We start from the raw sequence: 72,089 nt of genomic DNA, 5'->3' as shown, positions 1-72,089 counted from the left end.
TAAGCTTCCACATGTGAGGCACAGCCATGAGATCTACACAGAAGCTTCACAGCTTTATCATTAGTCACGGTCTTCACACATCCCCTGGAAGGGGATAGGCTGGGCAGCTATTGTCTTGAGAGCAGCCCTGAAGAAAAGGACTTGGGGCTGCTGATGGACGAGAAGCTCAACAGGAGGCAGAAGTGTGCACTTACAGCCCAGAGAGCCAATCACATCCTGGGCTGCAGCAAGAGAAGCACAGGTGATTCTCCCCCTCTGCTCTGCTCTCCTGAGACCCCACGTGGAGTACTGTGTCCAGTTCCGGAGCCCCTATTACAGGAAGGATCTGGAGGTGCTGGAAGGTGTCCAGAGAAGGGCCACGAGGGTGAGTAGAGAGCTGAAGCTGCTCTGCTATGAGGACAGACTGAGGGAGCTGGGGATGTTCAGTCTAGAGAAGAGAAGGCTCTGAGGAGATCTAGTTGTGGCCTTCCAGTATCTTAAGGGAGCCCACAAGAAAGCTGGGGAGGGACTTTTTAGGCTGTCAGGTAATGATAGGACTGGGAATGGAAAAAACCAGAAATGGGTAGATTCAGACTGGATGCTAGGAAGAAGTTCTTGCCCATGAGGGTGGTGAGACACTGGCACAGGTTGCCCAGGGAGGTGGTGGAAGCCTCCTGCCTGGAGGCTTTTCAGGCCAGGATGGATGTGGCTGTGAGCAACCTGCTGTGGTGTGAGGTGTCCCTGCCCATGGCACGGGGGTGGAACTGGCTGATCCTTGAGGTCCCTTCCAACCCTGACAATTCTGTGATGCTGTTCCATAAACCAACAGCAGTGCAAACTCTCCTTCATGGATCGTTACTACATGGGAGAGAGAAGGGATGTTCAGACAGTTAACAAGGATGAGTATGGCCCAAAATGGACATTCCAAAGTCCATCCCTTTACTAAAACTGTGCATTTTCCGAGGGGAAATTTTTTGCTCCTGTTATCACCCAGTAAATAAGCCTAGATTTGACCCAGTGGAATAGCTGCACCATTTACTAAATATGGCCATTTGGTCACATCCCTTGTCATCATGGAAGAGCCTAGAGAAGAGCTTAATTCCAGGTGAATGACGTGGGTAACTCATCTAGCCCATCATTAACCTCATTCTGAGGCAGCCCCAGAGGCAGTTCTTTAGCCACCAGCACAGCCAGCTGTCAGCTGTGTCAAACCAGTAACGTATTAGTTAGCAGGGGAGCAATCTAAAAAGCCAGCCATAGATCCAAATGCCTAAAAGATATTCTCAAATGTGGTAATTATGTCCTGCAGCTGCCAGGAATGTCCTGGGAGAGTTCACAGGTATTAGTTGTACCAGTGGATCAGAGCAGAGAGAGACTGCACCCTCATCAGGAGCACTGACAGACAAGGTTTCCTCAGACTTGGAGGGAGAGATTTTGAACAGTCAGCAACAACTGGCATGGTAATTGCCATGCTACTTAAAAAAAGCAGTCTGCTCTCATTTTTAAAAGCCTGCCCACCTAGGATCTTCATGACTTAATACAGAATTATTTTGAAGCACAGTGCAGAGCAGAACAGAGAGGAGTGTCACAGAGGGATCCACAGAGATCCCTAAAGTCAAGGTTCCTTTTGCAGTCCCTTAAGTTGGGCAATTAAGTGTGGATGGATGCAGGTCACAGAGAAATCAACATCAGCTTTTGAAAACCACAGCATCATGTGTTAAGGGCTGGAAGGGACCTCCAGAGATCATCCAGTCCAACCCCCCTGCCAGAGCAGGGTCACCTAAAGCAGATCACACAGGAGCACATCCAGGTGGGTCTTGAACATCTCCAGAAAGGGAGACTCCATAACCCCCCTGGGCAGCCTGTTCCAATGTTCACCCTCACAGTGAAACAATTCCTCCTCATGTTTCCATGGCACTTCCTATGCCTCAACTTCCCTCACACATTTTCAGTAGGGATTGAAGGGACAGCCTGTGCATAGAAAGAGTCCAAAGGGATTTACTCACCACTCTGCCATTAGCAGGTGTTTCATGCCCATCTTGCCATAGGAAAAAAACCCAAAGGTTTGTGAATGATATTTGGCAGCTAGCATAAGACAGAGCAAACTCCTGTTTATTTCAGTGATAACAGGACTGATAAGGTCTGGCAACAGTGACAGGACAAATTACTACCTCTGAGCAATTTCTAAGGGCAGAGATTAGCATAGGTAGGGCAGAGGGAACCATGCCACACAGTGAGCCCCAAGAAAACCACAGAATCACCAAGGTTGGAAGAGACCCCAAAGACCATCGAGTCCAACTTGTCACCACAGACCTCATGACCAAATCCCAAAGTCCAGCAGCCAGTGACAAAAATGCAATTTGGTCACTGCTGTGTAAAGCTGACAACATCAAGCTGCTGTTGGGGTTTGTTTTTTGTGGCTTGGTTAGCTGAGTTTTGGCTGGATATTTGTTTCATGGGTTATATTTTTGGGGGGGGGTTGAAGGTGAAATCTTTAAGTCTTTAAACCATTCCCTGTGATGTTGGGCTGGACACAGTACTCAAGGTGTGGCCTAAGTGGGGCTAAGTACAGGGCAGAATGATTTCCCTGCTCCTGCTGGCCACACTATTCCTGATGCAGGCCAGGATGCCATTGGCCCTCTTGGCCACCTGGGCACACTGCTGGCTCATGTTCAGCTGCTGTCAACCAGTACCCCCAGATCCCTTCTCTGCCTATCCAGCCACACTGACCCCAGCCTGCAGCACTGCATGGGGCTGTTGTGGCCAGTGATGGCAGATGTTGCAACAGGCTGTGTGTTCCTGCACAGTGAAAACCATTGCAAGCATTTAGCTATTCAAAAATTCTGCACGTGTTCAACAGGTCAGAGGGGTCAGCTCTTCCTCTTGTTCCACTTTGAGCTATGTGCATGTCCAAAATGTTCCTGTCAATAGACAGGAGATTCTTGGCAATATCATTTGAAAAGACAAGGGAGCACTTCCAAGTCTACTCAGGTGACACCAGGCTCTCCACACCAGCATTCAGAAGTGACTTTGACATTTTCAGTCTATCCAAATTGAAGCCAAGAAATTTTTAAGCCTCAAACCTTCTCTGATTTTATCCACCCTATGACTGCCAGAATGTTACCAGTCATAAACCTCCTCCTTCCCACCCATGCCTTAGTCACAGAATCATAGAATTGTTAGGGTTGGAAGGGACCTCAAGGATCAGCCAGTTCCAACCCCCTGCCATGGGCAGGGACACCTCACACTGCAGCAGGTTGCTCACAGCCACATCCAGCCTGGCCTGAAAAACCTCCATGCATGAGGCTTCTACCACCTTCCTGGGCAACATGTGCCCATGTCTCACCACCTTCATGGGCAAGAACTTCTTCCTGACATCCAGTTTGAATCTACCCATTTCTAGTTTTGTTCCATTCCCCCTGGTCCTATCACTGCCTGACACAAAACATCACATACATTACGTATAACTTGGTGCTGAACTGTTACGTCTCTGCATGTCAAAGGCCTGTTTGCAGGAAGGGCCAACACCCAGCATTAGCATCTGCTGAGTTTTGTTTGGTTTTAGGATGCTCTGGATTACTCCTGGCTGGACCTGCCAGGCTCACCTAACTTGTTTGGGATCTGGGAAAAAAAGGTTGCTAAATAAGGAAATAATTTGATCAGGTTGCTGGCACACACAAATAACTTCAAGTGCAGAGCGTTCCACAGTTCACTTTCATTCACCAGAAAAGTATTTTGCAGCTGCCATTGCCATCACCAGCAATGAGGCCTGGGCTCAATCTCAGCACAGCTTCTATCCTCAGACAAGCTCTGCTTCCCTGGTTGGGTGTGGGGAGACTGCACCCAGGTTGCCAAGGTCCCCACCTTCTCCATAGTCATCACCAGTTCCCTACCAGCACATATCAGTCCATTCATACCAGGTAAAACCTTGTGAAACACCTCCTTTGTCATGATGGGAGCATTCAGATGCTTCCATGTGTGCTTTAGTATTCTGCACAAGGCCATGTTGAAAAAGTGTCAAAACAGTGAGGAGTCCTCCAGCAAAGCCAGCAGGAAGCCAAAATAGAACCATTCTTTCACCAACAGCACACACTGAATGTGCCTCTAAAAGGTATATTCCATACAGTTGAGAATGGTCAAAGCTGAAATTGCTGGATGTGTTTTGTCTTACAGGCTTGGCTCTCACAGCCAAATCACAGAATGGTAAGGGTTAGAAGGGACCTCTGTATATTATCTAATCCAAACCTTTGCCAGAGTAAGTTCACCAGGAGCAGGTTGCACAGGAAGGAAGATGCTGTAGTCCCCTAGTCACCTTTGTGGGATGCTCTCAAGCTGTTCCCTGTCCTTCGTGAACCTTCTTGTCCATCTTGAATTTAAGATGATAACTGGCCCAACACCAAGGAGATTCAGCAGTGGCTGCACTAAACACTTCTCTTGTCAGTTGTGATTCCCTTTCCAAATGCTACTAGAACTCAACATTAATCTCCCCAAGCTGGAGCCATCTCTTCTTCTTCACTAGATTTCTAACACTATCCCAGCCACTGCTTCTGGGAATTTATTTTCCAGGAAAACTTAGACTTCTATACGTCAGATCAGGCTTCATATCTGGTACTCCCTATGAAAGTAAGTGGCACTTATCTGAGAATTTGAATTGAAATCTTAGAAATCACTGAAACCTTTTTCCCGTTGCAAAAGCAAAAGCCAAATCCCAGCTCTGACACAGAAACAGAGCTATGGATCAAGCTGCCACTGCAGCTCCTCTAAAGCCTGCCATTCCCTGCCTTCCCTTCCCAAAGAGCTGGACTAATTTCCTTAAGCACTTGCTCAGATGGTGCAAACTAGCATTCACCTTGAGACTGAAGCAGATGACACCATGTAGGTGTGAAAGGAAACATGACAGAGGCCACTACTATTCAGCACTTCACAAAGGCAGAAAAGGCCTCAGGGTACACAACAGAACGAGAAACTTCTTTTTTTCCTCCCCCCTTACCACTGATGTTTATTGATTTGTCCAGTTCATAGGGAGCATCCCTTAATGTTCTGCTTTCATGTTTCTGCTTTGTTGCGTGGGCACAGAAAAGAATATTGCAAATTGATCTTTCTTCCCTGCCTTTGTTGGGAACAAACTCCTATTACATTAGCTCCTTTGGCCTGTCATCTCCTGCTCGCTTTGCCAGTATATAATCAGCATGGCTAAACACCGATGCCTGAGCTGATTAATTTCCAGCCTTGGCCATTGATGCACTCCCTGTTTGATGATCTATGCAAGAGAGGACCACGTTTGATTGCTTGACCCCTGCCCTTAAACCTCGAGCTGGCGGCTCTAGCATCCAAGTTAACAGCACACACATGGTGTTTATTTTCAGTTTCAAAGGGAGCCATAACAATGGATTAGCATTCTCAAAACACAAAGGCCCTGATTTTCTGCTCACCTTCAAACTCTCACAGCTCCCACAGACGTCAGATGGTTTTTGGGGTGCTCAGTACCTCCAAAGCCATGCCTGGAATACAAAGTTTAAACCAAATATAGCTCTCTCTGTATCTGGATACAAATTTATGAGCCATTACTAGGAAGTTAGATCAAGATGGGGAAAGCCCTCGACGATTAACACACAGAACAGAATCAGAGAATCATTTTGGGTGCAGAAGACCATGAAGATCATTGAGTGCAACCACCAGCATCTTTATCCCTTCATTATTCCTCTGATCTGGGTTCAGGAAAGCACCAGCAGTGACGAGGCAGAGCAAAGCCATGCGACCACCGTCTGGCAAGAGAGCTGCTTAGGACCGGGCCCAGCGTGCTCAAGCTGAGAGGTGCTTGATTTTGGTTTCTTTTGGGGGCAAATCAGTCTGCACCAACCATCACCACTAGTGCCATAAAGAAAAAGAGGATGGTAATTGTTGCTGGTGACTCCCTCCTGAAGGGAACAGAGGGACCTAGCTGTTATCCTGACCCATGCCACATGGAAGTCTGCTGCTGGAAGTCCCCATCCCTGGAGGTGTTCAAAAAAGGATTGGAAGTGGCACTTGAAGCCATGGTGTAGTTAGTCAGGAGGTGTTGGGTGACAGGTTGGACTTAATGATCTCTGAGGTCTTTTCCAACCTTACTGATTCAATGATTTCCACTAGAGACGTTTCAAATGAAGTGTGCAGTGTTCACTTGTGTTTCAGTGGTGCCAGAGATGTCACTGCTGTTTCCTTCACATTAATAAACAGCTCTAGTTTATAATCCACAAAGGACCAAGGAGTGATCACTGTTAAGGCTGTGAGATTCACAAAATTCTTCCTTGCACAGAGAACTGTTTTACTTCTGTGACCAAGTGTTTGCTTAAAGTGTTACCTTGGACTCCTGAGGATGTTTGGAATGAAGGAGTGGAGAGGAGAGACATGGCAAAATATACAGTGGGCTGCTAGTGAGCCTGATTATTTTCCCTCTTTCTTTTCCCCCTCTACTCTGCTCTCGTGAGACCCCACCTGCAGCACTGTGTCCAGTTCTGGTGCCCCCAGAACAAGGACATCAAACTGTTGGAGTGGGTCCAGAGGAGGTTGCCAAAACGTTCAGAGGACTGGAGAAACTCCCCTGTGGGGACAGGCTGCAAGAGTTGGGGCTGTTCAGCCTGGAGAAGGCTCCAGGGAGACCTCAGAGCAGCCTCCTAGTACCTGAGCAGGGGGCTACAGGAGAGCTGGGGACGGACATTTGACAAGGGCTAGGAGGGACAGGATGAGAGGAAATGGATTTAAGATACTGGAACAGGTTGCTCAGGGAGGTCATGGATGCCCCCTCCCTGGAGGTGTCCAGGCCAGGTTGGATGAGACCTTGAGCAGCCTGGTCTCAGGGAATGTGCCCCTGCTGCTGAGGGGGGAGGTTGGAACTAGATGATCGTTAAGGTCCCTGTCAACTCAAACTATTCTATGATTCTCTGACATACACAATACATGTGTCATTCTGCATATAATTATCATCAATATCTGCAGAAAATAATGACTATTCTATATCTTAGAATCATGGAATTGTTTTGGTTGGAAAAGATCGAGTCCAGCCATCAACCCACCGCCATCAACCCACCGCCATGTCGGCTGCCAAACCACATCCCACGGTGCCACCTCTACAGGTTTCCTGAACACACCCAGGGATGCTGACTCCCCCACCTCCCTGGGCAGCCTGTTCCAATGCCTGACCCACTCTGGCAGGAAAGACATTGTTCCTAACATCCACTCTAAACCTCTGCTGTAAGAGGATCCGTATCTTGTGTGATATAGATGCACAATTTCACTGGAACAACTTCTCCTGGCAGCCACATCTTCACAGCAGCCTGCCATAATGTGCCTGGTGCAGCAGGGGTGCACCTGTGCAGCAAGGGCTGGGGGGAAGAGGGGGGTGTGAACATAAATAAAAATCTGTATTCATGAGTGCAAATTGAGTAAAATTGGCTGAGTAGCAGTAGGGAGCTACGAACCTGTAATTTGAAACACTCCTCTTGCTTTCCTTAGATTCTGCCTTGACTGCTCATCCTGCAAAAGCCTTATCTAGGGGATCTCTCAATAGGGGATTTATGAGTGCTGTGCTAGAGGTCACCACAGTGACCAGGTTAGACTGTGCCTATCCTTAACCAAGGTGACAGATCAGGTGGAGGCGGGGGGGGGGACTTCCCTGTTGCTGAGCTAGATTCAATTGCTGCTTTCAGTTCTATGTGTGGATTAATCCCTTTTACAGGTGTTTCTATAGAAGGGAATAGACCCCAGTGGATGCTCTCCTTTTCTCCACAAGTCTAGTCCCTAGAATTGGATGCAGTGCTGCAGGTGGGACCTCACGAGAGCAGAGTAGAGGGGTAGAATAAAGAGGGAAAGGAATCAGGCTAACCAACAGCCCTGAGGAGCCAGGAAACACCAGAAGACATTTCACCTATCAAGAGTCCCCTGGAAAGCGAAGACTGAGATGATGGAACAGGTTGCCCAGGGAGGTGGTAGAAGCCTCATGCCTGGAGATTTTCCAGGCCAGGCTGGATGTGGCTGTGAGCAGCCTGCTGTAGTGTGAGGTGTCCCTGCCCATGGCAGGGGGGATGGAACTGGCTGATCCTTGAGGTCCCTTCTGACCCTAACAGTTCTGTGATTCCATCACTATCTCCAAATGCAGCATTTCCTGCTTGTGGCAGAAATTGGTTTTACTACTTATGCTCATGACTTAAAACTTAGTGCCATAATATCATCCCATTTCTCTCCACCCTCAGTGATGAGGTTGTCCAGTTCTTCATGCTGAGATATACATCTTCTATCTTTGCATCCTTTGCAGTTTTCAGGAGTGAGTTTCAACACTCTGTGCCCCATAATTTCTGAATAAAACATTAAGCATGACTCAGTCTAAGATTGCATCCCTGAGGGCTACTACTCACAGGCTCCTTCCAAACAGCCTGGCATTTTCACAGCCCTCTTTCTGGCCAGGTTACAGTTGCTCTAATCACCTTTCATTTCACTTGAGGAAATTCCCTTACTGCTGTAGCACCACAAGCTTTGATGGAACTTGAAAATAAGCCTACTGCATTTCCTTCTTGAAAATAAATGTTACCTACCAGAGCTATAAGGTTAGTCTTGTATAAACCTGAGCAATGTTCACAGTTACAATCCAATTGTCCAAAGGGAGGATACTGCAGCCTTCAAAAAGGGTGAGAAGATGGACCCAGGGATCTACAGACCTGTCAGCCTCACCCCCTACCCTGGCATGGTGATGGAGCAGCTCATCCTTGGGGTCATCTCTAGGCACATCAAGGAAAAGAAGGTTATCAGCAGCAGCCAACATGGATTTACCAAGAGCAAATCATGTTTGACTAATCTGATTTGCCTTCTGTGATGCTGTGACTGAGTGGGTAGATGCAGAGAGAGCAGTGGATGTTGTCTTCCTTGACTTCAGTAAGGCTTTTGATGCTGTGTCCCACAACACCCTCATGGGAAAGCTAAGGAAGTGTATGTTACAAGAGTCAATGATGAAATGGATGGAGAACTGGATGAACAATAGAGCCCAGAGGGCCTTGGTCAACAACACAGAGTCCAGTGGGAGACCTGTAGCTAGAGGAGCAGAATCCAGAGGTGTCTTTGTTGGGGATATCTGTTTACCCAGGCTCCTGGCTTGAATAATCATAGAGCCATAGATTGGTTTAGGTTGGAAGGGATCTTGAAGATCATCTAGTTACAAACCCCTGCCATGAACAAGAACAGCTTCCACTAGCTAGGTTGCTTAAGGTCCTGTCCAACCTGGCCTTGAACACCTCCAGGGAGAGGGCATCCACGATGTCCCTGGGCAACCTGTCCCAGTGTCTCACCACCCTCATTGGGAAGAATTTCTTCCTGATCTCCAGTCTAAATCTGCCCTCCTCAAGCTTCCATCCATTCCCTCTCATCCTATCACTACAAGCTCTTGTCCCTTCCCAGCTCTTCTCTAGCCCCCTTTAAATACTGGAAGGCTACTCCTGGTGCCTTGTATTCTCCAGACTGAACAGCCCCAACGCTCACAACCTGTGCCCACAGGGGAGGTTCTCCAGCCCTCTGATCATCTTCATGGTCTCCCCTGGACCCACTCCAACAGCTCCATGTCAGCAGGGTTTTATCTTTCCCACCCCTCCTCTGGTACTGTAGAGCAACTCTATTACTGCAGAACTTCAACAGTCACGTCAAATTACCATACAATTGCCTCTAATCCTATTTACTGGTGTTTTTAATTAAAACATCATAAATAGGAAATTATATCACTGTCAAAACCTTAAACTACATTGTTTTGGGTTTTTTTTTTTCCTTAAATCAGTAGATACTTAAAGCAGAGTAATTGTCATAATGCAGCTTAATTACATCCTTACAAGAACACGATTTGAAGAGTGACCTATTTTCTTCTGTAGATTTACATAACACAGTAAGCAATCGATGGTGTCCTGGATACCTGAAGCAAATATTTGTATGAGATTAAAAATGACTGATGAAATAAAACAAACCCTGTGAAAAGTACCTACTACCTGGATGGGTTTTAACCTGCAGACTCTGCGGGGTGAACAGCACTCTACAACGATGATGCCTCTGAGGAACAATGGATTTAAAGCTGCAGAGGAGAAGTCAACAAGCAATAGCAAAAGCACATCAAGAGGCACTGACTGCACTGGCTGCAGTGACAGCCAGCCAAGGTTTTGAACATGTGATGAATGTTGGGAGGAACAAAAGCCCCAACACTGTTTCCTCCTCCCTCCCAAAGGGAGTTCCAAGACCATTTTGATACAAAAGTGCTTGAGGAGACATTCCTTTCCATGAACTACATTTCTTGGCAGTGGTCATAACCTGTCTTTAACTGCTTCCCTGGATGGGGTCCTTCAAACACTAGGAACAAGTTCTTTGCCGTGAGGCTGGTGGAACACTGGAACTGGTTGCTCAGGGAGGTGGTGGAGGCCCTATCCCTGGAGACATTCAAGTTCAGTCTCGGTGCAGCTATGAGCAACCAGATCTGGTTGGGGATGTCCCTGCTCACTGCAGGGACTAGATGAGCTTTGGACGTTCCTTCCAACCCAATGCACTCGCTGATTCACAAACAGCACAGCTTCTCACTGCCAATACTAACAGGAGATGAAAATTCACCTCCAAGATCATAGAATGGTTAGGGTTGGAAGGGACCTCAAGGATCAGCCAGTTCCAACCCCCCTGCCATGGGCAGGGACACCTCACACTACAGCAGGTTGCTCACAGCCACATCCAGCCTGGTCTTCAAAACCTCCAGAGATGGTACTTCTACCACCTCCCTGGGCAACCTGTGCCAGTGTCTCACCACCCTTCTTTCTAACACCCAATCTGAATCCACCCACTTCTACTTTTTTACATTCCCCCTGGTCCTATCATTGCCTGACATCCTAAGAAGTCCCTCCCCAGCTTTCATGTAGGCCCCCTTCAGATACTGGAAGGCCACAAGAAGGTCTCCTCAGAGCCTTTTCTTCTCCAGACTGAACAGCCCCAACTCTTTCAGTCTGCCCTCATAGGACAGGAGCTCCAGCCCTCTAATCATCCTTGTGACCCTTCTCTGGGCATGCTCCAGCACCTCCAGATCCTTCCTGTAAGAGAGGTTCCAGAACTGGATGCAGTGCTCCAGGAGGGGTCTCACCAGAGCAGAGTAGAGGAGGAGAATCACCTCCATCAACCTGCTGGCTATGCTAGGATCCCTGGATCCCAGTTCAGGAAAGCATCTCCTTCACCACAGTTCTTGCACACGCACCATTCCTTCAGCTTGGATGGCATTTTACAGTCTGCTTAAGTGTATTGCCGAGCAAGGATGGCCTCAGTCCCACACTAGCTTCTTGGCACACCAGTAAATACACACTGCCCAGTACATCCTGTTCTTCCCAGGAGATGCAAGGTAAAGCAAAGTTACATTCCAACAGCACATCAGAAGAGCAACGTGTGTCACTCAGAGAATTTGCATCCCACTTCAAACTGCTGAGGCAGGTTTTGACATATCAGAGGAGTAACCTCCTGTTTAGCCAAAACCTGGCCTCCACAAGGCTCCTGGAGGAAGCAGAATAAAACATGAAGGAACTCCTGGGCATCCTTTATGCACTGAAAAGGAGGAGCCTCGTTTCTTCCTGTTCTTTTCTCAGAAGAAAACCCATGAAAACAAAAGAACTGAAGCTGCTGCTGAATCTTTGAACTGATCACTGGACCGAGCTCTATGTTCTGCCTAGGTGCAGAAAACAGCTTTCAAGACTGACAACTGATTAGTACACAAGCATGATTATATGCAAATCTCCAATTTCTATTGACTTAATTGTGATCTGATGTAACATGTATAATTAACACATGCATTTAAAATAAATGTATATTTAATTAACATGCATATTTATAAAATGAATATTTATATTTAGCATATAATTTTGGGTGAATTTAGGTGGCACAAAATTGAGGGGTTATCATTACTGATGAGAGCTAGTCACAGCAAAACAGCTTTCACACCTCAGGCTCTCTCAGGGGATTTCAGTCCCAATTTATCTCACCTCTGGCAGGCCAGCCTTGGGCCTTCCTCCACTAAGCCAAGACTGCAAGTCACACCACTGTTGTCATTTCAGGAAGCGAGGCAGATGCTCTTTACCCCTTCCTAAAGGAGTAAAGAAAACGTTCCACACCGGATTGTAAAGCATTAGGAGTTGAAAAGGAAGTGCTATTCATAACTACATGCAACAGTACAAAAGCATAGAAAATACACAAATTCATAGTCCACCTCAGCCACAGTTCTCCAAAAACAACCTCCTTAGGCCAAAGCTCCACAGTCTACCTCGGCCACGGTTCTCCAAACACCTCCTTAGGCAGAAGCTTTCCATCCACAGTCCACCTCAGCCACTGTTCTCCAAACATCTCCTTAGTCCAAAGCTCCATAGTCCGACTCAGCCACAGTTCTCCAAAAAACTTAGGTCAAAGCTTTCCACAACCTCCCTCCAAACCAGGCCAAAACCCCACGCCTCAAATGCCCCACCCTCACCATGCCTCTCTACCCAGACCCGAATGATGCAGTAAATTCCTGTCTCCCTTGAACTTGGAAGATGACCACTGGACACAGTATTCCAGTTGTGGTCTCAACAGGGCAGAGTAGAGAGGGAGAAGAACCTCCCTAGACCCAGTGGTCATGGTACACATGGGTTTCCCAGGTCATGGTGCACACCACTAAGGCACTCACCTGCCACAAATGCAGGGCACCACAGGCATAGGACAGGGCAAAATATTTATGTAGGATAAAACATCAAGGGATAACTTCTTTACTTAAGAATGTCTCTGGTGGAAGCAAGACTTTTGATGACAAACAGAAGGCGCTCATGACCTGGTGCTCCACAGAGAACAAGCACCCTCAAAAAGTGAGCACAAATGAACCCAAAACCAAAATCCCCAAAGCTGAAGTGACCCACGCTTTTGTGACTCAGACTATTTGTCATGTCATCTGTTCTCTCCCTGAGCAAGAAATGCTGAACACATTGCTGCTGGGATGTGCTCAGTTGTGCTGGTGATGAGCAGCAAACTACAAGGTTCATCCTTCACAGAATCACAGAATGTTAGGGGTTGGAAGGGCCCTCAGAAGATCATCCAGTCCAGCCCTTACAAAGGCAAGAAGCTCCCATCTGGAATGGCCTAGCCCTGGGAACACTGAGTTTGGCAGTGACATATTTGAAGAAAAATCAAAACTTACAAGGATGGAAAAAAAAGGGGAAAAGCAATATAATTAATCAAACCATGCATGGCTTCATTAGGAGGATGTGATCTTTCTTCTATCACACCAGATCTATCAAATCACAGATTTTGCAGTTAATCATTTGGATTGCATGTCTCTGGGAAGCCAAGGAATCAATTTACAGTCACTTTTGTCCATTTCTTCTTCTGCCCGGCTCCCCACACTTTTCTGATGTGCCTTTATTGCCTGTCCCCTCAGACAAATCTCTTCTCTGCTGCTGTGAGTCTTCCATTCTGCAGCCTCCCTTCCTGAGAATGGCTTTCATTTCTTTCCCTGAATGCTCAACTATTCTTTTCATGTTTGCCTGTATCTCTTAAGTCAAAGCAATAAAGAAGAAGAGATTTGAGATTTCACAACTATCAGGATGCCTTTGATAGCAGAGCATGCACACAAAACGAGCCTGCATTGTGCTAAGGAAGGAAAAGCCCCAAAACAGTGTTAATATTTCTATTGGTATCAACAGGTGAGTTCAAGCTTTGTAACATGCAGGACAATACATTCCATCACTGCCACGGTTAGTAAATGAAACTGAACTTGGATGCTTTAGGAAGGAGCATTCTTGCTGGCCTGGATATAGTTTTAAATCATGGTCAAGCTTATTTTTGATCCCCAACACTTCAGGAATGTTCAACAGCAAGCACCAATACAGGTTAAGGGCTGCCCTGCTGGAAAGCAACTCCATAGAGAAAGACCTTGGAGTCCAGGGGGTCACCAAGCTCTCCATGAGACAGCAATGTGCCCTTGTGGCCAAGAAAGCCAATGGTATCCTGGAGTGCATCAGAAAAAGTTTGTCCAGCAGCTCTAGGGAGGTTCTTCTTCCCCTCTACTCTGCCCTGTTGAGACCACAACTGGAATACTGTACTCAATTTTGGGTTCCCCGGTTCAAGAGGGACAGGGACTTGCTGGAGAGAGTCCAACAGAGAGCCATGAGGATGATTTAGGGGACTTGAGCATCTCCCTTATGAAGAGAGACTAAGCGCCCTGGGGCTGTTTAGCCTGAAGAGCAGAAGACTGAGAGGGGATCTGATCAATGTCCACCAATATCTGAGGGTGATGGGGGTCAGGATGAAGGGGCCAGGCTCTTTTTGGTGGTGCACAGTAATAAGACAAGGAACAATGGATACAAACAGAAGGTTCCACCTCAATGTGAGGAGAAACTTCTTTACAGTGAGGGTGCAGGAGCCCTGGAGCAGGCTGCCCAGAGAGGTTATGGAGTCTCCTTCTCTGGAGACATTCAAAATGCACCTGGATGCATTCCTGTGCAGACTGCCCTAGGTGATCCTGCTTTGGCAGGGGAGTTGACTCGAACTCTGGAGGTCCCTTCCAACCTCAAATGTTCTGTGATTCATTTGAAATCTCCATTTCTACCTCTCATGTTCATTTACAATATATATACTTTTCTACATAGTTTGTTAAACAGCCTTAAATCACTGGCAGAGAGCACACCAAATGCTATGCAGAGAGCTGAGATGCTTCAGAGCAAGTTCTGTACAAATGAAAGAAATACATATGTATATTCTTCTCATAGATGTGGTGCTGAGGGACATGGCTTAGCACCAGGATTGGCACTTAGAGAATGCTTGAGCTCAGCAATCTTAAAGGGCTTTTCCAACCAAAACAATTCTGTGCTTCTATGACTCACTATGAGAAAAATCACACACTGAGACAAGATTCTACGACAGGTGGTGGAATCAGCCTTGCTGGAAATAATCAAGACTCTGTTTGACAGAGTTCTGCAAAAGCTAATCCAAAGCAGGCTGGACCAGCTGATTGACAGAATTCCCTTCCAACAGCTTTGTCTCATGGTGTGCTGCTGCTTCTGTGTGGTTGCAGCACACAGATATATGTGAAATGGCACGAAGCTATTAGAGCTAGATAACACAGAAGAGGCAGGGTTTAAGCTGACCAGGAGAAGACTTCCTGTGGATGGCAGTATCCAGCTCTGAACCACCATTCCTGCCTCCTGTTAAGCCCAGCTGCCCTCTAGGTCCTCACACATTGCACTGGTCTTTGACCAGGTTTTCATAACAAAATAAGTTTTGTGTGCCATCAGGGAAGGGAAAAGAGGAGGCTCAGAGGAGACCTTCTTGCTCTCTACAGCTACCTGAAGGGAGATTGTAGCCAGGTGGGGGTTGGTCTCTTCTCCCAGGCAACCAGCACCAGAACAAGAGGACACAGTCTCAAGCTGCACCAGGAGAGGTTTAGACTGGAGGTTAGGAAGAAATTCTACACGGAGAGTGATTGGCCATTGGAATGGGCTGCCCGGGGAGGTGGTGGAGTCACCATCATTGGAGGTGTTTAGGAGGAGACTTGATAGGGTGCTTGGTGGCATGGTTTAGTTGATTAGGTGGTGTTGGATGATGGGTTGGATGTGATGATCTCGAAGGTCTCTTCCAACCTGGTCTATTCTACTCTATTCCACTGCAAACCGTAGTTTTGCCTTTAAATACAGCTTTCATTTGCTTTCAAACTGAGCTAGTCTGGTAAAGTTAATGCTGGGGGACAGGGGGAATTTCCAACCCACCACACTGACCCTCTCTTTGCTCTGCATCCAAAATTTCAGCCTGTTTCCCCCCCAGGAGAAAAGGACGCGACACCACCATTCCAATCAATATTTGCCATAGTATCAGCTTCCCTGCACTAAAAAAGTACTGCCTTAACATCTCATACGTGCTTTCTCCAAGAAGCCTGTGGTGGCACACCCTGCTTCAGCAAACCATCAATTTAAATGATTGGGGGAAAAAAACAACACATAATAAGTGACAGATTTTTCAAATCAGATAAAGATGGGAACCAGATTATCTGTCTGGGGGTGATAGATTGCAGCAATAATAAATTCACTTTAAGACACTGGATCAATTTTTAATCAAGCCAAGAATTATTATTGCAGAAAGATAAAATGACCCATGAGGAGATGCCTTAATTTTCCACCAATCAAATTATAGCCTTTCTAAATAAGATGTAATGAGATCCATGGAATATCCTGGTTACACAGCCTACCTAATTACCCATGTTCCCTGTCATGTTGTGATATAGTAGTGGTAAACTGACCTCTGAATTTACCAAGATGAAAAGGTAATTAGTTTTTTCCATGAGGCTGTGGTGCAAACAACAGCAATGACACCTCACCTCCTTCCACCAAGTCACACTCTCAGAGGTGTTTGCTCTTAAAAGATAAAGGATATGACCTACTGGGTAATAAACTACAGTCATTAAGTGAAGTATCCACCTGACAGAAAAACAACCACCATCTCCAAGTGGAGGAGACAAGGGCTGAAGTAAAGCAAATCAACCCACATTCCACCTGAAATTTCAGCAGCACATTACCAGAGAGGGACTCAGGAGATGGCCAAAGAAAGGGAGGTGTTCTGAGCTGCAGGCACCACAAAGATAATTTCCTTTCCTGTTGTCCTTAACAACACAAGTACTTCTTTTCCCTGCAACTTGCAGCATGCCATCTTTGGACAGCATTCCTGAACACATCCCGAGAACCTGAAGCCACACCAAGGTCAAACTCAGATTGTCATCATCAGGAGCTGGTAGGGTTTTTTCCTCAGACAGAAGAGCTCAGTTATGTGTATGCTCAGCATGACTTAGCATCTCTCTAGCTCAGTCACAGGACCTCGGAATGACAGAATGGCATCCTGGCCTGCGTCAGAAGTAGTGTGGCCAGCAGGAGCAGGGCAGGCGTTCTGGTTAGGCCACATCTTGAGTACTGTGTCCAGTTCTGGGCTCCTCAATTTAAGGAGGACATTGAGACTCTTGAACGTGTCCAGGGAAGGGCAATGAGGCTGGGGAGAGGTCTCGAGCACAGCCCTGTGAGGAGAGGCTGAGGGAGCTGGGGTTGCTTAGCCTGGAGAAGAGGAGGCTCAGGGGAGACCTTAGTGCTCTCTACAACTACCTGAAGGCACCAGAACAAGAGGACACAGTCTCAAGCTGCACCAGAGGAAGTTTAGGCTTAAGGTGAGGAGAAAGTTCTTCCCAGAAAGAGAGATTGGCCATTGGGATGTGCTGCCCAGGGAGGTGGTGGAGTCCCCATCCCTGGAGGTGTTCAAATAAGGATTGGATGTGGCACTTGGAGCCATGGTTTAGGTGGATCATCAAGTTGGACTTGATGATCTCTGAAGTCTTTTCCAACCTGGTTGATTCTGTGAAGAAGCTAGAAAGGACCTCTGAAGATCATCTAGTTTGATCCCCTGCTAGAGCAGGATCCCCTAGGGTAAGTCACACAGGAACACCTCCAGGCAGGTTGGGAATGCCTCCAGGGAGGGAGACTCCACAACCTCTCTGGGCAGCCTGTCCAAGTGCTCTGCCACCTTCACAGTGAAGAGTTTTTGCCTTATGTTTATGTGGAACCTCCTCTGTTCCACTCTGTCCACTACCTCTCATTCAGACTTCTGGCCATATCTAGAACTGCCTTCACAACCACTTTTGAGGCCCCAAAACCTTCAACCCAAGCTATTAGTGAGAACAAGGAGTGAATTTGCTCTGGCCACCTCAGGAAGCAGGAAACTCCCAAGATGATTTGTCCCTCCCTGCATGCCCTTTTCCTTTGGGCACCACTGCAGCCTAGAGACACAATGACAGCCATAATTGGCTCATGCAAAGAAAGTGATCATAAAATTAATGAACTACAACAATTCATTCCATCTGCTGCCTCCTTCTTGCTAATTTATTAATAACAATTACACCAAAACCCAGTATGGATTATAAATTTCAATTTCTCCTCTTTGTTTGAAAATTTAGTCAGAGAGCCTTAAAAAAATGATCTCATATTATACCAAGGAGATTTATGGCTGATTCCTAGTAATGTAGCAGCACCCAATTGACCATAAAAGCTAACTATTTAAAAGCAACTCAAATTACCCCTTCTGAGCAAATTGGGTATTTGGTTTACATAGGTTGCACTGCTTCTATGACAAGTGCCCCTGCTTTGGTCACCGACCCATCATACTGCTCTGCCTGGGTTGTCTTCTGCCTGTTGTAGACATCATATAATGCAGCTTCCTTTCAAGCCAAAAACCCAGCTACCATCACAAAACTTTTCCTGTGATGGCAAAAACAGAAGTGCAAACACAGAACAAGTTTTCTTGGCAGCATTCAGACTATTCCTGTATAAGTTTGTCAGGCACAGACCTTAGAGTAATGAAGTCACACACAGAACAAGTATTACAGAATGCCTCTTTCCTCCATGACTGAACAGAGAATCACAGAAGGGTGTGGGCTGAAAGGGACTTGTAGAGCTCTAGTCCCAGCTCCTTGCAGTGAGCAGGGATACCTTCAACCTCTCCTATGAGGACAGACTGAAAGAGTTGGGGCTGTTCAGTCTGGAGAAGAGAAGGCTCCGAGATGACCTAATTGTGGCCTTCCAGTATCTGAAGGGGGCTACAAGAAGGCTGGGGAGGGACTTCTCAGGCTATCCAGGTAGTGATAAGACTGGAGGGAATGGAATGAAGCTGGAGGTGGGGAGATTCAGGCTGGAAGAACTACTGATGGACTTGTCCAGATCATCAATAAAGATGCTCCTGGATGTTTCCAACTTTGTGGTTCTTAAAGGCACCTAGCCTCTAAACCATCACAACTATTAATGCATTTCTACTGACATAAAACCCATGATCCATAGAAACATCATTCCTTTTACTGCAGGGAGAGAGCCCCAACCACACAATCTGTGCTCCAAAGATCTTGTGCAGTAGGCAAATCATGTGGCTAGCAGGCATTAAAGCAACTGGAGGAGAGTTGCACATCCTAGACTGATTTGTGAACGCTATGGAAAGTTTGTTTTAAGTGGGATCTCTCTCTATTACCTAATACATGATGAGGTAATGCTAGAAAACCCTCAATGGTTTGGGTTTTCTCCCAGTAGAGATTAAGGGTGCTAGGGGTAGGGGGAGAACCTATTACACAGCAGGAGCTCAACAGTATCAGCAGGCTGCCTGCAAAGATAGTTTGAGGCTGCAGCAACGCTCCTGTTTGATCAAAACACATCAGCAACTGAAAAAAGTTGGATGTTGATTAGGACAAAAAGATATGTGACATTAAGATTAAAAGTCTTGGTATTAAGTGAAACATCTAAGCACTGATTTCCAGTTCTGTAATATTTCCACCAATACTACTACCTCCCATTTAATTAGGACATAAAAGTAAGCAAAGTTAATTTAAAGGGAATTTTCAAACACAACTCCCATTTGCTTCCCCAGTAAATTAACACTTTGAAACCTCTAATGGGCATCTTCAAAGGAAAATGTTATTAACAAAATATGGGATAATTAACACAGTTACAACTCTCTAAAGTGCTCTTTTAAAATGACAATTGTTCAGTTTAAAAACAAAAACTTTCAAGAGGAGTGAATCAAAAAATCCCATTCCCATCCTAGGGCAGGCATTAGGCAGCACAAACATTGGACAATTCCTCAGGGATAGTCACTAACCTAGAAACTGCCAGCATTAACTCATAACAAGATTATTTTGCGTGGAACTGGATTAACTTTTCCATGCTCCCGTCCCCCCAAAAGGGGCTCAGCCAATGGCTGTGAGTGCTCCAGTGCTATCTCAAATCATGGAGGCATTATTTTCAAGGAGCATTTTCTCTGATTGTATCCCAAAGGCATTCCACTCCCCTCTTATCCAGGCTTGCATGGGGATCTGATGTGAGGTATGGTAAATATGGAGTGGAAGACAACAGCACTTCAAGGAAGACAAAAAGAAGGGAAGTTTGATGTCTGCTGGAAGGGAAGAAGGGGGTCTAAAAATGATAGAATGAATTTTTTGGTAGCCAGCAGATCAAGGGAGGGAATTCTCCCCCTCCACTCTGCTCTGCTGAGGCCCCACAGAGTACTGTGCCCAGTTCTGGAGCCCGTAGTAGAGGAAAGATCTGGAGGTGCTGGAAAGTGTCCAGAAGGGCCACGAGGAGGAGCAGAGGACTGGAGCACCTCTCCTGTGAGGACAGACTGAGGGAGTTGGGGCTGTTCAGTCTGAAGAGAAGGCTCCAAGGAGACTTTACTGTGGCCTTCCATGCTTGAAGTGGCCCTGGGCAGGCTGCTCTAGTTGGAGGTGTCTCTGCTGAGTGTAGGTGGGGGTTGGATAAGACATCCTTTGAGGGTCCCTTCCAACCTGATGCAGTCTGAGACTCTGACTTGTAGAGCAAAGCTTCAGAGCCCTTGACACATCAAGAAGGCTGGGGAAGGACTTTTTAGGATGTCAGGGAGTGATAGGGCTGGGGGGACTGGAAAAAAAAACACCCTAGAAATGAGTAGATTCAGAGTGGATGTTAGGAAGAAGTTCTTCCCCATGAGGGTGATGAGACACTGCCCAGGAAGGTGGTAGAAGCCTCATCCCTGGAGGTTTTCAGGCCAGGCTGGATGTGGCTGTGAGCAACCTGCTGGAGTGTGAGGTGTCCCTGCCCATGGCAGGAGGTTGGAACTGGATGATCCTTGAGGTCCCTTCCAGCCCTGACAAGTCCATGATTCTATTGCCTCTGTTTTCTACCACCTATTCTGGCACACCAAAAATCATCAGAGCCATCTCACACGGGAGATAAAATGGGCAAATTAGGACTATTCCTAACCTGCAGCAGTGTCTGAAGGAAAAGATTTTGTGATTTGTCTCAACAGTTACAACATCAAGCTTCACAACAGCAAATATTTTGGAATCATAGAATTGTTTCTGTGGGAAAAGACCTCCAAGATCATTGAATCCAACCCTCAACCTAAGAGCACCATGGCCATTAAACCATGTCCCAGAGTGCCATGTCCACATGGTTTCTAAACAGCTTCAGTGACAGCAACTCCACCACCTACCTGGGCAGCCTGTTCCAATGCCTGACCACTCTGCCAGGAAGTAATTATATTCCTAAGTTTCAATCTAAACCTCCCCCAGCACAATTTCAGGCCATTTCCTCTCATTCTGTCACCTGGTACTAGGGAGAAGCGACCAACTCCCACCTCTCTACAACCTCCTCAGGCTGTGGTGGATGCATCTCCCACCTCCCATCACACCCTTTCAGGGCACAAGCATGATGAGCTCAGGTAGAGCTTTCCTATTTTCTGTACTCCTGAGGAAATTACATGTTCCAACCAGATGGGATAAAAGCAGGGAAAAGTTTAGCTACTTATCTGAGATTTTCAAACCTCTCAAGGCTGCTCAGGCAGTTGGATATCTGAGGAGAGGGCCTGGGCTTCCTGCTCCAAATCCACAGGGAATTACCTCATGAACAAGCCCTCACAGCATTTCAGACAGGAGGCAGTGATGGCCTTCCCTATCTTAAGCTCAACACCAGGTGCAACAGAGCTGCTGCTAACAGGGAGTAAAGACAACTTCCTTCCCATGTGGCTTCCTCCCACATTTCTTGGGAAGGGGAAAAAGGTAACAAAGAAGAAGAGGGAGAAAAACATGTGAACATACTCCATTTCCAGCTGCCTATTTTATATACATTCCACAGATGTGGAAAGACTCAGATATAAATAATTAGGGAGACCAACATCAGAGCACTGCATGGGTTAGCTTCTCCCTGAGGGACAGGGAGCCAGAATCTGAGGGGGATCCTATGGCTGACACCTCTCCAGCAAAGCCCAGCCCATACTTGAGCAAGGTGATCAGGGCCAGATTCAGTGAGGCTCTTGTCAAATGGCACACCTTAGATCCTTAATTGGACTCAGTGAGGGCAGATTAGGATTAGATGCAAGGAAGAATGTTTTTCACAGTGAGGGTGATGAAACAGTGGCTCAGGTTGCCCAGAGAGGTGGTAGAAGATCTGTCCCTGGATACATTCCAGGTCAGATGGGACCAAGGTCTGAGCAACCTGCTCTGAAGATGCCCCTGCTCACTGCAGAGGGGCTTGGACTAGATGCCCTTTAAAGGTCCCTTCCAACTCAAAGCATTCTATCACTCTGCAATCCTAAAGGCCCTTTCTACCCTAACTGATTCTGTGGTTACTTCTGGGGAGGGAAGGGGCTCTTCAGGACTGAAGGAGTTCTCAGAATCAAGTAGGGAAGGGGAACATGAGAGAGTTAACACCAAAAGTCTCTTTTTTCTCCAAAGGAACACAACTCATTGGCTTTAAGAGCAAGAACTGGCTGACTATTTGCCTTATTTGCTATTACACCAGAGCTTTGCCAGCCACAGCTAATGGGTATTAGCACCTGAATCATGAACTGATTTACTAAACAACACACTCATGACACTCCAGCAGTGTAACTTTATAACAAGGCAAATATTTGCCACCATCTGCAGTAAATTCAAAACATCTGCTGTAACTTTCTCTCTTTTTTTTGTTTAATGAAAGTAAAGTAGCACTACCCCACCGTAAATTCTTTTGATACTGTTATTACAATATGCTGCAGTAAATAAAACAAACACCCAAATACAGCTCAGGCTAACAGAAATAAATCAGCAAAGCTTAGCAACTGCTTTAATTATCATTATTAAAAGCACTTTGGCATTTTTCTTCCCTGCCACCTTCTAGAAATATTTTACTCACCGTGGAAAGTATAGGGAGTAAAATATTTCTGTATTTTAGGCTTTATTTCAGTCTGTGTTTTCCTGGGGTTTTAATGCATAAGGAAAGGGGGGGATGATTTTAAAGGGGGGAAAAAAAAAAGAGGGGAGTGGGGGCAGCAGAGGGGAGGAGGGGGCACCAGATTAAAAGAACAAATAGGAAAAATATCAGAAGGGAAAAGGGGGGGAAGAAAAAAGGGGGGGAAAAAAGGGGGTGGGGGAGAAAGGGAAAGGGGGAGATAAAAAAGGAAGAAACCCAAAACTGCTTTTCTTTCAACCTAGGCTGGAATTTTTCAGTCTAGCTCAGAAGTTCCTCTTACTCCTTCAGCTGAAGCCCACACATTGCCTGGGAAGGTAGAAGCCAGCATTAGATGCCTTATAAACAAGCCCAGCTCTAGGTCTCAATGCTGATTTTATCACCACCTTATCCAGCACTAAGCACAAGAGGTTCTCTTTGTCCACCCCTATCAGCTCTTCTGCTGCTTGTGGGAAAGCCAGCAAATCTTGCCTCCCCCCCCCTTTTGTTCTTCCCCCCTCTGTGGATGGACAAATTCCTGGGCATTTTTATCTCTCGTGGAAGGGGTTTGGTTACAGCCAACTGGCCTCCATCCAGGTTACTGATCTTTCCCAGGCAAGGCAGAAAGCTGGAGACTGAGTCAATTGCCTTTGGTACAAGGACAGTCTGCAACAGTATATTGCCACACAAACTCCACCAGCTGTTTAAGAAAGGTGCTGGACAAGATGACATCAAAAAAAATAAAGGAAAAAATAAAACCACAACATCAAACCACAATGAAAAGCCCCAAAACCCAACACACCATCGTTGGAACAAAATTAGCCCCTACAACTGTTCCAGAGTTACCATTTTTTTTCCTGAAAGGAATGAAAAGCACCATCTCAAAGCCTTGTTCCCACTCTACAGTAAGAGCCACAGAATAGTCTGGATTGGAAGGGACCTCCAAAGGTCATCCAGTCCAAGCCCCTCTGCAGTCAGCAGGGGTCATCCTCCACTAGATCAGGTTGCCTCACCTTGAATCTCTCTCCAAGGATGATTTGGGTTGAAAGGGACCTTAGGAATATCTTAGGAACCCTTCTCCAGGTTCACCTTCTTGAACACAGTTGGCTGGAATTAGCAGATGGGGGCATCTACAGAGGGTGGATCTCCTCCCTTTCACCTGAGAGCACAGTTTACAGAGGTACTTCACATTTTTCAATCATCTCACAGCAAATGCTACATTCCAGTCTCCCTCCTGCTTACCTGCTTCTAAATTAGGACTTTACAACGGAAATAGGATATTTAGGAGTATAACTTTACATTTTTTGCCACGCAATTCCTTTTCTTCCACTTACTTTCTCACGGTTATCTGAGTTTTCCCATGGGAGATTTCAGGCCCCCTCTGTCCTGCCAGCGCATCTCGTTTTTCCCTACCAATGCAAGCACGCTCCAGGTTTCATGCCAGCACCATTACAGCAAAAATCTTCCACCAAATCCTGAGCCAAAAATCACTCATGCCACCTCCCTCCAGTAATGTACTTTCAGTATGGTAGTGTCTGCCCTGAAGTTGTGCCAGGAGAGGTTTAGGTTTGATGTTAGAAGAATCCTGGAACAGGTTGAATCCCCAACCCTTGAAGGTGTTTGAAAGATGCAGAGATGTGGTGCTGAGGGACATGGTTTAGCATAGGCAGAGAATGGTTGGACTCAAAGATCTTAAAGGTCTTTTCCCACCCAAACAATCCTAAGATTCTATCTCAGCACAGCTGCTTTCCTCTTTTTCACCAGTTCCACCCCACAGTACAGTTCCAGTGGCTCCCCTTCGTAACAACTTAAGTTAATTATTGCTTTTGCAACAGCCCAGAGACCTCTGAAGATGCAACAGAGCAGATTTTGCTAATCTATTATGTCTGAAAAATGAGTTTTCTTAGAAATAGATATTGATCCAAAGAGACTTACATGAAGCACCACTGGTAATGTTATGTTTCTCTTTTCCTGGTCTTCCCTCTTATCTCAAGATTCTTTCCTTGATTATTATTGGGGTTTGGGATACTCAGAACCATCTCTTGTCAAACAGAAAGAACCCCAGCTGTTTAGATATTTGTATGCCCAGCCCCTCCTCATCTCCATGTTCTGCTATGATATGCTCATCTTTTGCCTCTCTTCTTAAGCCACCAGGCAGTATGACACTAGGGAATTCCTGGAGACTAGAACATGCTCCAGAAGTACAGGGTCCTCCTGTAGGAATAATTTGCTATCAGCAGTCAGTCAGGATTTGAAGGAAGGTATTGTGGGTTACCATCAGGACTTACAGCACAAACTGCCATCAAAGGATGTGATTTAGCGACTTATATAATAGCAGTGATGCAAAAGTCCAGCCCACAACTGGGCTTTATGTATTTGCTCTCAAACATCATGTTTCCTCACCTCATGTTTTGCTTTCCATTATTTTTTTCCTCACCTGCCCTCAGATGACAATAACAAATAATAACATGGAGAAGAGAAGGTTCTGGGGAGAACTTAGAGTCCTATTTCAGTATCTGAAGGGGGACCTACAGGAAGGCTGGGGAGGGACTGTTCAGAAGGGCTTGGAGTGATAGGATGAGGGGCAAAAGTTGGAAGCTACAACAGGGTAGATTTAGGTTGGACATCAGGAGGAAGTTCTGCCCAACAAGAGTGGTGAGATCCTGGAACAAGTTGCCCAGGGATGTGGTTGAGGCTCCACCCTGGAAACATTCAAGGTCATACTTGACATGGTCCTGGGCAGGCTGCTCTAGTTGAAGGTGTCTCTGCTGAGGGACAAGACACCCTTTGAGGGTCCCTTCCAACCTGATGAAGTCTGTGACTCTGATGGTGCAGCAAAGCTTCAGAGCCCTTGACACATCAAGAAAGCTGAAGGACTTTTTAGGGTGTCAGGGAGTGATAGGGCTGGGGGGAATGGAAAAGAAATAGAAATGGGTAGATTCAGAGTGAATGGCAGGAAGAAGTTCTTGCCCCTGAGGGTGGTGAGACACTGGCACAGGTTGCCCAGGGAAGTGGAAGTCTCATCCCTGGAGGTTTTTCAGGCCAGGCTGGATGTGGCTGTGAGCAACCTGCTGTAGTGTGAGGTGTTCCTGCCCATGGTAGGGGGTTGGAACTGGATGATCCTTGAAGTGCCTTCCAACCCTGACAATTCTATGATCTACAGGGACCACAGACACAAGCACCCTGATCTTAAGACTTCACAGCTATGTATAAAAGCAAAGGCAAAGCTTTGGCAAAGCTTCCTAAACAGAAAGGCAAACCCTGAACCATGCTATTTTCTCTTCCAAATTTCAACTGTCTCTAAAGCCCAAACTTCTGCAAAGTATTTTCATGACATTGTTAACTTCAGATATTTAATTCATTTGCACCAAAGTCCCCAGTATTTCCACTCCTCAACATCCTGCTCTGTGTGGCCCCAGAGTAAAGAGTACATATTCCCTCTCTTAGAAGCTGGGGATCTTATCATATTTAACAAGAAGCATCTCTGACAGTAATTGGAGTTTTGTATCAAGGTAAATAAATGGTAGGATCATAAGGACATACTCTGGTGGCCACATGCATCCTGCAAACACCAACATCAGAGAGTGAATTTAACATAGAGTCTCGGTGGATATGAATTCTCTGCAAACAAACAAACTGAAGCAAGCCTCACTTTTGTCATCTGTTATTCCCATCAAAGAAAAAACCATAAAATAAAATGAATATTCTGTTTCATACTTTTCCTATCAGGTGGCTTCAATATTTACCACTAGTCTTTTTATCCCCCATCCTGTGTAGGATATTGTAATCTCTTCCCTGAGAATGGACTCACTTGCTTTTCTCAAGAGCAGCATTCAGTGCAGATTATGGCATTTTCTAATGAAACAATTTATACCTTGTGGAAGAAAAAACAAGTCAGTTAAAAGATCACTGCATTTTACTGCTGAAGAAAAGGCCTTGGGGGTGCTGGGGGATGAGAAGCTCAACATGAGCCAACAGTGTGCACTTGCAGCCCCAGAGAGCCAAGCAGAGCCTGGGCTGCAGCAAGAGAAGCACAGCCAGCAGGGCCAGGGAGGAGATTCTCCCCCTCTGCTCTGGTGAGACCCCACATGGAGCACTGTGTCCAGTTCTGGAGCCTCTCTTACAGGAAGGATCTGGAGATGCTGGAACATGTCCAGAGAATGGCCAGGAGGATGAGCAGAGGGCTGGAGCTCCTCTGCCATGAGGACAGGCTGAGGGAGGTGGGGCTGATCGGTCTCTGAGAAGACCTTCTTGTGGCCTTCCAGTATCTGAAGGGAGCCTGCAAGAAAGCTGGGGAGGGACTTATTAGGGCATCAGGTAATGATAGGAACAAGGGGAATAGAAAAAAAACTAGAAATGGTTAGATTCAGATTGGATGCTAGGAAGAAGTTCTTCCCTATGAAGGTGGTGAGACCCTGGCACAGGTTGCCCAGGGAGAAGGTAGAAGCCTCATCCCTGGAGGTTTCTAAGGCCAGGCTGGATGTGCTGTGAGCAACCTGCTGTAGTGTGAGGTGTCCCTGCCCATGGCAGGGGGGTTGGAACTGGATGATCCTTGAGGTCCCTTCCAACCCTAACAATTCTATGATTCTATGATCCAGGAGCTGGAGCACCTCTGCTATGAGGACAGGCTAAAGGAACTGGGATTGTTCAGCCTAGAAAATAGAATACTCCAGGGGGACCTTATAGCTGCCTTCCAATACCTGAAGGGAACCTACAGGAAAGGTGCAGAAGGACTTTTTACAGAAGTGTCCACCAACAGCAGAAGGGGAAATGGATTTCAACTGAAGAATAGGTTTAGATTGGATCTTAGGAAGAAATTCTTCACTACAAGTTTGGCAAGGCTCTGGTACGGATTGTGCAGAGAGGTTGTGGATGCTCCCTCCTTAGAGATGTTCAAGGCCAGGTTGGATGGGGCCTTGAGCAACCTGGTCTAGTAGAGAGACATCCCTGCCAATGGCAGGGAGGTTGGATTAGATGATCTCTAAGGTCTCTTCCACCCTAAGCCATTCTATGATTATATTTAACGTGGTAGAATGATGGTGCTTTACAAGGCTACACTGGAAGACCTGTTCCTCATGTTGCTTGAGACAACAGCTCATATTTATCAAGACACAAATCACACCTCCCACAGTTATTTATTCCAAGTACAGGGCACAGAGTGGAGCAGTCAACGAGGATGGGGACAGTCACAGTGAAATACCAGAGGTTCCACTTCACCCAGTCAGTAAGGACGCAAGGAACCCTGGGCAAGTCACTCAGTCTCTCTGAACACTGGCTGTCCCTCTGTAATACCAAGATAACAGTGCTGCCTCCCTTCAAACAAAGTGCTGCAGGCACAAAAATTCCTAGACTGAGAGGAGTAAAATCTCTTGATGATGAGGTAAGTGCCTTGAGCAAACAGTAACTGGATAACTCAGACTGAAGCCCGAGCTCTGTGTTTTAAAGAGTTAAGTTCAGAGCAGAGAAGGCAAAGGCAGGCACAAAGGGCTCCCCTCTACACACCTAGAAATCAGTAGCTTTGGCAGATACAGGACTGGCCTGCAAATGCTGAAGCTGCTCTAAGGTCTCTGCCAAAGAGAAAGAAATGCTTATCCTGACCTGGAAAAAAGAAAGGCAAATGCCATGGCTTTGAAATAAAAGAGCAAAAAGAAAGGGTTTATAAATCCTCTTAGCCAGCTGCTCAGTATTCCCTTCCCTCTAACTCTGGAGCAGGGCTTTAGCAAATGCCAAGGAGGATGGTCAGGGGCTATGATGATAGCCACTTCTGGCTTCATCCTGATTAGATGAAGCCTAATCACTCAAGTTTGACGGCGTTAACTCATCGGGTCCAAACAAACCTCAGCGTGAATAAAGTGCCACTGCAGTACAGCTTAGGAACAGCCTTGTGTGGCTTTAAGTTTATGCAGTTATAGCTTTGTTGGATACTCATGAAAAGAGATTTATTAGTGACACCAGGATGCAAAGTTCAGATGACCCTCTTGGACAAGAAACCACCTCTAAAACTTTGTTTTTCCCCCCCTAAAAGCTTTATTGCTAACAGATATTCTAGAGCAAGGCAATGAAATATTCAGGACTTGATGATCTTTGAGGTCTTCTCCAGCCCTGTTGATTCTATGATTCTCTAATTCTATGACTGAATCAGCAGGGCAGAAGCTAGTACTGAGGGGACACAGCCCCTTTGTACAGCTCTGGGATATAAAGGGTCCAAAACGCTCTCTCGTGGGAAAGCACAACTTGAAAGCAAAGAATAAGTCAGAATTGTTCAAGCTGCTTTACCTTCTTCCAGGGGCCTGACACAATCAGGCAGCTGTCAGGATTGAAACAGAGCAAAGACAGCTCACAGCTCCATTTGCCACCTTCCTTCCTCAGCCCTTCAACACTGCATGCCTAACATTGAGCCCCCTCCACAGCAGCACAGAATCACAGAAAACATCTGGCTGGAAGAGACCTCCAAGCTCACCCAGTCCAACCCTCAACCCAGCACTGCAGGGTCAGCACCAAACCATGTCCCTAAGCACCAGCTCCACAGGCTGCTGGAACACCTCCAGGGATGGTGACTCTAACACTGTCCTGGGCAGACCATTCCAATGTCTGAGATCCCTTCCAGTGCAGAAATACTGCCTGAGATCCAGCCTGAGCCTGCCCTGGGGCAGCTTGGAACCATTGCCTCTGCTCCTGTTTCTTGACACCAAGGAGAACCTCTAACCCCAAGCTTATAGAATCCCAGCAGCTACCCAGCTGGGGGATGCTCTTTCCCTCCAACTGCACAGCATAGTTTGCAGCAGCTGCATTGTCATTTGCTTACCAGAGTTGCAAAGCCCTCTCAAATTTCCCACAGCTGCATCACAAAGATGGTTGATGAGCAGATGCTACATTGCCCAAGGATATTTCTCTCTTCAAATGCCCACCACAGAGCTACTGCAGACCCACAGCCAGCCCTTGTAACTTCCAGGTACTGCCAGCAGGGCAGGCATTTCTATTTATTAACTCAGCCTTTAAGAAGTACATGACAGAGAAGGGGGGAGAGTAATCAGAGTGTTTGAAATGCTAGAGTCCTGCCAAGTTGTCCATGCTGTGCTGTACCCTGCTACCATAGTTATAGCTACAAGTTGCTACCATCTGCAGCTGATTAAGCAAATAGAGAGGTGAGACTTGCACTTTGCTCAGCTGCATTCATTTTGTTGACTCACATCCTTTCTCAACCCTTTCTCCACTGTTTTGCTGCATGGCATTTCACAGAACCACAGGTACCTTCAGGTTGGAAAAGACCTTCAGGATCACCAAGTCCAACCACTCTACAAGGGTCTACTCCACAAGGGTCACCCCTAAACCATATCCCCAAGCACCACATCCAAACCACCTTTAAACACAACCAGGGCTGGTGACTCCACCATCTCCCTGGGCAGCCTGTTCCAATCCCTGATCACTCTTTCTGTGAAAAATTTCTCCCTGATGTCCAGGACATTTGACACTGAGGTCCTTCCCATGCCACTAACACAGGAACCATCTCCACCACCAGTAAGGACAGAGTAGGACCACCCATCCACTTCCACTCTGACTGCTTGCATCTGCTCAGGGTAGGACGGTCTCTCATGATGTGTTTCCTGGAGCTTAAGGAAATGAAGATACCTTCAACATGCAGAAAGAAATGAAGTGTGAAAGGCTGTCCCCTGCCTACTCCCCTCCACTTTAAGATTGTAACTCCTTACAGTCCCAATAGGAAGCTGGAGCCTCTGAATACCAGCTTACTTGGAATGACAAATAAGATCCAGGAATCCCTAGTTCCTTTTGCAAAGGTTGCAATCACAGAATTAACCAGGTTGGAAAAGACCTCTGAGATCATCAAGTCCAACCTATCACCCAGCAGCATCTAATCAACAAAACCATGCACTAAGTTTTTAAACACTTCCAGGGACAGTGACTCCACCACCTCCCTGGGCAGCACATTCCCATGGCCAATCTCTCTTGCTGGGAAGAATTTCTTCCTAACATTGAGCCTAAACCTCCCCTGGTGCAGCTTGAGACTGTGGCCTCTTGTTCTGTCACTGGTTGCCTGGGAGAAGAGACCGACCCACACCTGGCTACAACCTCCTTTCAGGGAGATGTAGAGAGCAAGAAGGTCTCCCTTGAGCCTCCTCTTCTCCAGGCTAAACCCCCCCAGCTCCCTCAGCCTCTCCTCACAAGGCAATGTTTATAAGCAGCTGACAAACACCTCTGTCCAGCTGGCCTGACACTTATCTTGAAGATTATACTGCCATTGTGACTGGTGATGTCCAAGGACCTTTCACAGAATCATAAAGGATGGAAAAGACCTCTAAGATTGCCAAGTCCAACCACCAACCCAACACCACCATGGCCACTAAACCATGTCCCAAAGCACCATCTCCATACATTTATCGGACAGCGACTCCCCCACCTCCCTGGGCAGCCTGTTCCAATGCCTGACCACTCTTGCATGAAAGGAGGAGGAAAAAAACCACAAAAACCAGCCACTGGTGAACGTCTCTGCATCCTGGGCTGTGACAGGAGTGTGCCAGATGTACATTTTGGAGAGCAGAGACTGTGTCAGCCTCCTCAGAGAGCGCTGTCAGAACGTTTGATTAACGGGCAACAAGCAAAGCAAAACCCATGGCCCCTCGTAACTGTTCTAGCAGATAAAAGCCATGTGGCCACAGATACTCAGCACCAAATGTATTTTCTCAAGGGCTTTTGCCACCCTTGCTATTTCAAACCAAAAAGATTACAGGCTAACAGGAAGTTTGGGAGTCATGGTTTCATAGCCTCTGAAGATCAAGAGACAAAAGATTCACCTTAGACTGCAACGGAGATTATGTCAGTTCCTTGGGTTCAAAGGAAGAGGCTTTCTACTCCTGCTCCACCCCCCACAGGCTAAGGGACTGGTACAATACAACAATAGGTTATAACAGGAGCCTCAGTACAATTAAAATCATGGCATGAATTCTGCTCTGTTATCAGGTGAAGCGTATGGGAGAGTTCAGCCATGTGAAAGTGTGGTTTTACACACACAGCCTCCATGCATGCAGATACTTCTATGCAATCATAGAATTGTTTCAGCTGGAAAAGACCTAAGATCATCAGAAGTCCAACCCTCAACCTAACACCACCATGGATATCAAATTCTGTCCCAAAGAACCATGTCCATACATCTCAGGAACACCTCCAGGGACAGTCTCTCCATCACCTCCCTGGGCAGCCTGTTCCAATCCCTGACCACTCTTGCTGCAAAGATTTTTCCTAATCTCCAACCTAAACTTCCCCTGGCACAATTTCAGGCCACTTCCTCTTGTTCTGTCACCTCATACTAGGGACAAGAGACCAAATTCCACCTGGCTCACACCTTTCAGGCAGCAATAAGGTGTGAAGTGTCCCTGTCCATGGCAAGGAGGTTGGAACTAGATGCTCCTTGAGGTCCCTTCCAACCCTAACAATTCTGTGACTCTGTTATCCCATCAACAAAACAGGGACCTAAACTCTGGCTGCTTTCTGCTCCCCACACCAACACTGACACTCCTTATGTCCCTCTAGTGGAGAAAGTCTTCTCCCCAACCACAGGGATGCTCTGGCAATCAAAGTGAGTTAGACACTCTCATTTGTAATGGCTGCAAAAGCCACATGCCTCTTCATACTACCTAAAGTCTCAGCCAAACAATTCACACCTGCACCTATTCCTGTGCCTGTCACTTCCCTGGTGTAGCTCAGTCATCTTAGTAGTTCAAGAACCTTCTTCCCTCACATACATTTTCTTCTCTGGTTTGCTAAGTCTCTCTTTCTCTGCCCCTCCAGCCAGTTCCCTTCTGGCTTAGCTACTTTCCCAGTTGCACCAAACTTGTCACCACAGTTCACCTCATGTTGCCATGCCTCTCCATTTCCCCCTCCTGCTCACAATCCCTTCATTTCTGCAAATGCCTCTGAGATCCCTTCTGCTTTCCCCACACCTTTTGAAGCTTAAATTGCACCACTGAGTGCTAACTCAAAGCCTTTGCTCTGCTTCTGGGGAAGCTTCACTGCTCTGAACACCACCTCTGCCAGCAGGCTCCGCTGGGCTGATTTCCCTTGCCTTCCACTCTCCCAGTGTCCACATGGGATCCCACTTGAGTGCAAGCCAGAATTCCTGCTGAAGGAGCTTAGCTGTATGCTGTCAGGGCTGTGCATTTCGCTCCAAGTGCGACACTCAGCCATGCACTGAGACTTAAGTGACAGTGAGAATTAATAAGGTACACAGGGACACCTTCTCCCTTCTCACCTCTGATTACACACCTCTAGCATGGCTGTTTATGCAGCTATTTTCTTGGTGCCCACCAAGCTATACACCAACTAATAACACTGCAGTACATTATTTTTCAGGCTGGAAAAATGCCACCAAAACTGAGGAAAATTGAGAACAGACTCTTTAGGCTGGTGTAAATCTTGATACCTCTACAGGTTCTGGTGGACTTATGCCAATTTTAACAAAATTAAGATTCAATTATTTAAATACCCAGTCATAGATACATACAGCTTCCATGCTTCTAATAAGTTATTTCACATTAGCATCATTTCAATCAAACTTGGAAAACAAGGATATTGTCATAGAATCATAAGGGTTAGAAGGGACCTCAAGGATCATCCAGCTCCAACCCCCCTGCCATGGGCAGGGACACCTCACACTGCAGCAGGTTGCTCACAGCCACAGCCAGCCTGGCCTGAAAAACCCCCAGGCAGGAGGCTTCCACCACCCCCCTGGGCAACCTGTGCCAGTGTCTCACCACCCTCATGGGCAAGAACTTCCTGACAGCCAATCTGAATCTCCCCACTTCTAGTTTTGTTCCATTCCCCCCAGTCCTATCCCTCCCTGACAACCTCCAAAGTCCCTCCCCAGCTTTCTTGGAGCTCCCTTCAGATACTGGAAGGCCACAAGAAGGTCTCCTCAGAGCCTTCTCTTCTCCAGACTAAACAGCCCTAAATTTCTCAGTCTGTCCTCATATGAAGAACAGCTCCAGCCCTCTAATCATCCTCCTGGCCCTTCTCTGGACACACTCCAGCACATCCAGATCTTTCCTGTAATAGGGGCTCCAGAACTGGACATGGTACCCCACCTACCTGGCTCCATCTTTTAGCACCCAATTCAGCACTCTCACCTGACCAGAGGAATGAAGGTCCTGATTTGTTTTTCAAGGGACAAGAAAGGGAGAGCCTTCAGCCAGCACTACTCACACCAGCCTCCAATCTGCCCTGAGAACTGCAAGACTAACTTCAAGTCATGACTTCATTCACTTAGAGCTCTTTCCTTGCTTTCCCCTTTTTTCAGGGCTTACAAGTAAGCAGGCAGTTTCCTGCGAGTTTCCTGCACTTTTACTCATAGAATCATTTCAATTGCCAGCAAGGCAAACTACTATCTAACACTACAAATCCTGGTGCTAAACCAAGTCCCTCGCCTCTTTGAAACACCTCCAGGGATGAGGATTCCACCACCTCCCCAGAGAACTTCTTCCAGGCTTTGAGAATCCTTTGAGGAAAGAAGTTTCTTCTAATATCCAACCCAAACCTCCCCTATTGGTTTAGAATAATGGCCCAGCAACATTTGGGAATAAAAGCAGTAAACTTTTTAGCATCCAAGCTCTTTTCAGGACTATGGAAAGTAAAATCTTCCCCCTTTTTGGTTCCTTGAATACAGGAGACATCCAAAACAAATCACCACCACACTTGACTCCAGGAGATAGGGCTCTATAGAACACAAACCAGGAGCTTTTGCAGCCCTTTTTAATCATTAGTCTAATGCAGCCTGTCTAAAAAGTTACCTTAGCAGTCATAAAAACAACAGTAGGTTTTCCTTTCCATGCATGGACAAAGAGGGACTAGAGACCATTGAAATAAAATCCTCACCTCAATAAAGAACTACTGGCCTTGCTCACTGCTCCTGGGAGGAGGGAAACACAGCATTTCCATTCCCCCTAGTCCTATCACTCCCTGACACTCCCAAAAGTCCCTCCCCAGCTTTCTTGTATCACAGTATCACCAAGGTTGGAAGAAACCTCAAAGATCATCAAGTCCAACCTGTCACCACAGACCTCATGACCAGACCATGGCACCAAGTGCCACATCCAATCCCCTCTTGAACACCTCCAGGGACAGCAGGCCCCCTTAAGATACTGAAGGCTCCTAAAGCATTTTCCAAAGGTAGATTTTTTTTTCCCTTCTTTTTCTTGGTAACTACATCTTGTCAGAGATATGAGATAAAATATTGGTGTTTTCCATTTGTGACATGATTATAGCTAATGGACTCGTAATTGTAGGGATTTTTTTGGTTGCCTTCTTTCTATTACCCAATCATGGAAAGCAGCAGCACAAAACACAGCCTTTATTCTTCATTTCATTCAATGTACAGAGTGGTCCAAAGAGCCCTTACTGACAAACTGATTTCTCACAAAGGAGCATTTGCAAGGTGAAAGATCGATATTCTGTGAAATATTTTACTTGTCATCAGTTTGGTGTTCTTATATCTCAGGCTGAGACATCCTCTGACAGATGAGTTCAGTCAGCAGTGGAAAGACTACAGCAGTGCCTTTCTCAAAGGCTGGACCACACTGCTCCCGTGTGGTTTCAGCAGAAAACAGGATGGGCTGCAGCTCTACACTTGAGAAACTCCTGGGCCTCTGCTTCTGTAAATGAGGAACTTCATAATGTTTCTTAGCTGGCACTAGGACAAAACCAAGATGACAGTGGCAAATCTAATGTACATAGTTCGGGGGGTGGGGGGGAGGCTGGTTAATTCATTGTATCAGTGCTGGTACAAAGTTGCCTTGACTAGTGAGGCACCCAAGCCCTCAGCAGCTGGCAGCTAGCACATGGCTAAGGGTTTCACACCAGTTCTGGAGCCCATATTACAGCCCCTCTGGAGCATGTCCAGAGAAGGGCCACAAGAATGATTAGAGGGCTGGAGCTCCTCTCCGATGAGGACAGACTGAGGGAGTTGGGGCTGTTCAGTCTGGAGAGGAGAAGGCTCTGAGGAGACCTTATTGTGGCCTTCCAGTACTGAAGTGGGCTACAAGAAAGCTGGGGAGGGACTTTTGAGGGTGTAAGGTAGTGGTAGGACCAGGGAGAATGGAACAAAAATAGAATTGGGTAGATTCAGAGTGGATGTTATGAAGAAGTTCTTCCCTATGAGGGTAGTGAGACACTGGCACAGGTTGCCCAGGGAGCAGGTGGAAGCCTCCTGCCTGGAGGTTTTCCAGGTCAGGCTGGCTGTGGCTGTGAGCAACCTGCTGTAGTGTGAGGTGTCCCTGCCCATGGCAGGGGGGTTGGGACTGGATGATCCTTGAGGTCCCTTCCAGTCCTAACAATTCTATGATGACCATATGCCACACTTCCAGGATCAGGTCACAAAATCATAGACTGGTGTGGGCTGGAAGTGAACTCTTAAAATCTAGTCCAACCTCCCTGCTAAAGCAGGTTTGCCTAGATCAGGTTGCACAGATGTGTAGAGGTGGCTTTGAATGATTCCAGAGAAGAATATCTCTGATGCAGTGCTTCCTCAAAGAAGTTCAAGTGAAGCCTCCTGTCTTCTAGCTTGTGCCTGTTGCCCCTTGTCCTGTCACTGGGCACCACTGAGAAGATCCATCTCATGACCCCCACCATTTAGATATTGATAAGCACTGGTTAAGGTCCCTTTGCAGTCTTCTCTTTCCCAGACTGATGTGTCCCAGGTCTCTCAGCCTCTTCTTACAAGAGATGCTCCAGTTTCCTCAGGATCTTTCTGTTTGAGTCTCCCCAGTAGTTCCCTGCTCCTCTTGAACCAGGGAGCCCAGAACTGGTTAAAAAACGCCTCAGGTGTGACCTTACCAGGGCAGAGTCCTTTAATTTGCAAATTAATTATTCCATTACATATGTTTAGATCCACCAAGTTGACAGACAGAGGGATGGCAGAGCCAGAACCATTAATGCCAATCAAAAAGGATCTGAGAAACAAAAGCCACCAACACTGCATGCCAGACAGCCTTGTTCTTCAAATGTGTTGAGGCCACCAGCATCTCCTGCAAATATATGCCTTTCAACTCTTTCAAGTTTTACAGCAGCTAATTTGACATTAATTCAGTAGATTCTTTCCCCACTGATCTAAATTGTTCTCTCCTACTCAGACTGTATCTGCAAACAGAACAGAAAATGAAGAGCTGCTTTCTCCATCAGAAAGGATGAAACTCTAAAGCCAAACTCCAAAAGCCATTTGCCCTTACCTGGGAGACACAGAGATGTATTTGCCCTTATCTGGGGGCATGCAGACAGAAGGAGGGGGACAGAGGGAACAAAGGAGACTTAGAAGAAATAATTCCATCTAGTAGCAAGCAGAAGAAACCCCAAACAAAGCCCCAAAAGCTAACCTTGCCCAACCCCCTGCCACCCTCCCCCTCTCTATGGAAACCCAGCAGATAGAGCTCATACAATAGAGCATAAGAGCTCAACGTGGAGAAAACAACAGGGGGAGGGGGGGAAATTCCTGTTGGATTGTGGAAGCAACAGCTACCCCAGAACCTGTTACTATAATAATCTCAGCTTGCTTGTAGGCCTTGGTTGAATTAAAATTATGCAAGATCTTTGTGACTCAGAAAGGTAGTACCTCAGAACCGGATCAGAGGAGAGTTTACTTCCAATGCATACCAGCTCTTAACCACATGCACACAGAGGACAGAGTATAATAAACACAAGAGTTCAAATGGGTTGCTAGGCCCTCAGAAGGGATGAATGGGTCTGAAGGAGATGTTATGGTGCATCAAGCAAATCCTCCCTAGTTCACGCAATTATTGACCCGAGACATCCCAATTATTCCTTCAGAGCCATTAAGGGTCAAATGTGTTAATCCCATTGCCAGCACAGATTATTTGTTATAGGTTAGTGAGTAGGAGAAAGAGGATGTTACATGGGAACTGCACACACTTGTTATTGGTAAACTACCTTTCCTACTTGTGCCAGATTTGGGTCTCAGATCCCAAGGGCTTACCCTAGTGATAAGACACAGGAAGATGTAGGAAGCCCTCAGCAGGCAATGTGTCCCTTTGGGACATCATAGCTGCTCTCCTCCCTAGTTCAGCTGTGCACTAACTGGCACAGAGCTGGAGAAGAGCCCTTTTGCCCTCTAAGTGCAACATGCTCATGAAGCCCATAGGAACAACTGCACCCCTTCATTCCCTATGGTAAATGGAATGGAATCATAGATATATTTCCCAACCTTAATAATTCTAAGATCAAGCCCAGCTGACAACCCAACACCATCATGCCCAATAACCCACGTCCTGAAGTGCCATATCTACACACGAACACCTCCAGGGATGGTGACTTTACCACCTCCCTGAGCAGCATGTTCCAAAGCCTGACCAATACCTGTCATTAAACTTTCCACTTAATGCTGGGAAGTGGGTTTCTGTCTTTCTACATCTGCAAAAGCCAGTAGTGAGCAAAGGTTTAGGCAGAGATAACCCTGCCAGCTGTACTAGCTAAGGGAAGACAACTCCCCTGGCATACTCTGTTACCCTTACTATAGTCCTACCAAGTAGACAGATATACAAGAGCTGATGGGCAACTGCAAGACATCACTCTGTGCCTGTCAGTGTTGGAAGGGGTCTCCAGAGATGGACTCCAACCCCCCTGCCAAAGCAGGATCACCCAGGGCAAGTGACACAGGAATACATCCAGGTGGGTTTTGAAAGTCTCCAGAGAAGAGACTCCACAACCTCTCTGCTCCAGGGCTCCAGCACCTTCACACCAAAGAAGTGTCCCCATGTTGAGGTGGAACCTCCTGTGTTTCATATGAAAGACTCACAGACAAGAGAGCAGCTCCTTGAGATTTTCTGCATGAAGATCATCAAGTACAACAGGTTCTTCTCACCCCTTTTGCCAACCAGCTGAAATGGTTTCAATCCCCCTTTTGTCCCTATTGCAGGACACCGAGGTTTCCACTGCAAGTGCTGAGACTTGAGTCTTGCCCTGAGATGCACAAAGCAGATGCCACACTGACAAGCTCCCTGAAATTTCAACCAAATTTCTGTGAAATGCACCCATAAATAAAGTCTGTCAACACTTGCTGTTCTGCTCTGCTTGCCAGCATCTCACTGTTCTCAAAATAAATACCTCCTACAATGATTCTTAGTTGCTTGGAATACTAGATGTTTAAACACAAGTTTAAAACCTACAACTTCCAGAGTGGATTAGTGATCTCTGCTCACTCTTACCGAGCTGAAATCCAAACAGATCTGTGCATAGAAGGGCTTAGGTTGGAAGGGATCTCCGAAATCATCTGCTCCAACCTCCCTGCCATGGGCAGGGACACCCCTCAACTAGACTCATGGCCTCATCCAGCCTGGCCTTGAACACCTTCAGGGAGGATGCATCCACAGCCTCCCTGGACAGCCTATTCCAGAGTCTCACCACCCTTGTACTGCAGAGCTTCTTCCTAAGATCCAGCCTAACCCTACTCTCACTCAGCTTCAAACCATTCCCCCCTTGGCCTCTCTCTAGACACCCTCAGGAAAAGCCCCTCTACAACCTTCCTGTAGGGTCCCTTCAGGTACTGGAAGGCAGCTGTAAGGTCCCCCTGGAGCCTTCTCTTCTCCAGACTAAACACCCCCAGCTCCCTCAACCTGTCCTCACAGCAGAGGTGCTCCAGCCCTTGAACTGTGGCTCCAACAGCTCCGAGTCCTTCTGCTGGGGACACCAGAACTGGAAGCAGTATTGGAGGTGGGGTCTTACAAGAGTGAAGTAAAGGAACAGAATTCCCCTCTTGCCCTGCTGGCTGCACTCCTCTTGCTGCAGCCCAAGATAGAGTTTGCCTTCTGGCAACACAGAACTGCTAGGCTTCAACAGACTTCAAGTGACTTCCCATACTGCCTCAAGTGATTTATGACAGCTGCTTCATCATGCAGGTTTACACAGAGTAAGCAGAGTGATCACCCAAGCAATAGGACAAGAGGAAATCACCTCAAATCACACCAAGGGAGGTTTAGGTTGGGTATTACAAACACTTTGCTAGAAGAGTCAGGTATTGGAACAGGCTGCCCAGGGAGGTGATGGAGTCCACATCTCTGAGATGCTCAAAGTGTGTGGGCATGGCAGTTTGGCACATGGCTTAATGGCCACAGTGGTGCTGGACTGAGGGTTGGGCTCCATTGTAAAGGTTTTGTCCAAATGATTCTGTGACTCTATGGCTTCCTCAAGTGCTGGGCAAAGGAGAACTCCCCCACTGTTTCTAAACATCACAAAATCAGAATCATTTAAAAACCTAGGTAACCAGAGGAGGAACACACTCAAATTGCAATAATCACTGCCTGAACAAAAAGCAAGCATCTGGAACAGAATATTTACCCCGCTTCAGACACCTTTTGCTTTACAGTTTGTTTGGAGGTTCTTTTGTTTGGTTGTTTTAAGGAAAGCAAGCAAGTGTTTTGACTAGCTGCAGTGTTCACTGTTACTTTGAAACCAGCCAGAAGGTTGTAAAATACTAGAAGGAAACAAATAGGTGCTTCCAAACATCAATTCATGGCTCACACCTAGTGTCAAGCCTTCTGATACTGAGTTGCAGATGATCAGACCTGAAGCACCGCCACTGCAAAGACAGGCTGAAAGACTTGGAGCTGTTCACCCTGGAGAAGAGAAGGCTCCAGGAGACCTTAGAGCAACATTTCAATATCTGAAGGGGACCGACAGCAAGGCTGGGGAGGGACTGTTCAGAAGGGCTTGGAGTGCTAGGATGAGGGGCAGTGGTTTGAAACTGGAGCAGGGCAGAGTTAGGCTAGACAGCAGGATGAAGTTCTGCGCAGTGAGAGTGGCAAGACACTGGCACAGGCTGCCCAGGGCTATGGTTGAGGCTCCATGCCTGGAGACATTCAAGATCAGACTTGATATGTCCCTGAGAAGCCTGATCTAGTTGGAGGTGTCCCTGATGAGTGTAGGGGGGTTTGGACAAGATGCCCTTTGAGGGTCCCTTCTAACCCAAGGCAGTCTGAATCTGAGAGTTATCTCTAGCCAGAGCAGTATTTCACTAGAGGTCATTAACTCTGCAGTGCAAGACTACTTTCACCCCTATCATGTAGGAGCCAGCAGTGTGCCTAGGTAGCCCAGAAGTCCACCAGCATCCTGGCTTGTATGAGAAAGTGTGAGCAATGGGACCATAAATATGTCTTACAGTGCAATCCCACTACCTGAACTCAACCACAAAAAGGCTGAACTTATCTATCAGCAACTGACCTGGAACTGTATGTTTAAGAGTAGATCCTTTCAGGTTAATCAATCTCACTTGATTGCCCCAAGGATACTTCTAAAGACAAACTGAGCACTAGCACTCACAAACCAAACTGTTATGAGTTGTAGCATTCCCAGCCCTTCATGAGAAGTTCAGAGGGCAAACCCCCATCTCCAGCAAGAGAGAGGCACAAAACCCTTCTTACTCCACTTCTTATCTTGCTCTTCGATACAGCGCAGCACATGATCACAGCCACCTTTTCAACCAAAGGGAGCATTCACTGCAGACATGCAGAACCAGGCAGCTTAATTATGACCCCTCCTGATGAGACAGTTCCCAGGTTTTCTATCATGTTCCCACCCCCATTTCCTTGCAGAATTCAGTGGCAACATGAAGAGCATGACCGTTTATTTGGCTGAAGGAACACCTTAATTTCTCTGGCTTACAGAATTTAACCATCTGACGAATGACAGTGTGGTTAATTTTATTCATCAGCTAATTGCTTTGCCACCTGGAGCTGCAGCTTTATATACTCAGCTTACAAAAGCTCTGAAAAGAATCTCAATTATTCTTTAATTTGTTCCTTGAATATAAAGCAGGAAAATCTGGCTTAATCAAACATTGTCTCAATTCTATTGGGATATGTCTAGTTACCTTATAACAAGGTAAGCTTTCATTTAATCATATGATAATTCCCCACTTTCAAGCCAAATATTCTCTTGGTTACAACCATTTTGCCACTGAAAATTAAAAAACAATGTCTTTTTTTACTGAACTCCCTGTAGAGGAAAGTGCTGACCCTCAGGGGTCAGTACTGGGACCAGTGCCAGTTAGCATCTCTGTCAGTGACGAGGGCAGTGGGATTGAGGCACCCTCTGCAAGTTGCAGGTGACACCAAGCTGTGTGGTGCTGCTGACAGGCTGGAAGGAAGGAGTCCATCCAGAGAGACTTGGACAGGCTGCAGAGCTGGGCCCAAGCCAACCTCATGAAGTTTAACCAGGCCAAGGGCAAGGTCCTGCACCTGGGTCAGGGCAACCCCAAGCACAAATACAGGCTGGGTGACGAGTGGCTCAAGAGCAGCCTGCAGGAGGAGGAAGACTGTTGGTGATAAACTCAACATGAGCCAACAGTGGTCTCTGGCAGCACAGCAGGCAGCTGTGTGCTGGGCTGCATCCAGAGCAGGGAGAGCAGCAGGACAAGGTTGTCATGCGGTGCTAGGTAATAGGTTGGACTTGATGATCTCTGAGGTCTCTTTCAGCCTGGTTGGTTCTATGATTCACCAGGGACACAGCCTACTCTCGGTCTCCCCTGCACTCTTTCTAAAGTTCATGCTGGATCTAGGCTTCCTCTGGTACAGGCTTAAAAGTGTTCTTGTGTTGGGGAGTGCAGCTGTGGGCAAATATCTGTTCACTGAAGTGCTGGAGCATGTCCAGAGAAGGGTGATGAAGCTGGAGGAGGGTCTGGAGAGCAGGGCTGGGGAGGAGCAGCTGAGGGTTGGGTTGTCAGGAGGTGTTAGGCAATAGGTTGGACTTATCTCTGAGGTCTTTTCCAACCTTATTGATTCTATGATTCTAAACAATGGTCACCACCTCTCACACTGATATCCTCGCCAGCTTGCAGCCAGATCAGCCTTAGAGATCCTGACAGCACTGGCAGAGGAGATCGTGATCTGAGAGACCATGTAGCTTGAGTATTGCTTTTGTAACAGTAACTCCCTATTAAGTAGAAACTTAGCAGGGGGATCCAACTGCTGCTCCTCTTGCTCTGGCTGTTCCCCAAGTGAATAAATTGCACTAAGCACTTCATTTTAGTAGAACCCAGTAACAACCATCTTATCACAGAATATTAGGGGCTGGACCTTGAAAGATCACCCAGTGCAGTCCAGCCCTGCTGCCAGAGCAGGATCACCTGGAGCAGATCACACTGGAATGCATCCAGACAGGTCTTGAATACCTCCAGAGAGGGAGACTCCACAACTGCCCTGGACAGCTTGTTCCAGTGTTCTGCCACTCTCAAAGTGAAAAAAAAATTCTTCCTCATGTTTCCATGGATCTTCCTCTTCCTCAGCTTCCACCCAGTGCCCCTTGTGCTGTCACTGGGCATCACCAAGCAGCACCTGGCTCCAGCCTCTTGGCACTCACCCCCCATTTATAACCATGAATGTGGTCACCCCCCAGGCTGCTCCTCTCCAACTAAACAGCCCCAGATCCCTCAGGCTCTCCCCATAAGAGACTAATTGTCAGGGGTAATAATAAACCAAATAAACTAAATGTATGAGAAAGACCTCCTCAGCTTTCCTTTAAACTTGGTCAGAGTTTGTCTATTTCACCTTCTCATGACACAGAAAACAAGAAGAGAAGAATAAAAGAGAGAGGAAAAGAGAAGGGGAAAAAAGCACCAAAAAAATATCTGCAACCCATGAACTAGGAAAGCAACATCTAAAGTTTCTCTGCCGACCTCCTACCACAGCAGGCAAGGACTTGCCCCCTTAAGATACTGGAAGGCCACAATAAGGTCTCCTCCTGGCCCTTCTCAAAGTGGGATGCTCTGTAAAGATAAGAGGGTGCTACAACCATGTACTTGCCTACAACAACATAGGCAGCACTGTAATTGCAATAATGACCTCTCAGAGCTATTGTGTCTTTAATTGTTTAAGAGCAGGCACTTGCCACTTCATCCTAACTCACTGTAGCTACTGCAGCATATCATCTACATTTTCACAAAGAATTACTGTGCCATATTTCTGTCAGGAAGAGGAGAGGAATATTTTAGTTCAAGTGGCATTTGCAGAATGAAACCCTGTGATGCAAGAGGCCAAGAGATGTCCTTTTAACAGCACTTCAGAGAGAGCAAGTGTGTTTCTTCCCTTTCTCCCACCACACTGCTTCATCCCAGCATAAGCTGGGAGCTGGCATGCAGGAAGAGCTACACAGAGCCAATATCACACCTGATTACATGGATGATAAAGCTGTGACAACAGATTTTGACCAGAATGCAGTGCACAGCAGTGACAAACCCACAGATTTCAAGTTTCACTTAACTCTTTACCACTCATCACAAACTGGTTAAGTTGTTCTTTTTGGTGCCTACCAACTCTAACCACGCTGCCTTTGGATGGGAATGATGTGGACTGGGTGGAGCAGGTCCAGAGGAGGGCCACAATGATGATCAGAGGGCTGGAACACCCGTGCTATGAAGAGAGGCTGAAAGAATTGGAGCTGTTTAGCCTGGAGAAGGCTCCAGGGAGACCCTAGGGCTGCATTTCAGTATCTGAAGGGGATCTACAGGAAGGCAGGGGGGTAGAGGTACTGTTCAGAAGGTTCTGGAGTAAGAGGACAAAGGATAATGGCTGGAAACTGCAAGAGGGGAGATTCAGGTTGGACATTAGGAAGAAGTTCTGCACAATGAGAGACACTGGAACAGGTTGCCCATGCCTGGAAACATTCAAGATCAGGCTTGATGTGACCCTGAACAGCTTGACCTAGCAGACTGTTGGACAACACAACCTTTGAGGGTCCCTTCCAACACAATGCAATGTGTGAATCTGTGAAAGCTTTCCTAAGCTTTCCATTCTGAAGTGTTTTGAGCTAAAGCAGCATGCAGTGTAAAACAGGTACAGACATGTCATTTTCAACATCATTAAGAATCTGTTATTCAGGGGTATTTCCCTTGTAACACTTATGCAAGAGTGAGAAATGAGAATCATAGAATTTTTAGGGTTGGAAGGGACCTCAAGGATCATTCAGTTCCAACCCACTTGCCATGGCCAGGGACCCCTCATACTACATCAAGTTGCCCACAGCCACATCCAGCCTGGCCTGAAAAACCTCCAGGGATGAGCCTTCCACCACCTCCCTGGGCAACCTGTGCCAGTGTCTCACCACCCTCATGGGCAAGAACTTCTTCCTGACATCCAATCTGAATCTACTCATTTCTAGTTCTGTTCCATTCCTCCCAGTCCTATCATTCCCTGACACCCTCAAAAGTCCCTCCCCAGCTTTCTTGTAGCCCCCTTCAGATACTGGAAGGCCACAAGAAGGTCTCCTCACAGCCTTCTCTTCTCCAGACTGAACAGGCCCAACTCCTTCAGTCTGTCCTCACAGGAGAGGAGCTCCAGCCCTCTGCCAAAAGAAGAAAGTGTGTATGCAAAAGAGTGTCTGTTGTCTGAAAGGCATCACTGTTGACTCAAACAGAGATTCTGAGCAGCTCTGTCAGTTTTACTTTAACAGACTCACAGGCACTGAAGATGAGACCAATTTTCTGCTTATTTGAGGGATTCTTATTCTAACTCTGGAAACCTGACTTGGCCCAATTTCCACATCTTTTCAGTGTCGTCTTTGATATCCATATTTTCACTCCCTGACTCGCCTCCAACTCAAATATCACATCCAAACAGTTTGTTGAATGAGAAGAACTAAAATCACAACCCATGGAAGCAGAGGAGAATTTGAAGTGTTCAGCCTTTTGCCTAATCACCACAAAAATGTCAGCAGCACTTTGTCTTGCCCTTGCATACCAGGGAAGAAGAAAGCAGGAGATGATCTGAAGTTCCCCTTCTGAATGAGGCAGAGTCTAAGCCAACTGTCAGCACTGGCTTAACTCAAGCACTTTTATTGCCCAAAAGCCCTTATGTTCCACTATCCTACCAAACTCTGATGCCTTCACTGAGTCTTCTGTTACTTCTCCAAGCAAATCATAGAACCATAGAATTGCTAGGGTTGGAAGGGACCTCAAGGGTCAGCCAGCTCCAACCCCCCTGCCATGGGCAGGGACACCTCACACTACAGCAGGTTGCTCACAGCCACATCCAGCCTGGCCTGAAACACCTCCAGGCAGGAGGCTTCCACCACCTCCCTGGGCAACCTGTGCCAGGCTCTCACCACCCTCATGGTGACATCCCATCTGAATCAACCCATTTCTATTTTCTTCCCTACACCCTAAAAAGTCCCTTCCCAGCTTTCTTGCAGCCCCCTTCAGATACTGGAAGGCCACAAGAAGGTCTCCTCACAGCCTTCTCTTCTCCAGACTGAATATATGTACATATTTTCAGTTACTTCCCTGGCTAGACTATGAAATACTGAATATAAAGCATGGCTCACACTGATGTGCTGCTCGAATGACACACAAAAATCTCCCTGTCCATCAGAAACACTGACCTATCTTCTGCAAAGTCCTGCTTCAATCACTGTCTTCCTGACCTTCAGTGTGCTTGTTCAAGATTTTCTTCATGAGCCTGGAAAATGAGTGCCCACACACCATCCTTTAACTCCTCTTGAGCAACCAATTGTGACACTAAAATACTTTCTCAAAATATTCAAAGAAAAAAATACTCTAACTGTCCCTAAAGACATTACCTTAGCATTTCACAACACTTTTCCTCATGTTTCTGCTTCAAAGAAGTCTCCACCACCCTTGGAAGCATACAGCTATGTTACAGACACATCTTAAATTACTTCCCCAAGGTGAGAGAAAGGAATTCTCTCTCTTAATGAGCCACCCCCTTGCCAACACTCTTGCATACCACCCCCAACCAGAGCCTTCTCTAAGCTTGATGTGAAAAGGTCAGCAGCCTTTTATCTAGAGAAGATAGCCCTGCAAAGTCCAAGCACCTCTTCGTTTCATTTGACACCAATCCAACAGCCTCTGCTCTGCTGTTACAAGACAGGCATCTCTGAATGCCTGATGACATCTTTCTAGTACAGCTTCACAGGCTCACAGTGTGAGGGATGTGTTAGAGCTCCTTCCATTTGGAACAGAGCACTTTTCACTGCTGAAAAATCATGGGTCTCTCTAGAAGACGGGCTGAAAACTTGCAAGTTGATCCTGACAACCACAATCCCCTCCCAAGATTTGCCATTGATTTCAGTCAGCTTTGTGCCAAGCACACATTTACCAAATGAGGTTAATCAGGTTTGATCGCTCTGAGGAATGCCAGTCCAGAAATGCTGCAGTGGCAGCACACCACAATCCACAGCCTCTCACATTTTCACACCTTAAGGAAAGGTTCCCCCACACACATCTCATTGTCCCACTGGAAAGCCTCCTCACACAAAAATATTTCATTAATGAAATTGATTTCCACATGAAGTTGGTGAGGGGTTTGGAGCACAGCCCTGTGAGGAGAGGCTGAGGGAGCTGGGGTTGCTCAGCCTGGAGAGAAGGAGACTCAAGGATGACCTTATTGCTCTCCACAACTACCTTAAGGGAGGTTGTAGGCAGGCAGATGTTGGTCTCCTCTCCCAGGCAGCCAGCACCAGAACAAGAGAACACAGCCTCAGGCTGCACCAGGGGAGGTTTAGGTTGGATGTTAGGAAGTTCTATACAGAGAGAGTGATTGCCCATTGGGATGGGCTGCCCGGGGAGGTGGTGGAGTCATCATCATTGGAGGTGTTCAGGAGGAGACTTGATGGGGTGCTTGGTGCCATGGGTTAGTTGTTTAGGTGGGTTGGACCTGATGATCTTGAAGGTCTCTTCCAACCCGGTTTATTCTATTCTATTTCTGCTGAAGGGAACACACAACCTGTGTTTACAAGGCCTTGTGAAAGCTACGCAGCTCACAAGTGACAGGAGGAAAGGTGGGGAATGGTTTCCCACCCCCAGCAGCTTCTATTGTACGTTGTTATGTACAGGACTGCTCTCAAGTCCAAGGTGAAGCAACTGGAAACTAGACAGAAGCAGGTACAGAGCATATTGTCACTGCTAGAGCCAACTCCCTGTCAATGAAGCTGCCAATTATTCCCAAGTCACTGATGGGTTTTTTGGTGGGGTTTTTTTGCTGTTTGTTTTTGCATCCCAGAGAATGATCTTCACCTGCAGGTTTTTACACACCCATGCCTCTCAAGCAACCCTGGTGGCATGTTGGCTAATTAAGAGCAAAATCCATTTCTTGATGAAAGGACACTGCCACTGCTAAAAGATTTCTACAGTTGGGGGGGGGTGTGGAGAAAGCTTAATCAAGGCTAGAAGGAAGAGCATCCTTAGAAGGAAGAGCATCCTAATGACTGCACTAAGCACAGGAAAGGGGTCTGCAGCTAGCAAGGAGCAATGATGACAAGGACAGTGATTTAAAGCATATTGCCATGACATTTTTATCAAGCTAAATGAGTTTGCTAGGGGCCAGCAGGTGCATATGCTTATTGTCATCTGATCTTTGGATAGCAACACATCAGGCAGCAAGTATCGGGAGGTGCCGGATTTAATAAGTCATTTTGACACTGGTGTGAAGCGAACAAATCAGCATTCTGAGGAATGTGTTCACACTCTGAGAAGACAGGCAGACATCCTAAGCATGTGAGGTGATGCCAATCAACCCAAAAAAAAAGAGGAAAAGAGGAGGTGGGAAAGAGAGGGAGAGATGAAAGCCAGAAAGAGGCAGCAAAACTGCAACCAAGAACTAGTTGTGTCCTGTCTGCTGGCTTGGCTGCTCGGTGCCGACGAGGCAGGTTTCTGTTCGCTACAGCTCAAACACACCACACACAAATCTCATGTATTATTTAAGCCCTCCTTGGATTATCTCAAATGCACTAAAATTAACATCACCAAAACCTTTCAGGACTTTTCATGGCCTCAGTGGCAGTGCAAAATTCCTGCCACGTGCGGCGTTAATCGGAGCTTGGGGCTTAGCACAGCAAGGCTGCCTCTGCACGTGCACCTTGAGACCCTTTCAGACTTTCTCCCCGAAGCCCAGAGGAGTTGTGCCTGTGAGAGCAAGCCAAGGCTTTGGCTTTTCTTGACTTTCAAGAGAAGTGACAGCAGTTTTGCTCCTAGCTCCTCTGCAGATGAGTCCTTGGCTCTGTCCCTTGCCTTCCAACCCCATTTATATTCTCTTCATCTCAGTGTGGTCTGGAGTACAGAGAATCATAGAATCAACCAGGCTGGAAAAGACTTCACAGATCATCAAGTCCAACCTACTGCCTAACACCTCCTGACAACCAAACCATGGCTCCAAGTGACACATCCAAGCCTTTCTTCAGCACCTCCAGGGATGGGGACTCCACCACCTCCCTGGGCAGCACATCCCAACGGTCAGTTACTCTTTCTGGGAAGAACTTTCTCCTCACCTCAAGCCTAAATTTCCCCTGGCACAGCTTGAGACTGTGTCCTCTTGTGCTGAGTGCCTGGGAGAAGAGACCAGCTCCCACCTGGCCACAACCTCCCTTCAGGTAGTTGTAGAGAGCAAGAAGGTCTCCCCTGAGCCTCCTCTTCTCCAGGCTAAACAACCCCAGCTGCCTCAGCCTCTCCTCACAGGGCTTGTCCTCAACACGTCTCTGTAGCCTTGTTGCCCTTCTCTGGACACATTCAAGTATCTCAATGTCCTTCTCAAATTGAGGGGCCCAGAACTGGACACAGGACTCAAGGTGTGGCCTAACCAGTGCTGAGTACAGGGCAGAACAATTTCCCTGCTCCTGCTGGCCACACTATTGCTGATCCAGGCCAGGATGCCATTGGCCTTCTTGGCCACCTGGGCACACTGCTGGCTCATGTTCAGCTGCTGTCAACCAGTACCCCCAGGTCCCTGTCTGCCTGTCCCTCTCCAGCCACTCTGTCCCCAGCCTGTAGCACTGCCTGGGGTTGTTGTGGCCAAAGTGCAGAAGCTGGCACTTGGATTTGTTAAATGCCATCCTGTTGGACTCCACCCATCTGTCCAGCCTGCAAGAGTGCATCCCCCTTCTAGGATTTTGTTGGCTAGACTAAGGAGTTTAGCTGAGTCTGAGGTCAGCTCCTTCACTGATAAGAGCTATTGTGAAGAAAACCAGAAGACAGACCTGCCCCTCATTTCCCTTGGGAACTGCTTTTAAGCTGGGGCTTCACTATTGCCCTCCATGTCTGCTGTCAGGGAGCAGTGAGGGAAGGAGAGGAAGCTGGGAACAGATTGGGATAAAGCAGATAACCAGCACTGACCTCACCAACAGAAAACTGGGACAGAAATCAGCAGGTCAAGGTCAGGATGAGAGAGAGAGATCATAGTCCAATGAGCATCCAGGGCAAGCCTGATGTCAAACCAGGAAGCCCAGTCAGCAAGTCCAGGTCTGGATCAGAGCTGAGGCTGACTACAACCATGCTTAAGAGCTGCTGCAAGGCTGCAGTGGAACATGGGTGGGAGCCAGCAGCAAGGCCCTAGCTTAAAACTGTTCCCAAAGGAAAGGAGGGGCATGCCATGCCAACACTTCTAGCTTTCTTCACAGCAGTTCTTATCAGTGAATGAACTGACCTTGGACTCTGCCAGCTGAACTCTAACCCAGCCAGCTAAACTCCTAGGTGGGGGCTGTGCCTGGGTCTGACAGCTTTGAATCCTCAGGCTCCACATCAGTTGTCTCTCACTGGTACTCACAGCCAAGAGATTGAGACAGGAGAGAGCGTTTGATGTACCATGTTGTCCACTCCATTGCTACTCACTGTAAACCCTATCCAGGCTAGCCACAGAAGGAACCTCTCTTAGCTCTTTCATGCTTCCTGGAAAAGGTATATCCACACACCACACCAAAGCAGCATGACTTGTCTCCATGCTGCAGCGGTTTGCACAGCTCTATTTCAAGTGCCTTACATCCCCTGCAATGTCAGAGATGCAACAAAATGGTTTGCTACCTGAAATTATGACAGTTTGCCCTCTTTGCTTTTAATTCCCACACTCCATCCTAAGCCCTCTCAGTTCAGTGTGTGGACAGCACAGCCCTTTGCCATCCAGCTGCTGTGTTGCAACACTAATACCAAGCAGCAAAGGTGTACCGGCTCAAGATGAAGAGGCGGCTTTGAGTCCTTCATCCTTAGTACCTTTTCCTTCCACATAGCTCCACTGGCACTAACTCAGTGCCCAAAAGTGCAGAGCAGCTCTGGCAGGTTGATGGGAAGGTGGTGCTAATGCAGCTTCTTGGATAGCTGCCAGCTGCAGCACAAACACTGCACTAAGTCCTCAGGTCCCTTAAGAGGAGTAAGAGCTTTTCCTCCCTCTTCTCTAAGCTGCTAGCATATGCAGCACTGCAGAGCATGAAATCCAGCCCTCCCCCTAAACTCGCACCACCAAGGTACACTTAGGTCACATTGTAAGTAAATGCTACAAAAAAGACCCAACAGATGAGGACCTTCCACTTGGGAAGGAGCATGAGTGCACAAATAGATCCCTTTGCTCAAACCAAAACAGAAGTGATACCAGAGACACTTTCCAGGAGCGCTGCAGAGTCTGCAAATGCCTCTGCATTGCTCTGTGTGCAGCAACCCGGGCTGTGTGTGCCTGCTTTCCAGGAGACTGACTCCTTTCTGCTCCTGTGTTGCCTCATTCCAGTCAGGTCACACCTGCTAAGTATGCTCTAAATCAGGGACACCACTCCAAGAGCAGACTGCTGCTCCAGGTAAAGAGGAACAGCACAACTCAGGCCCCAGAGGAGATCTGCACTTCACATCTTCAAGCCCAAACAGCTCTAGCTTGCCATTCATTTTGAGGTGGAGAAAGCACAACATTCAATCACATCAGGAGATGCCTAAGCATGCCTGAGATTTTTGCCTTTTCACCCCTGCTTTAGCCTACTGTGACAAACAAAAAACCCACACTAAAATAAATCACAGTTTCTGTGCTTGAAAAAAATCCCCCAAAATGATGCAATCCAAACATCAAAACCAGTGACAAGTGAGCCTCATGGGTGATGCTGTTGGGCTAAAGAAGGTACCACAGATGGAACAGAGAGTGGTTTCCACTTGAAATAAGAATGGCTCAAAACCAGTAACAGAGCCACTGAATTATGCAGTCCAAATATACAACTCTGCATGCATCAGGTCAGGTATTATGCAAGTAAAGAGTGGCAGATGGACAAGCTTATGGTCTCCTGCTCATTTTCCAGTCAAGTTGCAAAGAGAGCTCCTTGGTTTCCCTCCCAGACTGGCAGCTTTGGGAGTGACAAGATACATTACCGCTCTATTGCTCTCAATCAATCTGAACAAGGGGCCTGAGTGCACCCTCAGTAAGTCTGCAGATGACACTAAACTGGGAGGGAGTGTGGATCTGCTGAGGGTAGGAAGGCTCTGCAGATGGACCTGAACAAGCTGGATCCACAGGCTGAAGCCAGGGGGATGAGATTCAACAAGGCTAAATGCTGCGTCCTGCACTTGGGTCACAACCACCCCATGACCACTCCAGGTTTGGGGCAGAGTGGCTGGAAAGCAGTCTGGAAAAGACACGGAGATGTTGACTGACAGCCAGCTGAAAGTGAGCCAGGATGTGTCCAGGTGGCCAAGAAGGCCACCAGAATCCTGGCCTGGATCAGCATGGGTATAGCCAGCAGGACCAGGGGAGGGATTGTGCCCCTGTGCCGGCTCCCTCCCTACTCAGGGGTGTGACACCTTGAGTTCCTCATATTGAGCAGAAGCCACCTGCAGAGAAAGAGGAGATGCCTTATTGACAAGGCTCCTGGCAATAGCCACTTCTTTAACCAATGGTCCCCAACCCTTTGGCCTCATAACTGTTTTAAGTCCACACCACTGGCAGCCAAATAAGAAGGTGCTCATTTTCATGGTGACTGAAATCATAGGATCATAGAATTGTTAGGGTTAGAAGGGACCCCCAAGGATCATCCAGTTCCAACCCCTCTGCCATGGGCAGGGACACCTCACACTCCAGCAGGTTGCTCACAGCCACAGCCAGCCTGGCCTGAAAAACCTCCAGGCAGGAGGCTTCCACCACCTCCCTGGGCAACCTGTGCCAGGGTCTCATCACTCTCATGGGGAAAAGCTTCTTCCTGACATCAAATCTGAATCTCCCCACTTCTAGTTTTGCTCCATCCCCCATAGTCCTATCACTCCCTGGCACCCTAAAAAAGTCCCTCCCCAGCTGTCTTGCAGCCTTCCTTAAGATACTGGAAGGCCACAAGAAGATCTCTTTGGAGCCTTCGCTTCTCCCAACTGAACAACCCCAACTCTCTCTGTCTCTGTAGCAGAGCAGCTCCAGCCCTCTGCTCATCCTCGTGGCCCTTCTCTGGACACCCTCCAGCACCTCCAGATCCTTCCTGTAGTAGAGGCTCCAGAACTGGACCCAATGCTCCAGGTGGGGTCTCACCAGAGCAGAGTTCAGGAGACTCACCTCCCTTGACCTGCTGGCTAACAACTCCCTAAAAGATAACCCAAACAATTCTATGATTCCTCAGTCTGGGGACTCCCAGCAGTGGCATTTTCCCTACTCTTCTCAAATTGAGCACACATGCATAACTCAGCTGGACACTGGTGAGTAAAACAATCAGGCATGCTAGCATGAAGCCGCTGGGTTCTCATGCATGAATCGATGGAGCACCCATGCAAGAAGTAACTGTGCAGGCAAGCATGTGCTCATTGTGTCCTCAGGGGTGAACAGATTGGGCATTCAAGACTGAGCTCATGGGACACTCATGTGTGAACACGTTGGGCACTCACATGTGAATACAGCAAGCAAGCCCTGCAGTCTATTACCAACATGTTCCACCCTTCACCTCTGTCAAAACAGCCACACAGGAACTGTTCCAGCATCAATCCATAAACTCTACTTTCAACATCATCACAACCTTAATACACACCAATCACAAGCTCCACTCTTCCCCCTCTGGACCAGGCAGTGGAGATGTGCACCATGTTGTACAACCTTGGACCAGTGCAGCACTGCAAGCTGTTTGTTCTGACCAACAGCCTTCCTTTGTGTGCTGAGCACTCGTCAGCACATGCTGCAGCAGGCCCTTACTCTAAAGCTGAGACTCTCATGCTTGACCACCAGCTCTGCTAAATGCTTCTGGGCTCTGCAGAGACAACCTTGGAAGATGCAAATTAGAATCACAGAATCATTTTGCTTGGAAAAGATCTTCATAGAATTGTTAGGGTTGGAAGCGACCCCAAGGATCATCCAGTTCCAACCCCCCTGCCATGGGCAGGGACACCTCACACCACAGCAGGTTGCTCACAGCCACATCCAGCCTGACCTGGAAAGCCTCCAGGCAGGAGGCTTCCACCACCTCCCAAGGACAAGAAACTACTGGAGAGAGTCCAGAGAGCCACTAAGATGCTGAGGGGACTGGAAGATCAGCCTTAAAAGGAAGGGCTGACAGACCTGGGACTGTTTAGCCTGGAGAAGACTGAAAGAGCATCTCACTAATGCTGATCAATGTATAAAGGGTGAGTGTTAGGAGGATGAAGCCAGTGACAGGACAGGGGGCAATGGACACAGACTGGAACACAGCAGGTTCCACATAAACATAAGGAAAAAATGCTCCATGGTAGGGTAGCAGAGCACTAGGGCAGGCTGCCCAGAGAGCCTGGGGAGTCTCCTCTGAGGCATTCCAAACCCTCATAGACTTGTTCCTGTGCAATTTACCCCAGGTGATCTTGCTCTAGAACAATGGGTTGGACTAGATCCCCAGAGGTTCCTTCCAACCCCTGCTGTTCTGTGACTAGAATATTGGAGTCAGTCCTGTCACAACCTTGAGTACCTGCACTCTCCACAAGCTCTAACCCTCTGATCCCCACGGACCAGCCTGCAGGGTTAACATTCTACCAGCCTGAATGCCTACACATCCTCGTGCCTCTCCAGGCATCAACTGCATGGCTTCCTGCATCCATGCAGGAGTGTCCAAGCAAGTCCCTGAGGATACCCAACTAGCTCACACTTGGATGTTCAGTAAGGTCATGCATGAGCACCCAATAAATCTGTGCATGAGTGCCCAATCAGTTTATGCATGAAGACACAAATAATTCACACCCAAATGGCCCATCAGCTCATGCATGACAGCACAAGCAGTTCAGCCTTGAGTGCCAAATGAATTCTAACATGGGTGCACAATTAATTCACATCCAACTGCCTAATTAATTTATGCCAGAGAGCCCAAGCAGTCCGTGCATGAGTGCCCAGATCGTGCATGAGTGTCCTAAGACCTTGCACTTGATCATCCAATTAACCCCTGCATAGGGGCACAATTAATTCATTCTTGAGCACCCAATTACCTCACACATGGGCATACAATAGGTTTGAGACACCCCAACAGCTCAGACATGACTGCACAACCAGGTCACATAAGCACTGAATTCATGCATGAGAGCCTGACCATTTCATGCATGACTGCAGAGGTGACTTGAGATGACTCTGCGTGATCCAGCTCTAGCAGGGGCCTTGGACTTAGAGATGATCCTCAGAGGTCCCTTCCACCCCCTGCTATTGTGTGATGACACAGACAAGGTTAGCATGGAAGATGCTGTATCAGAAGAGCCCAGTGTCTGAGTGCACTCTCATGTCCTGCCTCAATCTGAATGTTGCATTCTGCTACAAGCTGACAAGATAATTGTTAGGTGATTACACTGTCTTCATTTCCAAGTGCAGCAAAGATGCAGCAGCAAGGGAATGCACCAGCATGATAAAAACCTACATGTCTGCTGCTCCAAAATTCTCCAGCTGGCCTGTGTATCACCCAAGAGTGGGCTGGTGGCAAATGGTGGCTGGAGAATCCTTCAGAGCTCTGTTTGCTGCTCTTGGTTTTATTGGGACCCACATATAGAACAGACAGTAACAATAAATGGTAGCTGCACCGCCGGTACCCCAAGCGTGATGCCTCGTGCAACAGTGGGTACAAAAGAGAGGTAATAGCTCCCAAGTTCTCTCTCCAGACCTTTGTCAGCCCACCCCCTGGTAGCAATAAGGTAGCTTCAGTTGTTTCTGCTGTATTTCTACACTATAGTTACTGCAGGCCAGGTAGGTCTACCTGAAGACTTCAGAAGTGGCTCAACTCAGGAGTCAAAACTGTGCCCAGGAATAACATGGCCTGCACCACTGAGAAAGGCTGGCCAGGCTGCTCTGGCTCTCCTCTTGCCAGCATTCAAGCAAGCCAGAGGTGCTCTCAGGATCACTGATACCATGAGAGTACCACAGGTGTAGCTCTTCCAAGTACAAACTGCAAGATGGACCAGGAAGTTCATCCCTTCCTAGTCAAGACTTCAGCCATCACTTTTGAAGGACTGCCTTCACTGAGAGAATCAGAAACATTTATGTTGGAATCATTTCTGCTCTGAGCTCCTCAATTTAAGGAGGACATTGAGACACTTGAATGTGACCAGAGAAGGGCAATGAGGCTGGGGAGAGGTCTGGAGCACAGCCCTGTGAGGGAGCTGGGGGTTGTTTAGTCTGGAGAAGGCTCAGGGGAGACCTTATTGCTCTACCTGAAGGGAGGTTGTAGCCAGGTGGGGGTTGGTCTCTTCTCCCAGGCAACCAGCACCAGAACAAGAGGACACAGTCTCAAGCTGTGCCAGGAGAGGTTTGGGCTGGATGTTAGGAGAAAGTTCTTCCCAGAAAGAGTAACTGGCCATTGGAATGTGCTGCCCAGGGAGGTGGTGGAGTCACCATCCCTAGAGGTGTTCAAAAAAGGACTGGATGTGGCACTTGGAGCCATGGTTTAGTTGCCATGAGGTGTTAGGTATTAGGTTGGACTTGATGATCTCAGGTCTTTTCCAGCCTGGTTGCTTCTATGATTTTATGAAAAGGCCTTTAAGATCAAGTCCAACCATAAGGTACAGTTTTATTGTTCCCACGAGGCATTGTGTCAGCTCAGCAGGAGATACCACCTCACCATGAAGCCCAGGTCACAACTAGCCCAGACTAGACCATTTCAGAACACCTTTAAACAAAGGACTGTTGATACAGGACTTGAACCAAACCCCATCTCACCAGGGAGAATTTATTCATGTTAAACCCAAGAGCCTGGCTGCATAGCACAATTCACAGCTCAATAGCTCTGAAAAATAAACTGAATTTCTTGGAGGAAACAGATGAAAAGGTGCAGAGGTGGAGGATTTTAACAGTTCCAGGATCTTTTTACTGACAGATGAGGCACCCTTGGGATATCTCACCACAACCAGGAAGAATTAGCAAGGCACTATGGCATCACAACCACAGAATGTTCAGGGTTGGAAGGGACCTCAAAAGATCATCTAGTCCAACCCCCCTGCCAGAGCATGCTTAAACCAAAGAGCCTTGGCTCATCTACTTAAGGGTGGTGTCATGTCCTCAGCCTCCTTGGTACCACAGTCCAAGAGCACCTCTGAATACTGGTGATGCAGGCAAACTGCTCAGATAACCCAGAGACAGGAAAGGCAAAGTCAGCTCCAAACCCGCAGCTGACATGCATCAGACAGCTCCATCAGAACTCATCCAGCTGAGGACTGATTCCTCTTTACATGGGACCACTAATCAGGTTTGGAAGGGACCTCAAGGATCATCCAGTTCCAACCCTCCTGCCATGGGCAGGGCAGGGCCACCTCACACTGCATCAGGTTGCTCACAGCCCCATGCAGCCTGGCCTTAGAAGCCTCATCCCTGGATGTTTTTATCACCTCCCTGGGCAACCTGTTCCTGTGCTTCACCAGGCTGCGAGAAGACCTTTAAGTTCAAGTCCAACTTTCTACCCTTCTCTGCTCTCCTGCTCAAAGGAGCAAGTTACCACCATGCTTGGGGGGTTACCTTGCTAAAGCAACCTTGATGACCCTTGCTGTTCATCATAGCAGCACACCTGAGCATTGCAGTCGCCAATAAATCCAAACATGCCAGGGTGCCTAATTCTTAATCAGCATTTCAGTTTCCACTCTTCCCAGCCACCATCCTCAGGGGAAAAAAAACAGAGTGGCTGGCAACTTCTCTGCTGGTGTAAATGAGTACACTTCCACTGAAACTGAGAAGCTTGAGCCAATTTAAACAAGCTCAAAATGTTTGTTTTTAAACAAGCTAAGAATGTTTGCATCCAGTGCTCTTTCTGCTCCTGCTCAGAGTGGGTTTTAGATCCCACAGAGCGAGGAACAATGAAAGAGTTCTCTCCTAAAGCAGCTTTTCATGCAAAGCTTTACAGAGATCTCATTACCCACAAGCCTTACTCTACTCAGAGGAAACAGTAACTTGTTATAGAACCATAAAATTGTTAGGGTTGGAAGGGACCTCAAGGATCAGCCAGTTCTGAGCCCCCTGCCGTAGGCAGGGACACCTCACACTGCAGCAGGTTGCTCACAGCCACAGCCAGCCTGGCCTGAAAAACCTCCAGGCAGGAGGCTCTCACCACCCTCATGGGCAAGAACTTCTTCCTAACATCCAATCTGAATCTACATATGCATTTCCTCCCCCCCATTCCCCCTAGTCCTATCATTACCTCACACCTTAAGTCCCTCCCCAGCTTTTTTGGAGCCCCCTTCAGATACTGGAAGGCCACAAGAAGGTCTCCTCAGAGCTTTCTCTTCTCCAGACTGAACAGCCCCAACTCCCTCAGTCTGTCTCCATAGCAGAGCTCCAGCTCTCTGCTCATCCTCATGGCCCTTCTCTGGACACCTTCCAGCACCTCCAGAGCCTTCCTGTAACAGACTCCAGAACTGGATGCAGTACTCCAGGCTGGGTCTCACCAGAGCAGAGTAGAGCAGGGGGGAGGGGGATCATGTCCCTTGACCTGCTGCCGGTGCTGTTCCAGCCTCCCAGCTAAACAGCAGCCCTGGAGGCCAGGTTTTAGGGTGCCTGTTCCACAACTGCATTTAACCAAGTATCTTTTCCATGAGGGACTTGAAGATGAGGAACCTTTTCCTTTTCTGCTTTTGAGTTGCTCAACGCCACAGCTACCACACCGAGACAACGTTTCTGAACTCCTCAGAGAAGGCTGCTTTCAGCATTCCTAATTTTCACTGCTTATAAGCCATGACTTTACAGAATGATTCTTTTCTTCCTCCCCCCTCACCCCCTGAGTAGCTGGCTATGCCCTGTACCTAGAGGGTAATTTGGGCTTTAATCTGCTCTAAACGCTAGCAGGTCGGACAAGCGAAGCATTTGATGGTGATGATAACGAGTAGCCCATTAAAGGTGATTTTTAAAACGTTAATGAGCTCTCACCAAGGGACTGACACATACTGTAATGAAAAATGTTTGCATAAAGAAGATCACTTTCCTGCTATTTATTTTACTTTATAGAGAATCTATAAAACTTTTCTAATCTGCCTTCAAGTGACTCTGCAGTTTGGACACCGCTTGAGCTTTATTTTTGCTCTTATTTTGCCAGAGTAGGTTACAGAAATGGAGTTTCCTAAGGAAAGCAACTGATCTCTCAATTAATCACTCTTTTGCCACCCTATACTCTATTGAATGTCCAGGGATTCAATTTCCCCCCACCCCTGCTTAATTAAGGGAACTCAGCAACAAAGTGATTTAGTGATAATGACTCTTGCCGTTTCTTTAGCTGCGTTGTCACTGTTAGCCACTAATTGAATTTACCAGCATAAATAAAGCCCTTCAGTGACTAAACAAAGTTAAAGTAGCAATAAATTAAGCTTGCCATGTACACTTGGGTAAACCTTTAGCCAACATAAACACAAGCAGCCTTTTGCTGCGATTTGCTGGGTACAATGGCATCATACATTTCCAAACAGAGCACCGAGACCACAGCCAAAGAGCTAACACAGTTCCCCTGCCTGCACCAAACTGCAACAGTTCAGAGTTTGTTGCACTGAGGGCTGGGTTTCTGGCTTCTATGCCAGCTGCTCTCATCTGACCACATTATAAAGTAATCTATATGGTGATCTCCATTTGGCATTTTCTGCATGGTTACATTTTGGCAAGGGGTTCCCCTGTGTCATCTTTGAAAGTTACTGAAATACCAGAATATGCCAATTCAGAGTCCAATTTATTCTTCTCCTGAACCAGATCCTAGGGGGAATAAAAGCTGCAGAAGGTTGTAAACAGAAACAAGCAAAGGCAAAACAAACCCAAACCAAACACACACAAAACCACCCCAAACACCCCACCCAACACTAAACAACCCACACCTGGAAAAATTCCAAGCAGAGGCTGAGCTTAACCTAGCTAGGGTGGGTGAAAGGAGGCTCTCCCTCTTGGGGAGACAAAGCAACTAAATCCTCCATGTGACAGCAACGTGCCCTTGGGGCCAAGACCACCAATGATCTCCTAGGGTGCACCAAGAAAAGTGTGGCCAGCAGGTCAAGGGAGGTTCTCCTCCCCCTCTACTCTACCCTGGTAAGACCACACCTGGAGTACTATGTCCTGTTCTGGGCTCCCCAGTTGAGGAGGGACAGGGGCCAAGAGAGGGTTAACAAGGATGATGAAGGGAGTGGAACATCTGTAATGAGGAAATGCTGAGAGCTGGGGCTGTTCAGCCTGGAGAAGGCTGAGAGGACCTTATGTCTATAAATATCTGAGGGGTGGGTGTCAAAGAAGGGGTCAGGCTCTTTTCAGTGTTGCCCTGCAACAGGGCAAGGGACAGTGGATAAGAACTGGAACACAGGAAGTTCCACCTCAAGGTGAGGAAAAACTTCTCTACTGTGAAGGTACCCAGAGAGGTTATGGAGTCTCCTCCTCTGGTGGCTTTCAAAACCCACCTGGATTTGTTCCTGTGTGACCTGCCCTAGGTGATCCTGCTTATGCATGGGGGTTGGACTTGATCCCCAGAAGTGCCTTCCAGCCCCTACCATTCTATGGTTCTAATGTTGTGCAGAGGACAATAAGGGGGCACAGGGAGACCAGAAAACTATCCCGTTTAGATTCTCCCAGAAGAGGCCTAGACCATAATGCTACTCACCTTCTGATGAATTAGAACCTCCCTCAGAGAACATTGGACAACACATCCCAGAGACCTGAACTGCCTTTACAGAGCAGTTTATACATGGAATCACAGAAAGGCAGGAGTCAGCAGGGACCTCTGAAGATCATCCACGTCAACTCCCCTGCTAGAGCAGGATCACCCAGAGTAAATCACACAGGAACACAGCCAGGTGGGTTTGGAATGCCTCCAGAGACTGCACAACTTCTCTGGGCAGCCTATCCCAGTGCTCTGCCACCCTCACAGGGAAGAATGTGTTCCTTGTGTTGATATGGCAAACTCCTGTGTTCCATTGTGTGGCCACTGCCTCCTGTCCTGTCCCTGGACACCACTGAGAATACATAGAATAAGAAGAGTCTGGCTCTTGACATTCACCCTTTAGGTATTGATCAGTGTTAGTGAGATCCACCCTTCAGACTCCTCTCCATGCTAAGCAGCCCCAGGTAGGTTTTCCTCCTATGGTTCCAGTCCCCTCAGCATCTCAGTGACTCTCTCTCCAGTGGTTGCTTGTCCTTCTGGAACTGGGGAACCCAGAACTGAATGAAGTATTCCATGTGAGGCTTCATGGATGAGAATATTCACACCAGAGAGCACCTATCACAGGAAGAATTTGCTTCTCCATCAACAGCACAGTGGGCCTGGATCCGAGGCACAAACCTTTGCAACCAGGCGGGTTTGATTCCCAGACAGAGCCGGCCAGCAGCAGCTGGTTAACAGCAGAGCACGAGGGTCCTTTCTGCAGGATGAAGGAAAATACTCAGCTGGCTGTGCCAGTCATACTGAGCACAGAAAAGGAAACATCATTGCTTCTGGTGCACCTGCAAACAGCACTTCCAAAAGCACAGCAAACAGCTCTGCTAGACTATGACACAGATTATCAGCTCTGCTAGACTGTGACTTACATCATTTGGTGCTACTGAGCATCACAAAAATCCAAAGCAAAGACAGACAGATGTGTTGGTGGATGCTGGCTCTGCCAGTGAGCTGGGAAAAAAACTACCATCCACAGGTATCTGTCAGCTTCTGTATCACACTGAGGAGCTGAGAGTCCTTTTGAGCTACTGGACAGGAAGGCAAAAATCATAGAATAGAATCATAGAATCAGCCAGGTTGGAAAAGATCTCAGAGACCATCAAGTCCAACCTACCGCCTAACACCTCCTGACAACCAAACCATGGCTCCCAGTGCCATGTCCAATCTTTTTTTTAACATCTCCAGGGACAGTGACTCCACCACCATATTCAAATGGCCAGCAGCATATTCCAATGGCAAATTACTCCTCCTGGGAAGAACTTTCTCCTCACCTTGAGCCTAAACCTCCCCTGGCACAGCTTGAGACTGTGTCCTCTTGTTCTGGTGCTGGTTGCCTGGGAGAAGAGACCAACCCCCACCTGGCTACAACCTCCCTTCAGGTAGCTGTAGAGAGCAGTAAGGTCTCCCCTGAGCCTCCTCTTCTCCAGCTGCCTCAGCCTCTCCTCACAGGGCTGTGCTCCAGACCCCTCCCCAGCTTTGTTGCCCTTCTCTGGACACATTCAAGTATCTCAATGTCCTTCTTAAATTGGGGAGCCCAGAACTGGACACAGGACTCAAGTGTGGCCAAACCAGTGCTGAGCACAGGGCAGAATGAATTCCCTGCTCCTGCTGGATACACTATTTGTGATACAGGCCAGGATTCCACTGGCCTTGGCCCCCTGGGCACACTGCTGGCTCATGTTCAGCTGCTGTCAACCAATACCCCCAGGTCCCTCTCTGCCTGGCTGCTCTCCAGCCACTCTGTCCCCAGCCTCTAGCACTGCATGGGGTTGTTGTGGCCGAAGTGCAGAACCTGGCACTTGGACTTGCTAAAGGCCATCCTGTTGGACTCTGTCCATCTGTCCAGGTCCCTCTGCAGAGCCCTTCTGCCCACTAACAGATCAATGCCTGCTCCCAGTTTGGTGTCATCTGCAAACTGATTCTCTGTTTTCTTCTCTTTTCTTTTTTCCCAGCTCAGGTTTAACCCACAGCTCCAACTGACTTCTTAAGAGCCAGGATCTCATATTTGTTCCCCAGTAACAATTCCTTCACTAAACAAAGCAAAAGAATTAAGCTTCTTAATGCAAGGAAGAAATGGAAAATTGCATCACAGATATATTGATCCAGCAGATCATCACAGATATATTGATCCAGTGATCACAGGTTGGAAGTGGAGGGGATACTTCTGAGCCCACATGCATGAATTAAAGGAGGAGAAAACTTTATAACTGACTGGTTATAACTTTATGGCTTAGCCATAAAAAATGGCAATAAGAACATTTTGCCTCACCCAGTTTTGTCCTGAGCAGTATAATTTTATGCCACTTATATTTGCATCATGGAAGCCTTACTAAAAGGGAAGCACCAGAAAAATATGGTAAGGATAGGATGCACACCAGATTTTTACTTTTACAGTACTTTAAAACTGGAGAGAACAAAGTCACTCACACATCAGCTTGTCTCTACTCTCCCTTTATTCTCCTAAGCCTGTGCTGAGTAATTCTTGCCTTCTAAATCATGACATTAAGGATGAAAAAGACTCCACCTTGGTTTTCTTCCCTCCCTTTCTTTTTATTATTCCTTTTGAAAGATCTGTAAAGGGCTGAAGCATCATCCAGGCCTCTATGAAACCAATCAGCACAAGGCTGCTTAAGCACAAGGCAGTAGACATGATCTATTTTTAATTAAGCCATCTTTGAATAATGCAATGTAAGGAACCTTGGTTTTGAACTGCAAGGCAATCAGTGAATGGATGGTGAGTGAATTGAAAGTAAACACAAGGAAGAATTCACAGACAGGGAGGGCTCAGAGGGGATTTCCAACCCCACCCCCCACCCCCCCCCCCCCAAAAAAAAAAGAGAGGGGGGAAAAAGAGAGTTCTCAAGGAAAGAAAAAAGGTTCTCCTCTTAAAATGTGGAATGAAATATCCCCTCAAAATTATAATTCACTTTTCAAAGCCACATCAGGTTGTTTGCCCAAACAATTTGCTGGCGAATACATGTTGCTTTCCTCTGTAAACTGCAGCATATATACAACACTTACTGATGCTTAAGCATCAATCAGGTTGTGTATTATTTGAGCAGGGTACACATTCAAGTCCACTTTACACCGTTATGGAACAGACTAAACAAACCTGACCTCAGGGGTGACCCTCGGAGGATCCCTAAAGATTGCTAATGTAGAGGAGGCAGTCAGTGGTAGGCTTTTACTGCCTGGTAATGGCATGCAAATGACACTCTGTCTCTGTAAGGCAGCCAAATTCTGGAGTTGTATATGAAAGCAATTTCCTGAAGAATTTGGGGAAAACGTGATACTTTCCCTTTTATGTATGAAATTCACAACATCTCAGCCTTTTACCAGAGGATTACAAGGAAAGTGCTGACAAACTTCTCACCCGGCCGTACTGCTCCCTGTAGCAGCACCTCTCCAAATCTCTCCCTCCTTTCAGAGGAGTGGGCTCTGGGCAGCCTGATCTACTTGAGAATGCCCCTCCTTAGCTGGTAGTTTTAGGCTGCACCTTGAAAATTTGCCACTGGTCTTGAACAGAAAGTGGTAGAAGGTAAATAAATTGCCACTGGATGTGAAAAGGAAAAGAATAATAAGTTCTAAATAGCCCCATTGGACAGACACCTCTCACTGTTACTTTTGTACACCAGCATTCTCTCTTCTCAGTTTCCTCACTCTGGCAGATACTAACTTTTGGCTTCTCTTGGCTTTGCTGACCTTGAATGCATTCTTCTTGTGGTTAGGAAGAAGTTCTTCCCCATGAGGGTGGTGAGCCACAGTGTTGCTCCAAGGCTTCCACTGTAGCTGTGTGTACATTTGCCATAAGTCAGTTTATCCCTTCCCACTGGAGCTCCCAGCAGAGGGAAAGAGACAGGGAGGCAAAAGTAAATGCATCTTCCACAAGCCTATGTACTTACCTAGTTAATGTTTGAAGGTTGGACTTCCAACTGAAAGGATTCTATGAATCTATGTACACTGGCTAGTAAAGGATCAGGATCATCCTGATGTAACAGGGAACCCTCTTGTGGTCCCATTCTGGACTGTGAGGAGACAGGACAGCAGGCCATGGCCACACTCCCTCAGTTTTAGATGAGCTCACAGACTGACATCTGGTTTAAGATGTTCTTATGAGCACAGGAATTCAGAAGGGCTTTTCTCCTCCTCACCTGGCCATAAGATCTCTGCTGTCCATTAGGGACCTCCCTAGCATGACCCATGCTTTTATCAGATGGCTGACATACTCCACACAGACACATCATGGATTATTAGACCCCAAACCCAAAGAAGAGTACAGCAGCCCCCCTTCTGCACACCACTTTCCAAGGGGTGTGTTTGGTACTGGCATCATGCAGTTTCTTTCACCTGTTGGGTGATAGGTTGGACCTGAGGATCTCGAAGGTCTTTTCCAACCTGGTTAATTCTATATACTGTATTCCTCCACTATGAGACACTGGTTACTACCTGGAGACAGGACTGTACCACAAAGAATTACACCAATGAGTTATTTGGCCCTATAGCCGAGGATTCTTCTGTTTGCATTAAATGGAGATGCTGGGAAACATTGCCAGATTCTCAAAGTGTTCATTTAGCACCTCTGCTGTATGGAGCACTTGGGCAGGCATGGGGCTTCATCTGGAGCATGCACCTCTCAAGGTACTACTGCTTAAGGTTAACCTTACACAAGGACTAGAGGGAGGGGAAAGTGCCAGGCTTCTCTGCTTTCCAACCAGAGATCCAGTGAGATCCTCTTGCTTTCAAGACCCACTCTAGCCACTTTTTCCTCTTCCCAGTGCCTGCTACCCCCAGTTTTTCCTTCCTCCTCCCAGAATCACACTGTCAGTAAACTGCCTTTTCCCAACACCTAACATCACAAAACTATGGATATTTTCCTTTCCTCTGCAGTTCCAGCCTCTTCTGGGGAATTAAATTATGCATACTCCATGAAAAGAGGACCACAGGCCGGGCCTCTACAAGCTGCTAATTGAAAACCTGGTCAGAAGGAGGAGGAAGTGGCAAGGAACTTGGCAGGCTCCCATGCTTTTCATGCTGTACTTAGCTCTTGGTACTTATGAATGGCAGCTCTGCAGTGCTTTGCAGAGGTTTACAAGTTGTGCCAGTGCTGTCTCTGCAATTACAGAACAACATGTTCTTCTCTATAAGCTGGGGTTAGAGAGCATTTATACCCAGAAAGTCACATCCAGTGTTTTTCATCCAGGTAATCCTGCCCCTGAGATGAATGTGAAGGTGACAAAACCTCACACCAAACATCTTACACATGCACAGATACCAGCTAGAGAAAAAGCTGATGAGACAATGCTGTGGGGGAGGAAATCTACATGCTGGATTCCTGGCAAAACTGATCTTGGGCTGTAGTAGGTAAAGAAAGTGAGAGAGGGCACAGAGAAGATACCTGGACCTGATCCTGCAGTATCAGCAGAGTCCTGCTTTAAAGCACCAGCTCAGACAGGAGCTGAAGAATCCAACCCCATTCAAAATCACTACAAATTACCTGATATGAAATGCTTGCATTATGAAAACAGAGATGATTTGGCATCTGTTAATGAGGATAATGACTAATCTATTCAGGCAGCAGATGTGACAGCTGTCTGTATGGTTTTTAGGGGCAGGTATTTTTAGATGCCATTTGCCTCCAAACACAGTAGCTACTACATCAGAATCACAGAATTGTGAGGGTTGGAAGGGACCTCAAGGATTATCCAGTTCCAACCCCCCTGCCATGGGCAGGAACACCTCACACTACAGCAGGTTGCTCACAGCCACAGCCAGCCTGGCCTGAAGAACCTCCAGGCATGAGGCTTCCACCACCTCCCTGGGCAGCCTGTTCCAGAATCTCACCACTCTCATGGGAAAGAACTTCTTCCTAACATCCAATCTGAACCTATTCTGGGTTTTTTCCATCCCCCCCAGTCCTGTCACTTCCTGACACTCCAAAAAGTCCCTCCCCAGCCTTCTTATAGCCCCCTTCAGATACTGGAAGGCCACAAGAAGGTCTCCTTGGAGCCTTCTCTTCTGCAGACCCAACAGCCTCACCTCCCTCATTCTCCCAAAGCACTCCAAAGCCGAAGGAGGCAGGCTGGATGCCTTTCTGCTTTGCCACCACTCAGTCACTTACATCACTCTGCCTCATTCTTTGCAAGCTCTCCTAAATCTGCCACTCGGATCCTCAGCTAAGCGCCGCAGCAAAGAGAAATTGCTAATGCCAACATGAAACCAAACAAACTTGAAGCCACAGCCCACAGAACCCCTGCTTAAATACAAGTGCACTGCCTGCTGCTCCATTCTAACTAGTTTAATGGCCTGCTGACCACGCAGAGCTTATAACTGCTAAGGAAGACACGTCTGCACTTCTATCCCGTCGTTCAGAACCAAGAAGAGATTTGCGAGCACAAACTCCAATCTCAAGGCAAAACAAAGAGAAAGTCACCCCATTAAAATCTCAACAGATGTTTCTCAAGTTTAGAAGAAAGATTTCAGCCTCAAAAATCAAAGAAAATATTCCATGACATTAATGGGGGGGGGGGGGGGGAAGGATAAGTCACAAAGCTCTAAACAAACCAAAAGTCCACTTTGACAGCTGCCTCTGACTGAATTGATGAGGTGCTATTGATGTTTGGATTAAACTATGCCTCTGTGATCAAGTACTCAAACAGGGGATAAAAGAGGAATATATTCTTTAATCCCACCAACTCATTTTGTGGAGGCAGCAGTTGCAGAGGGCGGTGGCTGCAGAGCAAGCCTTGGGAAGTGGCTTCGCTTTTGCTTATTGGCAAAGCTGTTTTCATGTCATTAATTCGCCGAGCGCGCCGAACCCATAGCACACCCACTCTTCCCCCACAAACCAATCACAACCCAATCAAAGTCATTAAAAGCAGAATCAATAGGATATGATTTGGAAGGGCTAGGAAGATGCAGTGCTAAAGTGTAATAGAAAAATCAGATATTGATTTATATAGAGAGAGATAATCTCACATAAACAAAGTAAACGCCACAGGAGATTCCAGATCTGGGTTTATCGTTTCTCTGCTTGAAAAAGGGAAAGGGTTAAGAGGCAGTTAAGTCACTTGTTAACGAGGCTTTTCCTCTCTCACACTAAAAACTTGCCACTTGTGCGAAAAGCTCTGCATGAGGTGTGCTTTCCAACCTCCTGGCAAGGGAGGAACTGAAGCAAAGCAAGGCTCCAGATGCTACAGACCGGAGAAACTCTAAAACATAGCTACCTGGGGGCTCTTTTTTTTTTGCTCTCTTTAATGTCATAGAATATTTTCTTTGATTTTCAATGCTGAAATCTTTCTTCTAAGCTTGAGGAACATCTGTTGAGGTTTTAATGGGGTGACTTCCTTTTTGTTTCGCCTTGAGATTGGAGTTGATGCTCACCTAAATACTCTTTGAGGTAAATGAGAATCAGGTCGGTGACATTTAAACAGCGGCCTTGTGTCCACTGCTGCATGCCTGGATACCTCCTAGAGCCTATCATGGAAGGAAAAATGCAGCTGAAGAGTCTGGAGAACAGGTCTTATGAGGAGCAGCTGAGGGAACTGGGTTTGTTCAGCCTGGAAAAGAAAAGCCTGAGGGGAGACCTCATCGGTTTCTACAACTCCCTGAAAGGAGAGTGGAGTGTGGTGGGGGTTGGTTTCTTCTCCCTAGTATCAGGTGATAGAATGAGAGGAAATGGCCTGAAATTGTGCCAGGGAGGCTTAGGCTGGAGATTAGGAACAATTTCTTTGCTGAAAGTGTGGTCAGGGATTGGAACAAGCTGCCCAGGGAGATAGTAAAGTCACCACCACTGGAAGAGTTCAAGGAATGTGTGGACATGGCACAATGGCCATGGTGGTCTTAGGTTGAGGGTTGGAGTCAATGTTCCCAATAGCCTCTTACAACCAAAAGAATTCTATGATTCTATGAGAAGGACACCATAGTAAGGAACAGAAAAGATTCTGGCTGCTTGCAGAAAGCTCAGTCCCAGCGTGGCACCACGGACTGTCAACATATGATGCCCTGAGCATACAACTGGGCACACCATTTTCTGGAGGAGAAAGTCCAGTGGTGAAAAAGATACTCTGAAGACACAGAACCACCATAGAGAGGGGGAAAACTCACCACACACAACTTTGTCTTCCAGATAAAGCTGCCCTGCCCGTGCACACAAACCATCCTCCAAATGGTTTATTTGTTTCTGGGGTTTTTTCTTTCTTTCTTTTTTTGTTTGCAACTTGAGGCACTCAAGAACAACTTTCTGAAGTAATTTACTGGAGAATCATGTCATTTTAAGAGAGTAATTGCCATCAGCAGATATTTCTGTGAGCATTCATTCACTAAAAATCAAAGGGAGGGAAAAGCATCTTGAAGAGCTCAAAGGATACAGTAGAGGTAGGCAGCCATTGAAAGAGCAACTTGTGGTGGAGGGGAGGAATCTGCTGAAGACTTCTCATTGGTTTCAAGAAGGGTTCTCAAAGCCTGGAGCAGGCTCCACAGGGAGGTGGTTGAATGCCCATCCCTGGAGGTGTTTCACAGAGGCACAGATGTGCTGAGGGACATGGCTTAGCACCAGACTTGGTAGAACTGGATGGTTAGACTGGATCATCTTAAAGGTCTTCTCCCTCAAAAAACAATTTATGATCCTGTGACTTTAATTCTTTATTCTTCTGCCTTTTTGCTCCTTTTATTACTACACCTCCAGGACACAGAGGTGTTGGGTAGAAGGTTGGACTTGACGGCTAGCCGATATGGTGATGTTCGGTCATAGGCTGGGCTTGATCTCAGGAGTCTGTTCCAGCCTCAATAACTGATTCTGTGATCTTAGAGGTCATTTCCAACCTTAATGATTCTTTCTCTTAACAGCTTCTCCTACTACAAATGTCAGGAAACCTCAGACAGAGGTTTACACAGGTGGGTTTGTTGTTGTTTGCTTTTTTGAGCATGCATGAAAGGAAAGCTTTCTGAAAACTTTTGAGAAGAGCTAAGCACTCCCAAACTCAACTCACCCCTAATCCTAGAACTCTTGAAGTTGGACTTGATGATCTCAAAAGTCTCTTCCAAGTATTCACCTAGAGCTCATAATCCCACACCACTACTGCTAAGCTACTACCTCTAAGCCACATCCCTCAGCAGTGCCTGAAGAGGGCTAAAAAAAGGCTTGAAAGGAACTTTTGGCAAGGGCTTGTAGTGACAGGATGAGAGGGAATGGATTGGAAGTTGAGGGGGGCAGATTGAGACTGGAGATGAGGAAGAAATTCTTGGCAGTGAGAGTGGGGAGACTCTGGCACAGGTTACCCAGGGAGGCTGTGGCTGCCTCCTCCCTGGAGGTGTTCAAGGTCAGGTTAGATGAAGCCTTGAGCAAGCTGGGCTGGGGGGAGGTGTCCCTGCCTGTGGCAAAGGGGGCTGAAACCAAATGACCTTACAACCTAAACCATTCTATGAAGAATTGTTCTGTGGCTGTTGTGCAGAGCAAGGTTTTACCATCACAATTATGCAATTCTGAGGGTTTTCTTTGTGTTGCTGGGGAATTCTGTAAACCACCCAGACCAAACCACAGAAGAGCACTTCAACGGCAGTGACAAAATTTCATCGCCACAATACCGAGAATCTGGTCTAATCATTCTATAAACACACTTTGATTTGTTTACTTCAGTGTCAAATTATCTCCAAATATGTACCAACAGCCCCTGATTTGATATGGTATACAATACTACAATGAAAGCAGTCACAGGCAGTGTGTGTAAATCTATCTCTTCTGAAAACAAGTTCATTTCTGAGAGCAGCTCTGCTCCACACTCTGAATACTAAACAGGGAAACACACATGCAACTTATTTCAAAGAATTATTCCCAATGAATTTTGCTCTGATCCAGCATATCTGAGCTCCATTTTATTCTTCCTTTTGCACAGTAGGAGTAAGTTTTTAGGGAGGTTGGTAACTTGTGACTGAGAGCAGGAAATTGGGGGGTGGGTGGGAAGAGCCAAACTAACCTCATCTCCATCCATGCAACCGCCCTGAATCATAGAATTGTCAGGGTTGGAAGGGACCTCAGGGATCATCCAGTTCTAAGCCACTCTGCCGTGGGCAGGGGCACCTCACACACATCCAGCATGGCCTGAAAAACCTCCAGGCAGGAGGCTTCCACCACCTCCCTGGGCAACCTGTGCCAGGCTCTCACCACCCTCATGGGCAAGAACTTCTTCCTCACATCCAATCTGAACATACCTATTTCTAGTTTTGTTCCATTCCCCCCAGTCCTATCACTCCCTGACACCCTAAAAAGTCCCTCCCCAGCTTCCTTGGAGCCCCCTGCAGATACTGGAAGGCCACAAGAAGGTCTCCTCAGAGCCTTCTCTTCTCCAGACTGAACTGCCCCCACTCCCTCAGTCTGTCCTCAATAGGAGAGGAGCTCCAGCCCTCTGCTCATCCCCATGGCCCTTCGCTGGACACTATAATGTATGTCAATAAACATCATCAGCAACTGTGCTTTGACAAACCATCCTGCCAAGGGCTGCAGCTAAGGCAGAAGGAGGACTAAAGGATGTTCAGCATACTCTGCATTTCTGCAAGAGCTTTGTGGACTGTCCACAAAAAGAAGAAAGAAGTCCCCAAAAAAATGAGCTGTTCTTTTGGGTAGCCTGGGCCGGTACCAAGCTGAGGGAATCATTTGGTCACTTGTACTGCTCACTCCAACAGGACACCCAGCTGTTGGAATGGGTCAAGAGGAAGCCATCAAGATGATCAGAGGGCTGCAGAACCTCCCCTGTGGGCACAGGCTAAGAGAGTTGGGGCTCTTCAGCCTGAAGAAGATGCCAGGGAGACCTTAGGGCAGTCTTCCAGTACCTGAAGGGGAAGAGCTGTGGAGAGGCTTTTGACAAGGGCTTGTTGTGATAGGATGAGAGGGAAGGGACTGAAGCTTGAGGAGGGCTGATTTAGACTGGAATAAAGAAGAAATTCTTGACAGTGAAGGTGGTGAGACACTGGAACTGGTTGCTCAGGGGTGTTGAGGATGTCCCCTCCCTGGAGGTGTTTAAGGCCAGGTTGGATGAGGCCTTTAGAAACCTGGGCTGGTGGGAGGTGTCCCTGCCCAAGGCAGGGGGCTTGGGACTGGATGATCTTTAAGGTCCCTTCCAACCCAAACCACTTTCATGAAATAGAGAGTATCACAGCAGGGGAGGAAAGAGAGAAATTGGCATCAGCAAAAGAGGGAGTAAGGAAAAAATCCCTTCTGTCCTTCAGTTACAAGGAAGAAGCAGCTCCACTTCAGTGCCCCTCTATGGTAACATTTACACAGATGTCTTCAAGGCAGACAGATACAGAACTACCAACAAAAAGGTGGCTCAGATGTGTGCTACCCCTTTGTAAATGGATCCTTAGCAGACAGTGGATGGGTGAGAGATGAGTTGGCTCAGCTGCCTGTAGTAGAAATGGTAATGGGTTTGCAATGCAGTAAAACATACATGGAGCTGAAAGTAAGTTGGAGAAGAGACACAAAATTGGGGATAAGAAAATAAAAGGGCCTCAGAACCCAGCAGGAAGGAGGGAGAACTTAGC

Source organism: Dryobates pubescens, chromosome 39 (assembly GCF_014839835.1).
Source record: "Dryobates pubescens isolate bDryPub1 chromosome 39, bDryPub1.pri, whole genome shotgun sequence".
In the NCBI taxonomy this organism is placed as follows: domain Eukaryota; kingdom Metazoa; phylum Chordata; class Aves; order Piciformes; family Picidae; genus Dryobates; species Dryobates pubescens.
This window is presented reverse-complemented; position numbering follows the sequence as displayed.